Genomic DNA, 72,089 nt, shown 5'->3' with positions numbered 1-72,089 from the left:
GCTTGCCATGCATAGCTGAGGAGCATGCTGTAGCTCTTGAATTATCTTCCTTCTAAGACCTATCGACAGATTTCAGGGGCCCTCATATGGCTCATGACTCCAGTGAGGAGTAAGACCATCCTGGTGACAATTAAGGAAAAGAAAAGGCTTCTATCGAAGGGGGGTTGTTTCAGAGTCTTGTATTTAAATTACCTTAAGAATTTCAAAAGTTCCAGGGTCTTGTTTGTTGGTTTGTTTGTTTTGGGTGTAGTGCTGAGTGATCTAGACACGCTACACTGGTTTTGTTCCTGAAATTCCATGTAATTATTAATTTTCTGTCTGCCGCAGCACTCAAATGGAGGTCAGAGGACAATTTGTGGGAGACATTCTCTCCACCATTGTCCCAGGGGTCACACCAGGATCTTAGGCTTGGGCATGAGGCCTTTACCTGTTGAGCCATCTTACCGGGCCTGTGCATGGCAAATGTGCACTCTGCTAGCGACCTAAGTCCCCAGTGCCCTAGAAATGATAACTTTAAAAGAGAATAAATGTCATGTGAACATGAGATTGTACGTGTGTGTGCGCATGCGCGCACACTATGGCCAGTCTATATGTGATGCTGGAGTCATCCATCTGTGCCTAGTCCAATAATATTCACCTCTAAAATTCCTGAAGAGGCAACTAGGGTATGCCTTTGTGACATCCTTCCTAACTCACCATTGCCTCTGGCCTATCCCACACACACAGACAGTCCCACCTCCTAGAGGCTTACCAACTCCAGTAATGTAACAGAATAGAGACAAAACCTTCAAGACATGGGCATTTGGGGAAATTCAGCACCCAAGTAGCAAGCTCTGTTCTCTTTGGGGCAGGAACTCTGTCTAGCACTATTTGATTTGATTTTCCTGTGCCACCACGCCCGGCCTATCCCTGAGTTTTATTTACTGTCACACTGCACTTATCTTTATTGGCTGAAGAGATGGCTCAAAGGTTAAGAGCACTGTCTGCTCTTCCAGAGGTCCTGAGTTCAATTCCCAGCAACCACATAGTGGCTCACAACCATCTATAGTGAGATCTGGTGCCCTCTTCTGGTGTTCAGGCATACACGCAGGCAGGACATTTATACATAATAAATAAATAAGGGGCTAGAGAGATGGCTCAGAGGTTAAGAGCACTGCCTGCTCTTCCAAAGGTCCTGAGTTCAATTCCCAGCAACCACATGGTGGCTCACAACCATCTATAGTGAGATCTTCTGGCATGCAGGCATATATGAAAGGGAGACACTGTATACTTAAATAAATAAAAGAAAAAAAGAAAAACCAAATAAATAAATAAATAAATCTTTTAAAAAAAGAGCCGAGCAGCGGTGGCGCACACCTTTAATCCCAGCACTTGGGAGGCAGAGGCAGGTGGATCACTGTGAGTTTGAGGCCAGCCTGGTCTACAAAGCAAGTCCAGGACAGCCAAGGCTACACAGAAAAACCCTGTCTCAAAAAAAAAAAAAAAAAAAAAAAAAAAAAAAAAAAAAAAAAAAAAAAGAAAGAAAGAAAAAAGAAAAGAAAGGAAAAAAAAGAAAAAGAAGAAGAAGAAAAGGAAGAAAGAAAAAAATAGAACAGGCATGGAGTTTCATATCTTTAATTCTAGCACTCAGGAGGCAGAGGCATGCTGCTCTCCCTTAGTTTGAAGCCATCCTGGTCTCTATAGAGAATTTCAGGCCAGCTAGAACCTACATTAATCGTTCTAAATTTAGCTGATTTGAATATCTCCACAAAATTTCATTATCAACACAGCACTCTTTAGAAATTTTAATTTTCCCTTTAGAATTATTGAGGAAAAGAGAAAGACCTCAAATTGACATGTTAATACACATGAACATTAGACTTTGCTGTTTTCCTGCCCTGTTTTGGAAATACTATGTCTTTGGTGAGCAAGTTCTGCCACTGAGACTCCACCTTGAATTTCACTGGGCCTGATGAGGCAATCAGAGCTGTAGCTTTTATGCTTATTAATTTTAAACTTATTTTATGTGCCTTTTATTACTTAATCAATATATGCTTACTCAAAAAAATTAGAAGTACAGATAAGTAAAGTTAAAATTCCCTACCAGCCTCCTCTGAATGTGGGACAATGTGGCATGGCTTCCTTATCTAGAAATACAGAGAGTTTTGTTCGCTTGTTTTCTTGAGTCAAGGTGTCAGATAACCTCTGTGGTAAGAGGTGGAAATTTACCCTCACACAGATCTTTGTCCTGTGACTGACCCTTCCCTTCAGTCACCTACAGTTTACGCCATAGCATAGATAGGCCTCTCTGTCCTGGATTCTCAGTTGACATAGGCGCTTCTTTGACTGCACAAAGCTGACCTTCCATCCCAAGCCCTTAAGCACATGTTTGCGGAAGCCCAGCCTATGGGTATTGTGGGAAAAGCCAATGTGCCTTAGTTCATACTACTTTGTGAAGCAAAGCAAACTCAGAATGCTTGTGGGTGCAGTGACTGAGTACTATATTCCTTAGCAAGAGTCAGTAGCATCCAGTGTGCACACAGCTGAGGCATGGCCAGACCAATGGTGTTATCCTAGCAGTGGCAGATGACCACTGTGGTAGAACTGTGGTAGAACAGTGTGTGTGTGTGTGTGTGTGTGTGTGTGTGTGTGTGTGTGTGTGTGTGTGCGCGCGCGCACGCGCTGTGATGAAACACCATGATCAAAAAGCAAGTTGGGGCAGGCAGTGGTGGCACATTCCTTTAATCCCAGCACTGGGAAGGCAGAGGCAAGTGGGTCTCTGTGAGTTTGAGGCCAGCCTGGTTCGAGGTCTACCTAGTCTACAAAAGTGAGTCCAGGACAGCCAAGGCTACACAGAGAAACCCTGTCTCAAAACACAAAAAACAAAAAAAGTATATATTTTAACAAATAGTATAAGAGCTAAGTATACAGGAAAAAATTACATAAAGAGGATCTGCTTCTAAGTATTTTTAGCTCAGTGTATTATAAAATGAGCCTAAGACCTCATCAGAGGTCAAGTTTTCGCAAAGATATAAAAATTAAACTCGTGTTGGCAGGGCCATAGGTGGAGACTCTGAAACACTTGTAGTTATGAGTCAGCACCTCTGGAATGTTGGAGAAGATAGATGGCAGTCTATCCTCTGGTCCAAGTCTATTTTAGTGAGTGCACATGTCTCCAAAGTGAAAGATAGTCTCCAAATGGTCAAATGGCATCTGAACCTCACAGGGTTATGGCTTTTATTTACAAGTACTTAAAAATTATCCAAATGTTAATAGATGCCTCAGAATCTCCAAAATGATAGAACAAATGTCAAATAATTTGAAAGTTTGTGTTTTGAGCCTATAGTTTATCATTACAACTTGTCATGACGGGCTTTAGCATTATGTGACACTGATAAGAATTCCAATAGGGGGCTGCAGAGAGGGCTCAGAGGTTAAGGGCATTGGCTGCTCTTCCAGAGGGCCTGAGTTCAATTCCCAGCAACCACATGGTGGCTCACAACCATCTATAATGTGATGTGATGCCCTCTTCTGGCCTGCATGCAGATACAACACTGTATACTAAATAAATAAATAAATAATTCCAATAGAAAGGACATTATCACTAAAACGCAGAAAGGAGCAAACAGGCTGGTTTTTGTTTTGAGCCTTTTCTCTTGTTCTGTGGTAAGGACAGCACACAAGACTCAATGGCCAGCTACTAAACTCATGGCTATATTTGATGTAAAAAAGGACAGTGAGCCCAAACAATGAGCAAGCAGGGACAGACTACATGGAAGCCCACTCAGGGCACTGACAAACTTCCCAATTCAAGGCCACACGGAGATATTTTATCTAACGTTTGTAGAACACCTCTCTGAAGAAAGCCTGCTTAAGTCTCAGTATCTGAGGCCTTTACAGACGGTGGGTCTCTTAGGTGTCTCTTGCTACACAACAAAGACTCTAGTTCCAACAGAGATCCCAGGTGGATGTCACCATGCTCGACACTTGTGCAAACACTGTGAAAAGTGCAGTCCAGTGCTCCACCTGTATAGAACGAAGTTACCAGTTGCTGACATAGTAGCATTTCAGAGAGCACAGTTCCAGTTGTTGGCTAAGGTTCACTCAGGGCCTCATGGAGTAAACCTACAAATCTTTAAAAACAAACAACCAAATCCTTTTTTATCACCAATGTTCTAGAATAAACAAATGGGTCAGTACTGGAGATACTGTTACTCCCGAGAGCATGTCTCCTATGCCCCTCTACCCAAGATTTTTACAAAGGTTTTCCCCAAGTAAGACCATCCTCTCCTGAGCCAGGCATGGTGGCGCACGCCTTTAATCCCAGCACTTGGGAGGCAGAGGCAGGCAGGCAGATCTTTGTGAGTTTGAGGCCAGACTGGTCTACAAAGTGAGTCCAGGCCAATACACAGAGAAACCCTGTCTCAAAAAAATCAAAAACAAAACAAAAGACCATCCTCTCCTTCTTCTCCAGTCCTTATCTCTAAAGCGCACTTGCCCTTCAAACTCCCAAGATACTGTCTAACCACCCAGGGACCTACTGAGCTGGTAGGCATCAATTAAACCACCAGAGCGAGCTAGCTACCACATAATCTGAAGAAGCTAACACAACATTTCAAATGTCAGGCACCTGGATTAAACATTGCGCCTTCAGGTCAGTGCCAGAAGCGTTAGATCAAAGGTGAACGCATTCCCAGCACTGGACCCTGCACACCTACACAGCTTGGCAAAACCCTGGAGCTGGCCTCCAGTGCAATTACTCTCTTCCCCTCCAGAGAGACCAAGTTACTAACGGAAGGGTTGAGAGGGACCCTGCAGGTGGTCATGACAAGCTGAGAAGCAAACCTCTAAACAGTAAGAACGAAACTTGGTTCAGATTGACTTCATCAACCTGGATCAAAACTTCTGGGAGTCTGATGCCAGGCAGTTTATTCCCAACAACTTTAAACACAGTATAATTGGGAGGGGGAGGGAGTTTCCTGGTGTAATAAAATCCCTGTTGTACAAGGAAGTGTAATTACATTGAGACTTAGGGTACATGTCAATTCTTCCAAGGAGATGGGTTCTCAAGGTAGACTGTCTGTATTAGCTTAGGAGCCTAAGGGAGAGTGAACCTGGTCTACATCATACAGGTAGCACAGAGGTCATTTGGGCTATTAGTTGTCCTGGTGGTGGGAACTTTGGGGGACCTCTGGCTGTACAGATGATGTAAGGGTTGTTTGGGCTATTAGGTATCTCTGGCCATGTTTGTCGGAGCTTGATAATAGCTGGACCGGGCTATTAATCAATCACCTACAATTCCCAACTTTCTAGATGGGAGAACAGGTTTTACATCTTTGCTATTGAAAAGACAATCCTGAGTGCTTAGCAGTCTTGATTTCCCTAGAGATCTGTGGGCACGAGGACCTTTGTGCTGTGCTCCCAACAAAGGGTAACTTGAGGAGCCTAGACCTGGAAGAGGGGAAAGAGGTCTTGCTGAGAGGCCCCTGGGGTCTGCTGTTAACTCGGTGTGGTGGGATTTCTAGAGTGCTAGTGGGAGGACAAAGCACACTTGTGGTGAACTCAGACCACTCCCTCTCATTGACAAAGTGACCTTGGACCTTGGGAAGTCGCTTCCCCTCCTCAGCTCCATTTCCTCCTCAATAAAACAGGGATGATAATGACTCAATAAAACAGGGATGGTAATGACGCAGCATTTGAGGGCAGTTGTGGGTGCTGGAAGCGATAGTGTTCTCGGAAGTATTCTGGAAGCTAAAGCTCTATGCAGATGTTATTCGCACAGATGTTGTCTGGGGACAACAGACACTAGGATGTCATTTCCTTCCTTCTGCACAGCCGGAGGCACAGTAACAACACCGTTGCAAGCCCCGCACCCCACCCCTAACACGGCTGCTTCTGAAATGTGAGTACAGCTTTGTACCACAACCTCATGTTATAATTTGGAAAGAAAAAAAAAGTCGCAAACTGCTATGATGAATACAGCTGTGTTTTAGAGGGCTCTTAGGCACGTAGTCTTGCCTGGGGAACGCCTATGAATGAAGATGGTCTTATGCATTTCATGTTCTGTTCCAACTACGTCTAATTCAGAGACAACTGCTTTCATAGCTTGTTCATGACTTATGAGTCTCTCTCTCTCTCTCTCTCTCTCTCTCTCTCTCTCTCTCTTTCTCACACACACACACACACACACACACACACACACACACACACACACACGCCACCATGCACAGTCAGGATACTGTTTGGAGGAGAGTTAAGGCAAAGAAACAAGCATCTGCTGTCACTCTCTGCAAATGCACTCACCTCTTGGGAAGCCCTGTTTCTTCACTGTTGATAATCATGTATAAAGATCTTGATATATCTGTATTAGATACCATGCAGGAATCAGTAAATGAGCAAATGAAGAGAGGGCCATAGCTGGAAATACCAAAGGAATAACTGCTAAAGTGGTTTACCAAGGTCAAGCACAATTTCTTTCATGTTAGATTTGTTTGTTTGTTTGGTTTTGGTTTTTGTTGTTGTTGTTGTTGTTGTTTGAGACAGGGTTTCTCAATGTTATCCTGGCTGTCCTGGACTCACTTTGTAGACCAGGCTGGCCTCGAACTCACAGTGATCCACCTGCCTCTGCCTCCCGAGTGCTGGGGTTAAAGGCGTGCGCCACCACGCCCGGCTTCATGTTAGAAATATTAATTCTGCTAGTTGCTTCCTAAAGACTTCAAGCTCAGACTAACACATGTTAATCCCACTGGTTGAGAATAAAACCATTGCCACAATTTAAAGACAAGACCGAAGCAAGCTTTAAATACTGGCCAGGAGGATAGACTGGGTTCCCAGGAAAATGGCCACCAGCTGTGTTTTGCATGGGCTTAAAAACCACAACCAAGGGGCCATCATATTTCTTATCAGCTCCAATCAGGGACAAGCGTATATTCTAACATACCTCCTGCCTGCATCCAATCAGAGACAAGCGTATATCCTGATGTATTTCCTGCCTACACAACACACCCTCAGCACCCACATCCAATCAAGCACACTTGGTGCAAACAAACTTGTTTAGGGGAGTGAAACCTGTGGTTTGTATCTTCCATGGACTATAGCTTCCAGCATTTCATTAAGGGGCTTACAGATTAAGAGGCATTTTTGTTTCATGGATCTCTAGGCACAGTAACTAAAACTTAAAACATAACTCTCTCTCTCTCTCTCTCTCTCTCTCTCTCTCTCTCTCTCTCTCATACACACACACACACACACACACACACACACACACACACACACCACTCATTGCAGCCTTGGGCTCAGGAAAGGCACAGATTTAGGGCTGCTAGGCAGGACTGAAATAGAATGGAGCAAGGCTAGCCGCTGGCCAGTGCACATCCACCCTAAAATCCGGGGAAGGAGCAGAACTCCAGCCCTGGCCTCTGGTTTGCTCCAAGGTGATCAAAGGAGCCATCTTAAGGCCATCCTGGGGGTGTAAGTTTACTTGTAGTCTGGAGTCCTGTAGTGCTTTCACATCCTGAGTCTCCTCTTTACAGTCCCCTCTTCATTCCTTCAGGACCACTGAGCCATCCTAGACCCAATCACACACAAAGCCCTTCCTTGACTGTCTTCTGCCCTGAAGAACCCTGCAGAAGCTTGAATCAGAAATATTCCCCATCGTCCCTGGCACTGGTAGAGGAGCTTTAGGCAGTGCAGCATTGCTGGTCGAAGGGCTGTACAAGATATAAGCTCCCAACTTCCTGTTCCTACCACTCTCTCTGCCACTTGCTTCCATAGTTCTGCTCCACCATGATGGTTTCTTAACCCTTTAGAATTGTAATGCAAAGGAACTCTTCCTTTCAGAAGTTGCCTCAGTCACGAGGTTTAATAGCAACAGAAAGTAGCTAACACAGACTCAAGGCCATTGGACTGCATCTCTTGTCTCCTTGTTCTGAAAAGTTAAGGGAGTGTTGGGAGGTGGCTGGAAGGAAAGAAACAGTTTCACTTCTAAATTTTGTACACATTGCCAGGTGTGTCGTAAAGACTCATCGGACAGGCACTGACAAGCCAGAAGGCCCACCCACATCACGCAGAACGGAAGCACTCACAAGATCAGGATGTGGTAGTCTCTTGGCCTTCACAGCTGGAACACACCCAAGAAATTCCATGAAAGTCGATCACCTAGTCTAAAAATGGAGATATCCTCTTTATAATTTCATGAATGACTCAGAGTATTCAATCGTTTATTCAATCAATTATTATGTAATCTAAGATTATTGTGACGTGGACCTTTCGGATGAGAATTGAGAGTCATCCTCTGTAAAATCTTTGAGCAAATTAAAATTTCCATTGTTTGTGTCCCAGAGTCCTTAGGGAGAGGGAAATCACTGAACCCTGGCCACAGCAGCTCCAATCGCATTTGGAACTTTGAGCTGATCTTCAGCCCTGAGGCTCTGCGTCCTGCTGTGGGGCTCGGAGTGGTCTGGTCAGGGACTGCTCTAATACACAGCCCCTGGCAGTGGTTTTGTTCAGTGAATTGCACAGCATCTAGAATGAGGTTTTCCTTCCTGTTGGAGACAATGGCTTTTTTTGGTTAGATAATGATAAAACTACCACAGGACAGGAAGAATGAAGCATTATATGCTAAAAAAAAAAAAGGGGGTGGGGTGGGGGTGGGGAATTAGGATAGATTTTTGGCATTTACTTATGTATTTATTTATGTATTTATTTATTTATTTATTTATTTATTTATTTTTTATTTTTGGCTTTTAAAAAGTTACATGTTAGCCGGGCGTGGTGGCGCATGCCTTTAATCTCAGCACTCGGGAGGCAGAGGCAGGCGGATCGCTGTGAGTTCAAGGCCAGCCTGGTCTACAAAGTGAGTCTAGGACAGCCAAGGCTAACATGGAGAGACCCTGTCTAGGGAAAAAAAAAAAAGTTACATGTTGCTGGGGGCGTGGGGGTGGTGGCAGCTGCAGCGGTAGCTGCAGTGCACACAGCGCACACCTGTAATCCCAGCACTCAGGAGGCAGAAGAACGTGGATCTCTGAGCTCAACAAGGCCAGGACAGTCAGTCAGGTCTATACAGAGAATCCTTGTGTTAGGATTCTGCCTACCGGTGATGTCACTGCTTACCTGCCCCGGGGGGTGTGGCCCTGCCCTGGGGCATATAAAAGACACCCTCCACGTGGCTCTCTCTCTACTTTTCTTTCTAACTCCTCTCTACCTTTCACTACTTCTCTCCCTCCCCCCCCCTCTCTTTCTCTCCCTCTCTCTCTCCACGTGTGTCTCCGGAGACGGTTCCTGTGTCTCCCTATTAAACCTCTTAGGTGGATCTGTTACGGGTGCGATTCCATCCCTCTGTACAGTTCCACCCTTCACCTCTAACCTCCGCTGCCCACGTTTTACACCCTGTCTCTAAAAATAAAAACAACAATAACAACAACAACAAAACACACACACACAAAAAAAAAAAGAAAGAAAAAAGTTGCATGCTTTTGGGTCTATCATGTTTGGATTTAGTTCCATGGCAACAGCAGCACAAAAATTATCACCATTTTTAGTATTTAATACTGTTCTCGATCCAAAGGAGAAGACACTGGGATGTCATTCAGTGGTAGAGTATGTATCTATGTTCAATCCCCAGCACCAAGAAGTAAAGCATGAAAAAAAAAAAAAGAAAGAAAGAAAGAAAAGTAAAGTAAAGTAAACCTCCTAGCATTTCTGATCCCATGACTTGGGACAAGAGAAGGCAGGATCACTTTTAACATAGCATCCTTTGCCTAAAAGCAAGAGTGCCTTTAGCAATGGCAGCAGGAGAGGTGGCAGGCAAAGCAACTTGCTCAACCATCTCCCATCAGAAAATAGTCTCCACAAACAGCAAATGTTATTGTTAATATAATTAGGACAATTTGAAATCTCATGAATTTATGATGCCCTGAAAAGAAACATTTACATACGTTGTACAAAAGTCATGCAGTATAAAAATGGTGGCTACCAGAGGATGCACTCACTGTGGCACATTGATTTTGATGAGACAGTGAGTTGAATTACATGCATTAAGTTTATACCTAGTTATAAAGTATGGGTATATAATTCCTTTGGATCAGAAGTTACATTACAGTGTCATAATTTTAGTAAATGTCCCCCCAACTCCTATATTAAGGGCTTAGAGCCTTCCTCTGTGAGTCTCTACTTCATTTACTTATAGACCAGGTCTTCATTGAACCTGGGCCTGACTAGACTGGGTGGCCAGCAGGCCATGAGTCCTCCTGTCTCTGCCTCTTTAATATCCTGCATTCACTAGGCAAGTGTTCTGCCACTGCGTTTTGCCACTGACTTTTTATTGTACTTTTTACTTTGAAGCAGGCAGAAGTCTACCAAGTGGGCTTTGACCAGGCGGTGGTGGCACATACCTTGAACCCCAGCACTCGGGAGGCAGAGGCAGGTGGATCACTGTGAGGTGGAGGCCAGCCTGGTCTACAAAGTAAGTCCAGGACAGCCAAGGCTACACAGAGAAACACTGTCTCAAAAACAAGCAAACAAAACAAAAGAAGTGGGCTGTGAACTTGAAATCCTCCCACACTCGCCTCCCAAGCAGCTGTAACTATAGGCCCACGCCACCATTTCCAGCTGCCCGAAAGCAATTCTACAGCGGACTCAAGACAACAAACAAATGTCTACTATCTCAATTAAAAAAATAATAATACAAATGCTTTATTTAACAGTGGCAGGTCATCCCATGGGTTAAGTGGTGGATATCCAGGACCAAGCAGCAGGGTCAGCACAACCTGAGCCTCTCTTTCTGACTCCAATAGGGTGAGCACGTCACCCTCTTGAACGGGGCCTTTGACGTTTCAGACGATAGAGCGGCTGGTGTCATCCATAAATTCCACACGCACCTGCGTGCACTGTCCCTGGGAACCGGTCCTGCCCAGCACTTTGGTTACCACAGCCAGCCTGATGGGCTGCATGCGGCTGGTGTCCACGATGGCGGTGACCTGGCAGAGGGCCTACTATCCTCACTTTATTCTACTTTCATCCTGAAATCCTGTCAGAAGCCACATGTTACAGCTTCTTATTGTCTCTACCTCAGATGCTGATCACAACCACAGGACAGGCTGTCACCTGTACCTCTGACTAAAATAATCAGGGTTTCCACAACCTCCTCCTTGGGTTCGATTTGGTCCTTTTTGTTTTGCTTTGTTTGTTTGTTTGTTTGTTTGTTTTTGGTTTTTTCGAGGCAGGGTTTCCCTGGGTAACCTTGGCTTCAATTTGCTTCTCTAGACAGCTCACTAAATCCTATTTATTATGAAGAATGGTACAGAGAATGCAGATGAACAGCTACATGGAAGAGATGTGCAGGGCATGGCGTGAGGTCACACTTGGAGCATCCCTGATCTCTTTGGGTACATCACCGTCTGGACCTCCACATGCTCTGCCGTTTGCAGTCCTCCAACAACCCTGTCCTTTGGGGATTTGGCATTGAGGATGACAGAATGCCTGGCATCATAAGTCGGTCCCATAGGCACCTGCATGTACTGCCCCTGTGAGGCAGATCTACTAGGCCCATCTTGATGGGCCGCATGTGACCCATGTCCACGATGACATCGATCTAGCTGGGAGCAAAGGCTTGACTCTTAATCACACCTTGGTCTTCCTAGGCACTCTCAATCACCAGACAGCTCATTAAGTAGCACAGCCTATGGTCTGGTGTCTCTAAGGGTTTTAGGAGTTTCATGCCAGGGAATGAAGATAAGGACCAAAGGTATGTTTTAACACAACTTTTCAATTGTTCTATAATTCTTAAATTTCAAAGTTTGCTTTAAAAGAAGTAAAGGAAGCATTTACGTAAAATCAAAAGATACTGCAGTGAGGGAACTCCGATTGAGATTTGGTCAGGGATGGGCACAAGGAGAAATGATGACCTACAAAGGGTAAAAGGTGAAGGTGAGGCAGGTCGATCTACATCTGGGTGCTTACATGGTTAGGCACAATTAGTGATAGGGATCCAGCGCTCTGAATGGCGAGGGTTTTATTGTGGAAGTAATGCCTTCATAATGGGATCAGGAAGTCTCGGGACTCATGCTGTTGTGTGAGTGGCTGCTGGAGATTGCATAAGCAGCAGGACAGAGAATTCTTTGAAGATGAGATCAGCAAGGAGGCAGCTGCAGGGTCCCAGGGCTAGAGTCTGAACTAAGAGCTGGAGGGTTGGAGCAGTGAGGGATCTGCTCAAGCCACAGTGGGTCAGGCAGGTGGCAAGGAAACAGAGATCACTCCCAGAGGCCACCATCAGTCACCACATTCCAACCACAGGAGGCAGAGGGCAGAATCCCTGCCTTCCAGGGAAGAATTGACAGGGTGGGGGTGGGGGTGGAGGTGGAGGGAAATACTGCTGTGCTGCTGACAGAAGGTGACACGTGTGGACGGCGATCAGATCTCAGGACTTCCTGCCTGGGTTCATCCTACAGTTCAGGCCTTCAGAGCGCCCTTGACCATATTTGCTCACGTAGTAGAATGTCTTCATTACACAGAATATTTTTGGATTTGCAGTGTATGCCCTAAATTTCAGGGATTAATAGCAAATTGGTCACCATCTTCCAAATATGTGCTAAACCTTATACCCACATTGAGGGAAAAGAAAACATAAATCTCCCCACGCTAGACACTAATCATGATTGTTCTTTTAATCTGATAATTAGAGGGTCTATGTTTCAGGCTTCTTGGTCTCCCAGAGTACCTATCGTTGATCAGTGTTCCTATCTGAAATGAAATAATTGTGTTGACTTGCTGGGCCTTGGTGTGATCTTGTTTGTTTTTTTGTTTTTCGAGACAGGGTTTCTCTGTGTAGCCCTGGCTGTCCTAGAACTCACTCTGTAGACCAGGCTGGCCTCGAACTCACAGAGCTCCACCTGTCTCTGCCTTTCTAGTGCCCAGCTAATGTGTCCTAATCTTATTTGTTTGATGTGGTGGCCATTTCTTAAGGAGGAGCAGATTCTTTTTTAAAAACCATGAAGCTATTATTTTAGAGTCTTTCCTATGAGAATGAAACACCTCAGGGGAAGTGGAGCTTAGCACTCTCACATCTGTGGACTAATAAAATGGATCCAAACATGCAGGATCGAGGGGGCTACTTCTTGGGTGAATGTAGATTGGCACCCCTATCTCTGGACTCCTATTTCAGTGTCATGGTCCCTGTCTAGTCCCCAGAGGCAGGACTACAGGGGCTACATTAAAGTCAACCCGCACAGGTAAGGTGTTACTGTCCCTGGGAAAGGGGACACTTCAAACAGTTTGTAGTTTGTATTTGATTGTGATTACGTTTGAAGTCCTGACGGGAGGTTTGAGAGGGAATGAGACATTGAAGAAGTAGAGGAGAGGAAGCCCAAAGCCGGGACTCTGAGTCCTCCCAGAATCCTTTCTCCCCCCTTCCTCCTTCAGTCTCTCAATGAACTCCCGGGCAGCACCTCTGACGGGTCATTTCCCATTGGTTACCATCCATATTCCTGGCAAATCAAATGGGAGGGTGTGGAGAGAATGCTCTCTAGGAGTGTGCAACTCGGTCATGCCCGGTGTCTCTTCCTTCTGACCTCATGCCCCGTCGCACTGAAGTGTGAGCAATCTCAACATGCAGCGTCTGTGATCAGGAGGCATGCAGTGTTTTCACTGTGAATAATGATTAACTTTTATTGGGCATCTACATTGTTCCAGGTACTTTGATCTTTAGTTTAAACAAAAATAGGCAGATGCACACATACCTCCACAAGAACAATAAATCATTTTCAAAGATAGAACAGAGCAGAGCCGTACTTGAGGAGGAAATGTCATCTATTTTCAAGAAACCTCAGTTCTCAGGTCTCTCCAACAATGTCGAGAAGTGTTCAAACTATTATACAGAAAGTATAGCCTATCATGTTCCTATAGCTTTCAATTATAAAGTGTGGTGGTGGGGGGAGTGTGTGTGTGTGTGTGTGTGTGTGTGTGTGTGTGTGTGTGTGTGTGTGTGTGTCCGTCCCCAGGTCCCAAAAAGTCCAATATAGTATTTTCAAAACTGGGAAACAAGGAACATTATGCCCTCAGAGGTAAACTTAGGCCTTGAGTTCAGCGTTGTGCACTGAGTTCAGGATTTAAGCCTCTCTGAGTTTTAAGCATCATGGGTTCAGGTGATCTGAGAGTTCACCAGATGACCAAATGGCAGTACAGAAGGCGTAATAGTCTCTGTATTGGTAAACTTTTGTGTTCTTATGTTTTATTTTTCAAGACCAGGTTCCTCTGTCTGACTCTGGCTGTCCTGGACTCACTTTGTAGACCAGGCTGGCCTTGAATTCACATTGATTTGCCTGCCTCTGCCTCCCACATGCCGGGATTAAAGGCATGCGCCACCACGCCCAGTAACTCTTCTGTTCTTGGCAGGGAGTTACTTTAAATGTCAAATTTTCTGTAATTTATCATTGAAAAATCTAGTTGTATCTGGGTAGTGGTGGTGCACACCTTTAATCCCATCACTCAGGAGGCAGAGGCAGGCAGATCACTGTGAGTCTGAGGCCAGTCTGGTCTACAAAGTGAGTTCAGGACAGCCAGGGCTACACAGAGAAACCCTGTCTTGAAAACCGAAAATCAAAACAAAACAAAAAATTGTGGCGAATAATGAACTCTTTAACAAATGGTACTGGGAAAAAAATCTTCCTCAACTAATGGCTTCATCTTTCCACTGGGTCGCAAGAGGCTTGAGTGAGTCTAGGTCTACCTTTCCCTATTATGACCTCAGAGGCTGGTGCTTGCTGGGGGACAACTGATATCTGTTAAGTGAAGGTTTTTCTTTTTCTTTCTTTCTTTTTCTTTTTCTTCTTCTTCTTCTTCTTTTTTTTTTTTTTTTTTTTTTGGTTTTGTTTTGTTTTTCGAGACAAGGTTTCTCTGGGCAGCCTTGGCTGACCTGGACTCACTTTGTAGACCAGGCTGGCCCTGGAAGATACACTGTGGGTTGTAGCACTCCTAGCACCTGTGCTGCTGTCCAGGACTGAAGGAAAGCCCACTAGCTGCTCCCTGGATGCACCCCTTCTCTAGTCTTCGTCAGCTGGGCTCTCGCAACTGTCAAACTCACTGCACCAACCACCGACTATTGACAGCAGACAGGAAAACTTCATGCTGAGTGGTTGCTATAGATTTCACTCAGTGCTGGTAGAACTTTTTTGTTTGTGACCCTGAACTTGCAGGAACAAACTTTTTTTTTTTTTTTTTTTGGTTTTTCGAGACAGGGTTTCTCTGTGTAGCCTTGGCTGTCCTGGTCTCGTTTTGTAGATCAGGCTGGCCTCGAACTCACAGCGATCCACCTGCCTCTGCCTCCCAAGCACTGGGATTAAAGGCAGCAGGAACAAGCTTTATGACTGCGTGTACTTCCTAAAGCAATACTAAATGGGACGAGGGAGCAGTATTTGAAGAAGGGGGAAAACAATAACGTAGGAAATGAGTGATTGACTCCAAATACATACAGATCTATATATGTATCCCTTATGTGTGCACTGTAAGTAGGTGTAAATATGTTATGTGTGTTATTATACACATGTATGTTTATATATAAAGCAATAGCAAAGAATTCTACCTAATGAACTGAACCAGATCTTTTCTCTTTTTTTTTTTCTTTTTTCTTTTTTCTTTCTTTCTTTCTTTTCTTTTTTCAAGACAGGGTTCCTCTGTGTAGTCTTGGCTGTTCTGGACTCTCTTTGTAGCCCAGGCTAGTCTCGAATTTACTGCCTCTGCCTCCCAAGTGCTGGGATTAAAGGCATGGGCCACCACGCCCAGCTGAACCAGATCTTATACATATTTTCCTTACAGTCCTGAAGAAGGAGAGCAAGTTATTTCACCAAGTCAAATTTGGCAAGTGTACTTTGAACTACTTTCACATATTGATTTGAAGACTTTAGCAGTCAGGGTACATCCTGCACTTTGACTCTGGTCAGTCATGTGCTTATTCGCGGCACACCAATGAGGAAATGGAAAGGCTGCATTTGAATTATAGATCCTGTACTTGGAGGTTGCATTTTGACTGCTAGATCGATCTGAGTGTGCTTTTGCTCAACAGTACCCTAAACACCAGTGTTTTACGCTGCTGATCTGAATGAAATGGTGTCTTTCTTCTAGTAGCTGCCTAACTCCCCAGCAAGTCAGTTCTTCCACATTGTGAGCTTTAGATCAACCAGCTGTGAATGTTCACACGACTTCCAGAAATGCCAGTTAGATCCATTTTAATGCTGTGAGTAAAAGATTTGGTGCCCAAGAGATTCCTTTACCAAACAAGCTATTGGAATAACCTCTTTATGCCAGCACTGCTCAATTTTTAACCATAAGTGATATGTTTAGTTTGATGATCTCGAAAAATACAAGATGCTTATCGATTTTCAGTTTACACGTTGGTGCCCCTTACCTATGGATTCTCAATTACCCTTTAGCCAACTGCTTTCTGAATATATTAAGTGAAGAATTCTGGTAATAAAAACTGCTGTTTGGAATTTCAGGCCATTCTGAAAAGCATGATGAAATCTTCTGTCCTTCTGCTGTCTCACCTGAGGCATGACTCATCCATTTGTCCAGGACGCCCACAATGCACTGTATATATGTATAGGGAAAACAGGCTGTAGCTAAGGGCTGGGACTATCTGCAGTTTCAAGCATCCATTGTAGAGACTGGAACATGCTCCTTTAAGACAAAGGAGACTACCACACCTCCTAGTCATAGCAATAGCTCAGTGGTTACTTTGTGTGTTTTATGCCTAGCATGAGGTGGAGCTGTCTGGATTAAGCCTTAAGGAAGGCAGCTGTGTTTCAACATGACTACTATTAGGATAAGGGACGTTTTGCCTCTCTTGATTTCAGCGTTAAAGATTCTTCTATTTCAATCTTATCCTGAAGATTTATGTGATAAACTATGAGGCTATACTTTTACATACACACACACTTCTGGGCCTCCATAATAGGACAGACATATTGTGCCCCCTTATGAACCACTGATATGACTAAAACAATAATTCAATATTAAACATTAATAAGCCATTAAAATATTTGGTTAAAAACAAAATAATTTTTTTTTTAAAAAGAAAAGAAAAACACTTGGAAAGAGTGTAAATGTCAGTTAGACCACACGATGGTCTCTAGCTGGGAGCACAAGCACAGAAAATGAAATCCGTGTTCTTAGCCTTTAAGTGGGGCCCATTTAATCACTTAGTTTTGTTTTTTACTTTGGTAAAGAAGAGAACTGTTGATGGAAGAGCACCAACTGAGGGTTTTTACTATGTAAAAAATCAAATCTCTGCAGAAGTAAACACTAAATGTCCTGTAATGTTAGTATGGAGAGTTCCGGGATGTGCTGCACACATGTGCACACAGGACAGAAGGAAATTGCCTGTGTAAACACATGAATATTTGCTCACACTTATATGAACTGGTGTGCAGTAACACCTTCCTTCCCACTAAAGGTGAGGGTGGCCATTCACAGGACAAGCAAACGTGAAGCTGCTAGGCTTCCCGGATGGGAAGGTCACCTTTGCATCTTGTTGCTGTTTCCCGAAATAACTGGGAGATGCTCAGGGTCTGTCCTTCTGCCTTGCTTCCCTGCAGCCCACCCTCCCTGTCAGTTGAGAAAAGCAGAGATCACATTTGCAGATGTCTCTGCAGTTTGCAGCTGCCCTTTGTAAGCTGCACACTTCCCAGGTAAAGCAAGTTTTCAAAGCCAGCAATACCAAAGCAACAACAAAACGCTGTCTTCTGACCTCTACACATGTTCCGTGGCACATATGCACCCCTTCTCAAACATACACACACACACACACACACACACACACACACATACATACGTACATACTTGTCAAAAAAGAGGGCTGAAGTCTTCGGGGCCAGTGAGATGGTAGGTAGGTAAAGGCCCTTGCCCCAACGCCTGACAGCCTGAGCTCTAGTTCCAGAATCCACATGGTAGAAGGAGAAAACCAACAAGTGGGCTTCACAGAGGTAGTGCACACTCTAGGTAAATAAATGAAAAGAGCTGGTTCCCTAAATGTCCACTTTTGTGCTGTGGTGGCACCACTGCTATGGAGGGTGCCCTGGTCATGTATGATTATAGTGACCCCATCCTAAGCAGATTTCCTCAACAGGAAGCTGTGCACACTTGCGTCCTGCATAGTAATTAAGAGGGGGGTCACTGAATTCTAATTTAATTCAATGCAGATGATTTGTTAGTACGTAAGAGAGCCTAAGCATCGAGCTAAGTAAGCATCTCTTGGAGAATGAGTAGCATTCTCCAGAAAGGCTGTATGCTTAGGGTGATGACTATAAACTCAGGCATAAACCATGGCAAATTAACTTGGCACGTCGGGGGTGGAGACACAGCATGCAGAGGTAGAGTGCTTACCTGATGCAATATTGAAGACAGTTTCCAGTATTGCAACAAGGAAAAGAAAGCAGACTGAATATTCACAGTTATCTCCCAGGCCCTGACTTTCCATTAACGGGACAGTAAATACACACAAAAGTCCTAAACCCACCAATGGAAAGAAAACTTACAGGAAACAACAACCAATAAGACAGCAGCACCATCTTGGAGATGTAATCTACCTAAGCATTCTGGAGACAGGTCCTGCGCTGGCGGAGTGGAAGGTTAAGGATTTAGTCTGTGTTCTACACATAACACCCCCAACCCTCAGGGACTGTAAACACCAGGGGGCACAGGGCAGGGTAGAGTGGAAAATAGGAAAGTTTAGTTTCGATAGAGACCTTTTGAAATGTACTCTCTCTCCAACAGAAATGCCAAAAGTTTGTACCCTTCTAGCACAATTGAAGGAGGAAACTTCCTCCCTGGGTAGGCAGAACCAGAGCGGCTGAGGACACCAGACACCAGCTGAAGAGAAGACTTGCTGGCCTCTCTAAGAACTAAGAAACAAAGCCCAAACTCAATGTGCAGATCCTTCAGCCCAACTCAACTAAAAACAAAATAAAATGAAAGAAAGAAAGAAAACCTGATAACAGGACAGATATTAACCTAACAATGATTAGGGTTCATCTCTTTGAAAAACAATCTGTCCAAAAGAAGGTCATCAAAGTCATGTACATCAGAGCAATCTACGGATTCAGTGCAACCCTTATTGAAATACCGCTGGGTGCACACCTTTAATCCCAGCCCTCAGGAGGCAGAGGCAGGTGAATCTCTGTGAGTTTGAGGCCAGCCTGGTCTACAAAGTGAGTTCAGGACAGCCAGACTACAAGAGAAACCCTGTCTTTAAAAAACAAAGACAAAACAAAAAACAAGAAGAAAATGAAATACCAAGTTATCCCACAGAAATACATATTTTGAAAATTCCTTACATGGGCATGAAGCTCAAAAGTCCTTCACTGGCCATGGCACTCAGGGCAGAAAGCGCACACACAGCTGGGAGTGAACACCTGTACAGCAATACTGGACTTCAAAATACACTATGCAGCTATAGTGTCCAAAGCACCATGGTACGAGGACCAACGGGCCAATAGAATAAGCCCTCACATCCAACTGATCTTTTCACAATTCCAGAAAGACACAACAGAGAATTGGGAAAACTATTTACATGCCGAAGAATGAAATAAAAAAATTTTTTTTTTGGTTTTGTTTTTCTGGTTTTGCTGTTTTGTTTTTTGTTTTTGAGACAGGCTTTCTCTGTGTGGCTGTGGCTGTCCTGGACTCACAGAGATCCACCTGTCTCTGCTTCCCTGAATGCTGGGATTACAGGTGTGCACCAGGGTGCCTGGCCACGAAATGAAATGTTATCTCATAACATACACAAAAATAAACTCAAAATGGAATCAACAGTTAAATATAAACTTCAAACTGTGAATCTGTTGGAAAACATAGGAGAAAGAAATACTCCTTAATAGCAGCCAGGACAAGGATGTTTGTGGATGTGACCCCAGAAGCACAGGAAACAAGAATTTACTAATGAGTTTACACCAAGCTAAGAGGCTTCTGCACAGCAAAAGAAACAATTAACAAAGGAAGCCAAAGCGTTTAGAATGGGAGACCTTGCCTGCCAAGCATGTGTCTAATGGGGGTGGCTAATACCCAAGTGATAAATACCTCAGGAGCAAAAAAAACCAAACCTAACAATTTTAAATGAGTGAAGGACCTAAATAGACATACAGTGGCCAATAGATAAACTGAAAAAAAAAAAGCCCAACATTACCAATCATTAGAAAAAATGTAAATCAAAACCACAATCAAATATTACCTCATACATGATAAAGTAGCTATAAAAACACAAAAGATTATAAGCGTGGGTGAGGATGTACAAAAAGAGAACCCTCACACACTGTTGGTAGGAATAAACAGTACAGCCATTTCGGGGAGAAAACGTGGTTTCCTCAACAAGGAAACAGCAGGACTACTGTGCATCCCACTGTCCCACTACTGGGCAGTCAGTGTGCCAAAGAGGTATCTGTGCACCCATGTTGATTGCAACATTACTTAGAGTAGCTAAGACAAAGTCAGTCTAAGTGCCTAACAGTAAATGAAAGGATAAAGGAAACATGATACATACACAACGGGCACTCTTCATCCATCTGTGTCACCCGGATGAACAGGGAGGACACTCTGTTAAGTGAAATGAGCAGCCTCAGGGTGTAACTTCCGGGGCCGAGTCTTTACCTAGGCTGCACAATGCCCTGGTGTTGCTCTCCAGCATCACACAAAAACCAAGCATGACGGTGCACAGCCGTAATCCCAGCACTGTCACGGTAAGACGGGAGGCCGAGACAGGAGAATTGCCCGTCAGGCCAGCTGGCCTGCACAGCAGCTAGAGAGAGAGCTTGCCTCTGCAAGGAAGAAGAAGAGCAGTGACTCCTGGCCTCCGCACACGAACCCACAGTCATACACACCCTACACACCGGGATCACTTACGCAACAACAACAAGCTTTAAACATTTAGAGGTCATTATCTGCTGCATAGCAAGTCAAAGCCAGCCTGGGCTACACGGCACTCCAGCTTTGAAAGAAAGTAAAATATAAAACTTGGGTGGAAATACAAATACCTCATGTTCTGGGTCACACGTGGAGTCTAAAACATTCATCATAGGAGTACAGAGTAATGGCCAGAGAATGCAGTGGACGGCCATGGGGAGTTGAGGGGGATATTGCCCAAAATATAAAAATGTCGCTGAGACGGGAAGAATGATTTCAAGACATCTACTGTAAACGAGGTAGTTAAGCGTGTGGTGTATTCTTCAAATGTTTTAAGAGAGTACATGCAGAGTGTTCCTATTGCAAAATGATAATTCTGTGAGGTAAATACATGTTAATCAGTTAATATAATCATTCTAGTACATGGGCACACACACACACTTCAAAGCCTCATGCTGCATATGTTAAATACAACCTTAGTTGTTGTATTTGACTAACTAAATAATTAAATGCATACTTTTATTTTTATTTATTTATTTTTGTTTTTGGTTTTTCAAGACAGGGTTGGCTGTCCTGGACTCACTTTACTCACTTTGTAGACCAGGCTGGCCTCGAACTCACTGTGATCCACCTGCTTCTGGCTCCCAAGTGCTAGGATTAAAGGCGTATGCCACCATGCCTGGCTAAATATATACTTTTAAAGATTTATGTTTATGTATGTGTGCATCTGTCTACACCACGTGCGTTCAGGTCTCTCTGAGGCCAGAGGATGGCGCAGAATCCCCTGGAGCCAAAGTCACAGGCAGTTACAAAGCCATCTGGCTGCCGCTGGGAACCAAACCCTGTCCTCTGCAGGAACAGCAAGTGCTTGTAACCATCTCTCCAGACTCTAAAATACATATTTAAAAAAAAATATATCTTTTAGGGTTCTGGGCATGCTGGCACACACATTTAATCCTACCATTCAGGAGGCAGAGGTAGGTGGATTTCTGTGAGTTCAAGGCCAGCCTGGTCTACAGTGAGTTCCAGGACGGTCAGGGTTGTGTAGAGAGACCCCGTCTCAAACAACAACGACGACGACGACGACAACAACAACAATATAGCGTTTAGGGGTTGAAGAGATGGCTATTAATAACCTACAAGCTCATTAAAAAAACATTTTACATGAGATATAAAACACACTTTTTGGGGCTGGAGAGATGGTTCAGAGGTTAAGAGCACTGCCTGTTCTTCCAGAGGTCCTGAGTTCCATTCCCAGCAACCACATGGTGTTTTACAACCATCTACAATGTGATCTGATGCCCTTTTCTGCCTGCAGGTGTACATGCAAGCAGAGCACTGTATACACGATAATGAATAAATAAACCTTTAAAAAAAAAAACCTACGTTCTTACTGTTCTATACAGCAAGATCTATACGGCATAGATCCTCTCTGACTCTTTTATGCATGGGTGCTTTGCCTGCATGTATGTCTGTGCACCATGAACACGCGGTGCCTGAGGAGGCCGGAAGAGGGTGTTGGATTCCCTGGAACAAGAGTTGCAGATGGTTGTAAGCCTCCATGTTGATGGTAGGAATCAAACCTGGGTCCTCTAGAAGAACTCCAGGCCTCTTATCCACTAAGTCAGTTCTCAACTTTTAGATTTATAATTACTCTAGGGAAAAAGTCCAGTTTTAGTACATTCATTATACATAAGTTACATTTTGCAAACTTATTTCTGGGAGACAAAATTAAGTTCCAAGTTGCAGGAGCAGCTTGAAACAATGACTGTTTTATTGTATTTCATGATTTTATGGCCCAGGAATTTAGGCAGGCCTCAGCTGGTTGACTTTTCTGCCCAGAGAGTGTCAATTGAAAATACTTTCTGGTGTTTACCTAATGGATAATGCTGCTCTGCATGTCCAAAATGGCTTCCCTAACAAGTCTGGTCCCTTGGTAGGAACAGCTGGAAGGCTCAGGTCATCTGCCACCATTACCTGGAGTGCCTACACATGACCTTGCTAGCATGGTCCTTTCAGGGTGGCTGGACTTGATGTGCCAGTCAGAACTGCAAAAGGAGTATTCTAAGAGATGAAAGTTGATACCGCAAGGTTTCTTCACAGTTAATTTCAGACAGCATGAAGTGTTACGCGTCTTTTATATTGAACAAGGGTCACAGGGCCAGCTTAGCTCTCAGGAAAGAGATCTCACGAAGATGTGAATTCCTGGAGCTGGTTCACTGGAGGCCATCACTGGAGATTGACTTAATCTGTATAGATAAAGATATCACTCACAAGTCACAAGTCACAAACTCAAAGAAACATACTGTTTCACCACAAATGCTGTATTGAAGGGGGCAGAGGAAGCCCTGAGCGAGGGTGTAAGGAGCAGACGAAGTCCTGAGTGAAGTGCATTACTGACAGGACACCCACACCTCAGCCCCACAGGAATTTGCAAAGCCTTCCCTGGGTCAGGCTCAGGGAGCTGGCAAAGCCTTCCTTTGGTCTCTGTGCAAATGTTGACTGAGTTTATGGAAAGCAGCTTCCTCCCCAATGTTAACACTTGAAACTGCTCCCATACAGAGGTCTCCCAGTGAGTACAGCTAACCCCGCCTTCTCCTGCTGTACTTAATAAGGCCACTGTCAGAGAAAGCACAACCCAATCAATTCTATTTTCTGTGTGTGCGCACGCGTGTGTGCGTGTGTGTGTGAATGCGCCCTTTCTTCACTTCCTAGTCACCCTAGTCAGGTTTTCAGGACCAAGCCACACAGGGTTTGGCAAATGTATAATTGTTGTATTTATATATGGAAGAAGAACGAGATTATAAAGTTTCAAAAAATCAATCTTTTGGGAGCTGGGGAGACGACTTAGTGACTAGGAGTATCAGCTCCTGTTCCAGAGGATGTCAATTTGGTCCCAGTAGCCAAGTCCAGGGGCTCACAACCACTTGGAACTCCGTCTCCAGGGGATCCTATACCCTCAACTGGCTCTGTACGCACCTGCACACCAAGCATACATTCATATAGACATACACACAAATTTTTTAAAAGGATTAAAAAGATCAAGTTTTGCCAGGCGGTGGTGGCACACTCCTTTAATCCCAGCACTTAGGAGGCAGAGGCAGGAGGATCGCTGTGAGTTCGAGGCCAGCCTGGTCTACAAAAGGAGTACAGGACAGCCAAATCTAACCCAGAGAGACCCTGTCTCGGAAAACCAAAAACAAAAAAACAAAAAAAAACCCAAGTTTTGTTTCCTCATGAAGATATGCCATAAGACTTTATTAACATAATTGTTTATTATCACAAAAGGTAGAGAGAGATCTTGATTTTGCTTTGATTTTCTATTTTTTTGGCAGGGTTTTTCTGTATAACTATAGAGACTGTCCTGGAACTTCTTGTGTGGACCAGGCTAGCCTGTCTCTGCCTCCCATGGTCTGGGATTAGAGGTGTGTGCCACCACACCTGGCCTCCAAGAGAGATCTCCTTTCTCCCATAGCATGCCTCTCCTTGGTTCTGTGATGATAGGATGTGGTGCTTCCTTATGGGGTGTGCGTGGTAGGTCTGAAAGCAGAAGGCCTCTTGAAGGACACTCCCCTCTACGGCTCCTGTTTTTTTATGAGGCCTGAGCTTCTAAAATCTGCTCTGCAGGAAGCAGCAGCAAGGTGTGCTGGCTAGTCCTGTGTCAGCTTGACTGACACACAAGCTAGAGGGCTCTGAAAGGAGGGGACTTTAGTTGAGATAGTGCCACCATAAGATCTAACTGTAAAGCACTTTCTTAAATGGTGATTGATGGGGGACTGGCCAGCCCACTGTGAGTGGTGCCATCCCTGGGCTGAGGGCCAGGCAGTGGTGGCGCATGCCTTTCATCCCAGTACTCAGGAGGCAGAGGCAGGTGGATCTCTGGGAGTTTGAGGCCAGCCTGGTCTACAGAGGAGTTCCAGGACAGCCAGGGATATACAGAGAAACTGTCGAGGGGGAGGGAGGGGGGAGAAGAAGAAAATAGGCTGAGCAAGCCTTGGGAAGAAAGTCAGTAAGTAACACCCCTCCATGGCCTCGGCATCAGCTCCTGCGTCCAGGTTCCTGCCCTACTTGAGTCCCTGTCCTGACGTCTTTCAGTGGTGAAAAAATAAACCCTTTGCTTCCCAACTTGTTTTATGGTCATGGTGTTTCACTACAGCAGCAGAAACTCTAACTCAGACACAAGGGGTGAAAGGCCACAGGCATCGTTAAGTCCTTTGCTCAGAGCAGTGCCCTAGAGCGCCTTCCCAGGCCCAGTCATCTTACCATCTTTGCTTCCCACACCCTAAGAAGTCTTCTGAGTTGCCTCTTGGGAATGCACTCTATTTTTCCCTTAAAACATCCAATTATCCCAGTATTAACTGAGCTCAGTTCACTCTCGGCTCTTTTCCAATTGTGGTAGCACCTGCCTGATGAAACTCTGCTTAGGATGTCAGGGTCGTGCTTTGCTTGCCATTGACAGTAGGCTAATAGTCAAAGAAACCAACAAAAGCATGAGATGTATGGTTGGCTTTCTTCTTTGCTTGTTTGAGATAGGGTATCTCTCTCTGTCTCAGAGGCCTGGAACTCCTCTTGTATGCCAGGCTGGCCTTGAACTTGCAATCCTTCTATCTGAGCCTCCCAAGCTCTGGGTGACAAAAGTGCACACACGGATCTCCTTTTTTCCTTCTGGTAAGCTGAGGGAGAAAAAGGAAAAGAGCGAAAGGAGGAGGAAGAGGAGGAAGAACACGAAGAAGACGACGATAGAAGATGACTCCTGGAAGAGCCAGGTCCTGGAGAATTTGGAATGTAAATGAAAAACCTAGTTTTCGAAAGAAGAACCAGCTCCTTTTGAAATCAGAGATAAAGACAACAGGACATAGATACGACGACGGAGAAATCAGATGGAGAATAACAGGACTGAAGAGGCAAGAAAGTAAACATCTCGGTGCACTGAACTAATATAGATATTGGACCAAATACAAACAGAGCAGGAGGGATGGCTCTGAAGGACATAAAGCACGTGTCCATGCGTCCACGATCTGTAAGGCATCACGGCGATTCCTACTGATACTGACTCTCGACTTATTGAAAAGCTCATTTGGTAGCGTCATAGGCCAGCCAAAACCCTGCTTCCAAATACCAGCAAAAAGAGCACCTTCCACTCACGTCTGGAGGACAGAAACAGCAAAGCAGACTTCATACCCCAACAAGGTAAAGAAGGAAAGGACTTCCCAGGACAACAGACGTGCCTTGTCATGCTCGAGGGAAAGGGACCCTGGCCCACTGAGAATGGGGTGCTACCTGTTCTCAGAGTTCTGCTTTGCTTGGAACCTCACGGAACAGTGGATCATTTAAATTTTATCTAAATTCTACACTTCTGAGGCCTGTGACATTTTTCTTTATTTCTAAGATTCTCCACTGCTCCCCTGCAAAATTGAGCTCTCCTCCATTGCAGAAGGATAATCAAGCTGGATCTATTGAACTGTGGATTTGTTTCTGGAGGTGCTAAAGTGTGCCAGAGAGCTCAGGGATCAGTGGAGATTTCCACAGTTCCATCACTCATTTACCCAGCAGAGTCTGGAAACCAGAAGAAAGGTTTTTTGGGTGTTTTTTTTTTTTTTTTTTCTTCAATCGTCATTGAAGTTTTCCTGTGCAGCACTTCAGAGGCATTGCCACATAGAGGTTTTGTGGTATTATTCATCTTCTGAAAAGAGAATGCTAAGTCATTTGTTTGTTTGTTTGTTTGTTGTTGTTGTGTGTGGTTTTTTTTCTTTTTTCAGTGCAACGAGTCGTCGCAGCCAGAGCCTGCTGCTTTCTATGTAAGACCCTACCAGAGCTACCACTCCAGCCCCTGCAGTGATGTTCGCAGCTACGTACTCCACACATCAATCTAGGCCAGCGGTTCTCAACGTTCGCTAAAGCTGAGGCCTCATGTTGTGGTGATCCCCCAAGCACAAAACTATTATGTTGCTACTCCATGTTGTAATTTTGTTACTGTTATGAACCGTAGTGTAAACATCTGAGGCGCGATTCCCAGAGAGGTTGAGAAGAGGGTGTGAAGAACTGATCCAGGCCTTTCAAGACGACCTTAAGCAACCGGTTTTCATCCCTCTGGTGTTACAGCTGAGTTACGTTTCCTGTTGGTTAGGGAAGTGGGACCTCAGATTCGCTAAATATCTTTGGGATGCTGCTGCCCACCTGTGTGATTGTCAAGCCCTGGGCAGCTGAAGGTGAAGAGTGAGAGGGGGCGGGGGTGTCTTCCATCCCATCCATCTCTTGGGAAACTTTTTTCATTACTTGAAAGAATCTTCCCCCCCCTTTTTTAATATTTATTTATTATGTATACAGTGCTCTGCCTGCATGTATGCCTGCACAACAGAAGAGGGCATCAGATCTCATTACAGATGGTTGTGAGCCACCATGTGGTTTGCTAGGAATTGAACTCAGGACCTCTGGAAGAGCAGCCAGTGCTCTTAACCCCTGAGCCATCTCTCCAGCCCCCCTTTCTTTGTTATGTCTCTCCAACCCAGTCAGAATAAAGCTCGAAAGCGTGGGGCGGGGCGGGGTACTGCTGCACCCAGGCCATGCCACACCCTTAATTCAAATCTCCCTGGTTTTGGCAAAGCGATCTAAAAAAGAAACCAAACCAAACGAGCGGTGCATCAATAATCATTTTTCTTCTAAGGCTGAAATGAAAGCAAACTCTTCCTTTTAAGGAACTGATGTTATACTAAATTAAACACCACCATTACGTGGTCAAGACAAACTTTTCCAAAGAAGATGAGCGAACCTTGCCGAGCTCCAGGGAATTCTGCCGCGGCCTTGCAGCTACTCAGTTTGCAGGAAAACTTGACTCGGAGTCCCAAACCTGCAGCTGAGGTGGAGCTGTCGGCCCGGCGCCGGGCTATGATTGGCTGCTCCGCCTTGCCTCGCGCCTGCGCACTGTCCCGCCCGCCCGCCCAGCCTGCCGCCGGTCTGGGGGACTCCGGCCTTCGGAGGGTTCGAGCGTCTGCTGGCCGGGGAGTCGGTAGGCTGCCGTGCAGGCTCGCGTGCCGAAGGGTAGGCCCGGCTGTCCCTCACGGGGAGAAAAGAAGAAGCCGTTCTCCAGTCCCCGCAGCCTGCGGAGGCCGGTGAGGGAGACGCTGAGGAGCACTGAGGCGCTGCGGGCGGGCGCCGCCGCCGCCATGGCCGCCATGATGGAGCGGAAGTGAGCCTCGGGCGCGGGCTGCCGGCAATAGCGCTTCGGTCTCGCTGCCCGGGGCGCGCGGCGCTGCGGAGCCCGGCCCTCCCGGCCCTCGCGACCCCTGCCCCCTCGGCTCCCGCCGCTTCCCCCGAGACACTGAGCGGCAGGGAGGGGCTCCCGGCCTGCGGTCCCGGCTGCCGGAAAGATGGCGGACCCGGCGGAGTGCAACATCAAAGTGATGTGTCGCTTCAGACCTCTCAACGAGTCCGAGGTGAACCGCGGCGACAAGTATGTCGCCAAGTTCCAAGGAGAAGACACGGTGATGATCGCGGTGAGTGGCCCCTGTCCCCTACCTCACGTGGGGTTGGCCAGGGCGAGGAGTACTGGGAGGTGGCCGGTCGCGAAGCCGAGAGGGAGCAGGGCAGTGCTCGCACCGCCGAGCCGAGTTTGCGAGTTCAGAAGGCCCGGGAGGAACGAACACTTGAGGCGACACTGAAGGCTCGAGGATCACCCCCACTCCAGTCCTAGGCTCTGGCAGCTGGGAGGTGCCTTGTCTCGCAGCCTGGGCACTCCCCCACCTGGGGCTCTGGAGGCTACGTCTTCCAAAGCTAGTTTAGTGCACAGTTCGTTCGTGTGTCTGTCTGTCTGTCTGTCTGTCCGTATGTCTGCCTGCCAGTGTTTATTGTTCTTGATGCTGTTGATGTGGCTACCTTTAAGTAGAGGAGAAATCAGAGTTCACCCAGAACACTTGAGCAATGGGCCCAATTGTCCTCCTGTACAGTGAAGTCCCGGGGGAAGAGGAAAAGCAACTACAGTATGCTTGTTCCTCCAATGCTCACCCTCTTGATTTTTCGTGTTAACAGTAATAAGTGGGAAATTTAGGCCTGTAAAAAGAATTACTGGCTTTTCTTTGAAATTAGAGTAATTATGTCTAATGTTATAGTAGATATAAGTGGATGCAGATCGGGCCAAATAAGTGTCAGAAAGATCTAGAATTTCACACTCCGCTGGGTTTTAACAGTGTAGGAGAGATAGCTATAAATGAGACACAGTGTTGTAAAGACCTTACGCGGGGGGGCTCATCGTTATTAGATTCTTATTAGTACAAATACTGTCTGTTTTGAAGAAAATTGATCTTGGTAATCTGAGAGGTAGTAAATACTCCTTTGTAGTGTAAAATGTAGCTGAGTTGATTGATTATTATTAGAGAAACCTGAAAGTGGGGATTTTTTTTTTTTTTTTTTTAAATCTAGCCGTGCAGGTTCTCTGAAAAGAGGATTCTGAGTTCAAGACGATTAGAAGTGAATGATAAGATTAAACCTGCGAACTAAACTAAAAAGTAAACTCATCCTTAGAGATGATGCCTTGTGCATTGTTATTGGAATTTAATGTTTTTTCTTCTTTGAGACAGTTTCTCTGTGTAACTGCTCTGGCTGTCCTGGAGTTCGATCTGTAGGTCAGGGTGGCCTTGAACTCCCAAAGATCAGCCTGCCTCTGCCTCCTGAGTGCTGGGATTGAAGGCGTGCGCCACCAGGCCTTTTTTTACCCCCCTTTTCCCGATTTCTGAGACAGGGTTTCTCTGTGTAGCCCTGACTGTCCTGGTCCTTTGTAGACCAGGCTGGCCTTGAACTCACAGAGATCTGCCTGCCTCTGCCTCCCAAAGTGCTGGGATTCCATTTTTAATGTCAGTTTTACTCGCAATTGTTTTTTCTTGACTGGAATTCTATATTTAGTATATTGTTTGGGCTACTTAATTTAGAAGTAGGGCAGAGAGGTCCTAGGAGCAGAGAGGTTGGGAGCATTGGCCTTGAAGATAGTACTAAAGTTCTCTAGTGGGTGTATTAATGTGAAGGTTTCCACAGTTCAGTTTTGGAAATTGAGTGTGTTAGTATCACATCCTCTTGGTAGGCTTTTGGCAGAAAAGAAAAACAAAAGACCACCAGGCCACTAACAGCTATCAACTGCTGCTGTGTGAAGACTGTGGAGCCAGTTCTTTGTTAATAAGTCCTCAGGATGCTCTTGCTATAAATGACGTCATAGTAAGGAAGGGACATTAAGCACAGGAATCCTTTTCTTTAGGAGCACAGAGGGTGGGGTGGGAGGTGGGTGTGTGTGTTATGCCTGCCCTCAGTAGGTGCTTCAATTCCAGGGTTCGTTATCAAACTTGAAGCTACTTACTCATTTGGAGTTAGGATTATTCAGCTTCAGCAGTGATTTATACAATACAGACATATTTCATTTTCCACCTCCACTAAAATGGTCTTAATTCTCTGGGTTTTTGTGCATGTGTAAATAAATCTATAAATATCACAAAGATTGTTTTGCTTGGAATGCCACAACTTAGGATTTACAAAATGTATTAAGTTACAGTGTCTTTCACAGCTGTAATCTTAGCACTTGTGAACGAGACAAGAGGATTGTGGCCAGCCTAGGCTATAGAGTGAGAACTGGGTAGCGTTTTTTTTGTTTGTTTGTTTGTTTGTTTTGTTTTTGTTTTGTTTTAACTGTTGCTTTTATTTATTTATTTATTTTTTCTCCTTAAAGCCATGTATGGTAGGTCATACCCTTCATCTCAGCACTCAGGACCTGATGCCAGAGGATCACTAGTTTAGCCTGGGCTAGCTACATAGCATGACCCCACTTCTCTCCGTACCCCACATCCCCCAAAAAAGAGAGAAAGGAATTAAGTTAGAAAGCAGTTATCTAGTGTGGGCCAAATATGACATAATACACAAAATAAAAGATAGCCACCACTACAGAAAGCACATTTATTCTAGGTTCTTTCCTTTGGGAAAAGTTGTTCATAATTTCTGTTTCCAAGTTTCTTTAAGTAATACAATAAGTCTTAAGTGATGAATTGAAACTTTGGGTAAAGATGAATAAAAGTATTGGGAAAAGTACATTATAAAACCAATGGAAACATTAGGACCCTAAAAAGATATTTAATATGTTTCATTCATTATTTTAGGAACTGATTTCTTACATAGCGTGAGTATATGGATATGCTGGCGTCTTTGTATTCAATTTTTTAGTGAATTGTATTTTAAAAGCCTGTTTGGGAATTCATTAGGGGATATAAGGAATGACATGGACGTCTCTATGCCAAAGAACCAGATGAATAAAAATTGTAGCATATGATTTGTTTTATTCATTTATTGGATCCTGCACCTGATTAAAGTAGAAATAGTTTAGGAGAGGATGGCAGCAGCATAACATGGAAAACTAGATTATCCTAAATAGGCTGTTTAAGTATTTATTTCATTGTCTTAAATCAAAATTTAAAACCTAAATGTGTTAGTTTATAGTGTCAACTGGTTGGTAATCATAATCATAATTAAGGAATCTGCTTTTCTTCTACATTTAGCTCTTAATATGTGGTCCACAATTTTTCTTGTTACCCTCAGAATCAATCGTTTTAATATGACATTCTGGTAAACCTTTTGATCTTACAGTGCACTGTATGGTTTGTGTAGCTTCCAGTTTTATTTGCGACAAAAATGCTTGGTAAACTGCCATAAATACCACGTACTGAATGAAATAAAATATTCCCTGAAAATCTTTAAAACAATACAAAATAGCCTATTTCAGTTAGAGAGCTTACAAAACAATGAGGCAGACAGTCAGACAGACAGAGAATGTATCCATGTGTCCCACAGAACTTGTTGAAAACTCCAAAGCTAAAAGACTCTGCAGACGTTATTTCCTCATCTGCATGTGCAGGGTTAAGTGTCTTCCAATCCTAGCTCCTTATATGGTATATTGTGGAAGCTGCCAGAGCCTAAGCCAGTGGCTGTAACTCAGGGACATTAGGGACATTAGAGGAGGATCAGAACTAATTAGACTATCTTCCCATTCCCTTGCCTCAAGCAAAACACAGCGTGCATTTACAAGTCAATGCTGGTTTGCTGTTTAAACCTTGATTGCCTTGAGTGGAAGCTGCAAGAGTGGAAGGAGCCATCCTCACCTCCAGCCTAAGGACCGTCCCACGCACACTGCAGGCTGAAAGACAGGTCACTATTCAGAATTCCTGTAGTAGCATGTCCCTGCTTCCTGACCAAAGTTGGTTTGATTTGTGTCACCTCATATGGCAGTCAGGCAAGAAATCTAAGGTATGATGTAGTTCAGTTAAACACATCCCTTGGATTTAAACCCTTGAAGGCTAAGTAAGATGTGGATGCATCTGGTGACTTGGAGTTTATAAAATAATTTTGAGAACACATAGAATTATAGATTGTGTAATGTGTTTCAAGTCAAAGAAGTGAATTGAAAAAAAATTAAGATATATTGGTTTCCTTTGTTTAATTTATTGATAAGATTGAGATGTATCTTAATTATAAATTTTTCATTCGCAAAGTCTTGATTTCTCCCAAGGAAGGCAGGCTCAGTTAGTAACTGTAGACAGTATCGTTAATGACATTTCCTTTACATAGTAAAATTAATGATTTATTATCATTAATGACATTTCCCTTACATAGTAAAATTAATGATTTATTATTTTTATTGGGATGTGTGTGTGAGTGCATGCATGCGAGTACCCATGGAGGCCAGAAGAGGACATCAGATCCCCAGGAATTAGTTACAGCTATTGTGCGTGCCCGACATGGATGTTAGGAACAGACCTCGGGTCCTCTAGATGAATAGTGGGAGTTTTTAACTCCTGAGCCATCCCCCCAGCTCCAAAATTAATACCTCAGAACTGCAATCCAAAAAGAATGTTTTGTTAAATGAGTAAAATAACAAATTGTCTTTTAGCATCTTAGCAAAAAACTTTCAGGATAATCAAAATTGGTAACCTTTTGAAACTGATGCTCCAGTGAGGTCATTCTTGCTGTGCTTCCAGTTGCTGAGGGAAAACAACTGGGGCTAAAATAAATGAAAGCTTATTTTTCTCATATCATAGAAATTTTAGAGATAGGCTCATATTGCTGCTGCTTCCAAGACCCCGACTGTTACTATCTGTTTTGGTCAGCATGGCATCTGCACGCCACATATATTTATTAAAGAAAGAAAAGCTAAGAGAAGTTATTGAGAGAGGACTGAATTTTAATTGACAGAGTGTTTATATTAATTTTGTCATTAACAACAGTTTTTGTGCCTGTCAAATTCTATTTTTCTTATCTGTAAAGTACTATTAGTATTGAAAATGGATACTAGCCAGGCGTGGTGGCGCACACCTTTAATCCCAGCACTCGGGAGGCAGAGGCAGGCGGATTGATGTGAGTTTGAGGCCAGCCTGGTCTACAAAGAGACTCCAGGAGAAACCCTGTCTCAAAAAACCAAAAAGAAAAAGAAAGAAAAAAAAGAAAATGCTTGCTAGTCCTGGTGGCAAAGGCCTGAAATCTAAGCTACTTTAGGAGTTGGAGCCAAAAGAATCGCATGTTCATGGCCAGCTTGGACAATTTAGTAAAACCCTGTCTCAAAACAAAAATGCTTTTAAAGAAGCCGAGGAAGGTTAGGGCTAGAAAAAAAAGGGGTTATATGGAAAGCTAGTGAGGAGGAAGGGGCAGAGAAGGAAAGCTGAACCTCAGAACTTGTCAGAATAGACCCTGAGGTGCAGCAAAGGTGAAAAGAGATGTTGTTTTCATGGAGCTAATTTCCTGAGGTCTCTTTAGGCACACGATTCCTAAGGTTAAAGAATGACACGGTACCTTTGAGTTTGAAAATGTCCACTCATCTGTAATTTGTGTAACTTTGTTTATATTTTTCAGTCCAAGCCTTATGCATTTGATCGTGTGTTCCAGTCAAGCACATCTCAAGAGCAAGTATACAATGATTGTGCAAAAAAGATTGTTAAAGGTAAGTATATTTAACCTGTCAAACTCAGTTTACCCCCTGCCTCAGCATAAGAAAATGTGTGATCGTTCCCATTTATCCAACATTGCTTTCTTTTTAACTCCCTCTTTCACCTACGTGAATTAAAGAAAGTTAAAAGTAACAAAAGAAGGGAGTATGATCAGTGAACATAGTAAAGTACTCCTCAGTTACCGTGGTCTCATGATATATTGCACCTAGTGAAGAGCCTTACAGGGAGTATGTTACGGCGTATTCTTGAAAAGGAGAATTTCCAAGGTAGTGTTGCAGGAATGGGACAGTAGGAGAATGAAGTGGCTACATAAGTTTCTAAGCATAAAAAGTGTCTTTTTCTCTCCCCCTCATCGCCCCCATTCCATTGTTCTTTCCTCAAAGGCTTAGTTTACAGTCATTAGAAAAACTCTGGAGGTCAGGCCAGGCGTGGTGTCACAGTCCTTTAATCCCAGCACTTTGGAGGCAGAGGCATGTGGATCTCTGACTTCAAGGCCAACCTGGTCTACAGAGTGAGTCCAGGACAGCTGAAGCTAAACAGAGAAACCCTGTCTCTAAATTAATTAATTAATTAATTAATTAAAATTAAGAAAAGCCCTAGAGGAATTTATTATGGATTACCAAGGATTTTAAAAAAGTAACACTTCCAAGAATATTTTCTTAGTTTTATATTTTCTAAAACCATAGAGCTCTGATAGCACAGAGGGTGCTAAATGGTTGCCTAGAATTCATCTTTACTGTAAAAAAAATGCCTTTTTATCAAAGGACTCTGATAGCTAAATAGCTGTTTATGGTTATTATTTATTGACAGTTCTAAACATACTCCTTAGTTTGAAGCAAAAACCTTGTGGTGCTTATGAGACATGTTGGGCTGGATGTAAAAATGAGTGAGTAAGGGCAGGCATGGTGGCAGTGGTCCTCAACCCCAGGATGTGGAAAGCAGAGGCAGGCCAATCTCCGAGCTCAAGGCTAGCCTGGTTTTCATAGTAAGTTTCAGGCCAACCGTGCCTACACAGTAAGACCCTGTCTCAAAACGGGGCTGGGGACGGGTAGGTGAGCTAGAGCTAAACAGCAAGCATCTTAATGACAAGAGAAAGTTGGGCTTATAGATTAAAGCAGGTTTATAAATATGATGGGGAAAACGACAGACACTGTTTGCAGGTTTTGTTGTTGTTGTTGTTGTTTTGTTTTGTTTTGTTTTTCAAGACAGCATTTCTCTGTGTAGCCCTGGCTGTCTTAGACTTACTTTGTAGACCAGGCTGGCCTCTGCCTGCCTTTGTTTCCTAAGTGCTGGGATTAAAGGCACATGCCATTACCCCAAGCTCAAGACACTCTTCACACTGATTACATATTGCATTTTGAGTGTAAAGCATCACAAAGAGTGAGGAATGGGAGGTGGTTCTAGGCACAGCATAGGCTGGATGGATTGGGGCATGTGGACACTGCTAGGCAGCATTAAGGGCCCAGTTGCAGGTAGTGTCCAGAAGAATTGAGTTTACCCACTGGAGTTTCACCAGTAAGTACAGAAGAGGATATTGAAGGGCAAGAGAACTAAGGGTATTGTTCATGTGGTATTTATATTGGTGTACCGTGGTACCTAAGGGAGGTGACAACATGAGAGACCTCGAAAGAGTGAAAAAAGATGGTAGAATTAATAGGCAAACTGGATATTCCTGTAATCTCAGCTTTTGGGATGAAAAGGCAGACAGATTACCACAAATGTAAGGACAGCCTGGGCTAGCTGAGGAGTTCCAGGCCAGCCAGTGCTGCATATTAAGACCCTGTTTCTTAAAAACCAAAACTAGCTGGGTGTGGTGGCGCACACCTTTAATCCCAGCACTCGGGAGGCAGAGGCAGGCAAATCACTGTGAGTTCGAGGCCAGCCTGGTCTACAAAGCAAGTCCAAGACAGCCAAGGCTACACAGAGAGACAAAGGTCTGATATCCAAAATATATAAAGAACTCAAGAAATTAAACACCACCAAACCACATAACCCAATTGAGAAATGGGGCTCAGAGCTAAACAGAATTCTCAACAGAGGAATATCGAATGGCTGAGAAACACTTAAGGAAATGCTCAGTGTCTTTAGTCATCAGAGAAATGCAAATCAAAACAACTCTGAGATTCCATCTTACACCCACTAGAATGGCTAAGATAAAAAATTCAAGTGACACCACATGCTGGCGAGGATGTGGAGAGAGAGGAACACTCCTTCATTGCTGGTGGGAATGCAAACTTGTACAACCACTTTGGAAATCTATCTGGCGATTTCTCAGAAAACTGGGAATAGGGCTTCCTCAAGACTAAGCAGTGGAACTTAAAGTTTGTTTCTTAATTGATCACAGGAAATAAAAGATTTATTTTTAGTGTTTTAAAGTGTGTGTTGTGTGCTGGTGTTTACACAGTTGTGAGTGCAGTTGCCCTTGAAGGCCAGAGTCATTGGATCACTTGGAACTGGAGTTATATGTGGTTGTGAGCCACCCCATGTAGATACTAGGGACTGAATTTGGGTTCTCTAGAAGAACAAGAAGTACTTTTTTTTTAGATCAAGAAAAGTTTTGATTCTTGTGTTTATTGCAACATAAGACTTGGACTTTTTATTTTTATCTTATTAATTTATTCAGATTACAACTCAATTGTTATCTCACAACTTTTTTTTGAAGAACAGGAAGTACTTTTAACCACTAAGCCATCTCTCTTAGTTATGGTTACTCTTGTGATGAAACACCAAAAGCAACTTGGGGAGGAAAGGGTTTATTTCACTCACAGTCCTTATAACAGTTCATCATCAAAGCAGTGAGGGCAATGACCTGGACTCAGGAGCTGATGCAGAGGCCATGGAGGGGTGTTGTTTACTGTCTTGCTTTTCATGTCTTTCTAGCCCCCCCCCCCCCCACACACACACACACAGGGTTTCTCTGTGTAGCCTTGGCTGTCCTGAAACTCATTCTATAGACCAGGCTGGCCTGGAACTCATAGTGATCCACCCACCTCTGCCTCCCAAGTGCTGGGATTAAAGGCGTGCACCACCACTGCCCGGCTCTAGCCTTCTTTCTTAATAGAACCTACAGCCACCGGCCCAGATGTGTCCTCACCCACAATGGACTGAGCCCTCCTGTATCAATCCGTAATTAAGAAAAAAATACCATACAGGCTTGCCTACAGCCAGATCTTATGGAGGTATTTTCTTAATTGAGATTCCCTTCTCTCACAGACTCTAGCTTGTGTCAAGTTGACATAAAACTTACCAGCATACCATCTTTCCATTCCTTCTTTTTGATGATTTTATAAACTCATTACATATTAAACTTTAATCTTTTTCTTTTCTTTCTTTTTTTAATTTTTTTTATTTTTTATTTGTTTGTTTGTTTGTTTGTTTGTTTCCCCCAAAGACAGGGTTTCTTTGTGTAGCCTTGGCTCAAACTCACAGTGATCTACCTGCCCCTGCCTCCTGAGTGCTAGGATTAAAGTAATCATTTCTTAAGTACTTAACAGTGAGAACATTTCTTAAGGAAAAAAGTTCTGGAAGTACAAGATCTTTTGTTTTCTCATAGATGTTCTTGAGGGCTATAATGGAACAATATTTGCATATGGGCAAACATCATCTGGGAAGACCCACACAATGGAGGTAATATTTTAATATTTCATAATCTGTGCTTGAATATAGTTTGCAGTATGTATAAGTCATCCGCTCACTGATTATTTTTTTTTTTTTGCAGTTAATTCACTGTGCTTAAATATTTTTATTTGACCTTTATTGCCTTTTCTCATACAAATAATACACATGTAAGTGTAGGATTTTAATTAGTCCTTGAGCTTGATTAGTAAAGTTTACCTGTGTTTTATGTTATGAAGTCTTAGAAGTTTGTATAACTATAAAGGAAGGAATGTTTTAGAGTTAAAGGGGAGTTTTTCTACCATTTTATGATGTGGGAGGGAAAACTTAGATAGTATTAAAAGTAATCAATGTCTCCTGAATATTGATAAGATATTCTTCTTCTCTGATAAGATTGTCCCTTCCCTTTACTGTGCTCCTCCATAATGCTAGATATGGCTAGCCTCTAACTTTGCTGTTATCATTTATTGGAATGTACTGTATAAAGTAAATGCCAACCTATTTTTGTTATTTTCATAAAATAATAGAAATAAAGACATTCCTAGCCTTTTGCATGAATTTGATTTGGTATAGAAAATAATGTATATTTGTTTGGAAAGGAATTAAAATCTTCTGTTTATTTTACAAATTCAGATTATCTAAATTTATACTTAAAGAATTTAGTTGGTGGCCAGGTGATGGTGGTGCATGCCTTTAGTCCTTAGCACTAGGGAGGCAGAGTCAGGCAGATCTCTTGAGTTTGAAGCCAGCCTGGTCAACAGAATGAGATTCAGGAAAGCCAAGGCCACATAACGAAGCTTTGCCATGAAAAACCAAAAATGAAAGAACATAGTTGGTATATGCTTATATAATATTACAAGTAATAGTTAAAATTTTTTAAATTATTTGTAGAGCTATTTCTACCAAAAACAAAAAAATATGCTAGTCACAGTGCTTATCCTATTAATTATATTTTTTAAAAGAGTCTATAGAGTGCTTTGTTTTAATTCATCTCTTGAAATTTATTAAGAATTCTGCTTTGTTTTCTATACAGGGTAAACTTCATGATCCAGAAGGTATGGGGATTATTCCAAGAATAGTGCAAGATATTTTTAATTATATTTACTCAATGGATGAAAATTTGGAATTTCATATTAAGGTAAATGTCCTGTGGGAAAGAGTGTATTTTATTTAACTTAGGATAATTCTTTTCCAAAATAGCTGCTTCCTGAAAGTCAATTTTAAAAAGTTGTTAGAGGTAGATAAGATTGAAGGACCGTTAGCGTTAGTGACTGTTCTTAGCTTGTTTCCTTGTAGAAAACAGTTTAACTGGGCTGGAGAGATGGCTCAGAGGTTAAGGGCACTGACTGCTCCTCCAAAGGTCCTGAGTTCAATTACCAGCAACCACTTGGTGGTTCACAACCATCTATAATGTGATCTGATTTCCTCTAATGGCCTGCAGGCGTACATGCAGGCAGAATACTGTATGCATAATAAATAAATAAATACTTAAATACTTTTAAAAAAGAAAAGAAAACAGTTTAACTACAGAGCTTCAAGGTTCCTACCACACTTCATGGTTCTCGTCCATTGTGGGTGGTTCGCAACAGGTTATTTAAGCAGCTTAGTAACTCACGCTTTCCTCTTAGAATGTGCACTGTGGCTCATGCGATGGCCTAGTCTGAACATCTGGCATCTAGACTGCATTGTTTACGAAGAGAACATGCTGTTGTAATTTAATGGATTGAGCCTTTTTCTTTGTGTTTTAGGTTTCGTATTTTGAAATATATTTGGATAAGATAAGGGACCTGTTAGATGGTAAGTTAAATTCTTACTCTAGTAATTTCAATAGTACCTGTTGCTCTTGTGGTGATAGATTCTTAGTAACTAGATGAGATTTCATAAAGACATGTTGTACATAAGTTAACTTATGGGTACTTACAGTCAAGCAAAGTTAACTAAGGAAGCAAAGGAATAGCTCCTTGTAGCTGGGAGGAAACATGACCATGAGCTGCAATCATGTGGGCACTTCTTTTTTCTTTCTTTCTTTCTTTCTTTTATTATTATTTATTTATTTACTTATTATGTATACAGTATTCTGCCCAAATGTACACCTACACACCAGAAGAGGCAGCAGATCTCATTATAGATGGTTGTGAGCCACCATGTGGTTGCTGGGAATTGAACTCAGGACCTTTGGAAGAACAGACAGTGTTCTTAACCTCTGAGCCATCTCTCCAGCCCCCATGTGGACACTTCTTAAGTGATAACGAGAGCTTTAAACTGAGAGACGTAAAGTGTTAGTCTCAGTTGTTAGGTGCATTGTCCTTCCCTCAGGCCCAATGTTCTTATTTATAAAGTGTGGGTGGAAGAAGTTTCAAGTTTTTATGTTGTTACGTTAATTTCTAGATTATTCTCCTAGTATGTTTACAAGGCCTTGGTTTTTTTTATAGTGCTACATATATGTAATATATATTTTTAAATTTACTTCCTATTGTTGGGCTGGTAAGGGAAGCCTACTGCTTGTATTAGTCATTTCATAGCTGATGTTGGAGTCTAGGTAATACTGCAAATACAACTTTTCTTTTTCAGTTTCAAAGACCAACCTTTCAGTGCATGAAGACAAAAACCGAGTTCCCTATGTAAAGGTACTTGTAGAAGAGCATGATTACTCTAGAAAGCCCTGTGAGAGATCTATAAAGCACATTAACGTCACTTTAAAAACTGTTCCATAGGGATGCACAGAGCGTTTTGTATGTAGTCCAGATGAAGTTATGGATACCATAGACGAAGGGAAATCCAACAGACACGTAGCAGTTACAAGTAAGTGGAGTAGTCATCGGTACTAACTAGGGCGTGCCAATCTTACATCGTAATGCAGTCTGTTAATTGCAAGATATTTCTGGGATAAAATAATGCTCATGAGGAAATTATTAGCGAAGGAACTGCATTTATAGTTGCTTACTAATTTCATTGCAGATATGAATGAACATAGCTCTAGGAGTCACAGTATTTTTCTCATTAATGTAAAACAAGAGAATACACAAACGGAACAGAAACTGAGTGGAAAGCTTTATCTGGTTGATTTAGCTGGCAGTGAAAAGGTAAACAAACCTCTCTTGAAATTCTGATAGCTACTTAGGCATGTCTGTAAACTTTGCCTTGAATGAAACTTCTATGCTGCTTATTGTTGCATCTTGAGAACTTGTGAAATTGGGTTTGGTACTCTGCGAATTATAACTGGATACCAATGCTACGTTATAAGTGAAGTCGATAACCTGTTGCCAAGTTAGTGTCACTTAGCTATATTTGATTCAGTCAGTAAGATGTATGTTCTTTTTTCTTTCTTTCTTTCTTTCTTTTTTGAAACCGATTTCTCTGTGTAACAGCTCTGGCTGTCCTGTAACTCCCTCTGTAGACCAGGCTGGCCTTGAACTCACAGAGATCTGCCTGCCTCTGTCTCCCAAGTGCTGGGATTAAAGGCGTGTGCCACTACCACCCGGCCTAAGACGTATGTTCTTATTGACAGCTTGTTAGCATATGCCATTATATTTTATTCTCAATCTTTCTCTTATGTTATCAGTATTCATGGTAATTTACTTTCTGGTTTGGCTGTACTGTTGTCCCTTGATATCGTGGGGATTGTCTTTAGAAACCCTCACACCATCCCTCATGAACATATCAACATCCACAGGTGCTCAGGTCCCTTATAAAATGATGTAATGTTTGCATAGACACTACACATTCTTCTGTATGTAAATCTTCTCTAGATACCGGATATAATGAGACTATAATCAGATACTGATACCTGATATAATGAGACTACAAAACAGCTGTAAAACTATATGTGTGTGACCTTACTTATAGGTTAGTAAAACTGGAGCTGAAGGTGCAGTGCTGGATGAAGCTAAGAACATCAACAAGTCACTTTCTGCACTTGGAAATGTCATCTCTGCTTTGGCAGAGGGCAGTGTGAGTACATATGTCTGTTAGTTTTCTCTTTTATGGTAGTTATTAAAGAGATGTACGAGCGCAGGAATATATGACTAAAAGGTTGACCTAATGGGTGTGTATCTGAGCTTAGTGTGAGTGTGTGCATCCTAGTTCCCATCTTGAAATCAAGTAGTTAAAATAAACCCCATTAAGCCAGGCCTGGGAAAGCATGTGAGGCAGAAACAGGACGACTAAGTTATATAACAAGCTTTATTGTATAAAAACCCACTGGGTTTTGTTTGTTTGTTTGTTTGTTTGTAGACCTATGTTCCATATCGAGATAGTAAAATGACGAGAATTCTTCAAGACTCATTAGGTGGCAACTGTAGGACCACTATTGTCATTTGCTGCTCCCCGTCATCATACAATGAGTCTGAAACAAAATCAACTCTCCTCTTCGGTCAAAGGTTTGTTGTTGAAATACAAAGTCTAAAGACATTGGACATTAAAGTTAAATGTCAGATAACTACTACTCAAAACCAGACATGTTGTCAGAGAGCTAGACCCTGTATTTTAGACTAATGAACTTTAACTTGTCATAGATGTTAAAATTAATTGTGAAATTTGGTGACATTTTGTGGGAGTTTAATTTCCCATTGATGAAAGTAAGCATTTGAATCAGATAATAAAGCTGGTCAGAAATAGGGGCCTGATTTAAGCCGATGTACTTAACAGGCTTGAGTAATGTGCATGAAAGCTGCTATAGGAGAATCCGTGACAGCCTTACTTAAGACCTGCAGTGATAGTTTGTGTTACTAGTTCAGCCTTATGAGTCAGGTGGGGAAATAAATGCTTGCTTAGTTTTGAAGGGTTTGTTTGGTTTGGTTTGGTGAGTTTTTTGTTGTTGTTGTTTGTTTGTTTTGTTTTGTTTCTCAAGATAGGGTTTCTCTGTGTAGCTTTGGCTGTCCTGGACTCACTTTGTAGACCAGGCTGGCCTCAAACTCACAGAGATCTCCCTGCCTCTGCCTCTCAAATGCTGGGATTAAAGGTGTGTGCCACTACTGCCCAGCTTTTGAAGGTTTTGTGTGTTTGTTTGTTTGTTTGTTTTTTATGTTACCAAAGATTTAGGGCTGATGTAAATTACTTGGGTTGTGAATAGACACTACATAATATTAGATTATTTTATAGTGTTTGTTAATTTTGGGCAATTTGTTTTATATATATCTATATAATAGGAATGTTAACTAAAAGTACCTTCAGTCATATCCTTTTTTCTATAATTACTACTCTTCCTTAATTATGTCATCTTTTCTGTAATTGCATCATTTAGAGCCAAAACAATTAAGAACACAGTCTGTGTCAATGTAGAGTTAACTGCAGAGCAGTGGAAAAAGAAGTATGAAAAAGAAAAGGAAAAAAATAAAACTCTACGGAACACCATTCAGTGGCTTGAAAATGAACTCAACCGGTGGCGTAATGGTAATAACTTAAGAATTTGACATTTAAGGCGGGCGTGGTGGCGCACGCCTTTAATCCCAGCACTCGGGAGGCAGAGGCAGGCGGATCGCTGTGAGTTCAAAGCCAGCCTGGTCTACGAAGTGAGTCCAGGATGGCCAAGGCTACACAGAGAAACCCTGTCTCGAAAAACCAAAAAAAAAAAAAAAAAAAAGAATTTGACATTTAAATTTTCTGAGTTAGGGATGTTTTACATAATTGAGGTTTTTGTATGAATGTTAAGTGAAAATCCTATTTTCAGTTTTTAAGCATGTATAGGCCTTCAAGTAAAGATCAAGATCTGTCATTAACCTTTTACCATTGATGCTACAGTATAGGAAGGTGCCTAGATTAGGAAGGAGTCAGTAGCAGGCAAGAGTAGATGGGTTTCAAAGGAGTGGGTAAGGTCAATGGAATTCCAGATGTCCAGATCTTAGGGAGAGCTTTGTGGTACATGTCTGTAATTTTAGCACTTGGAAATCAGTGCCTCAATGATTTTGTAAGTTTGGCCTGCCTTGTATAAAATATGTATATACACACATCCATCCATGTAGAATGAATGAATACATACATACATACATACATACATACATATTTACATATAAGACATAACTGGACTGTCTCGAAAAATCAAAACCAACCAACCAACCAACCAACAAACAAACAAAACATAACTAAGAGTGGTGACATGTGCCTGTAGTCCTAGCACTTGGAAGGCAGCCTGGTCTGCATGGCCAGAATCTACCAATCTCAAAAACAAACAAAAACTCAGGAACAGAGCATAAAGAAAGTTGATAAGAGCTGTTAACATTAAGTAAGGAGGAGGAGGAACAAAGAATGAAGGTGACATGGGACCCTATACCCATCACCCTTTACAGAACCATTCATTTCAATTACAGCTGAAAAATAGAATAATAAGTAATAATCAGTAATAAGCAAAGTTTCAGTGTCCAAGAGGGACACATGTCTCCCTATTTCTTATCCCAAGATAGGGAGAAAGAAAAGGAAATAAGAGTACGTTGGACCTCAAAAAATATACCTTCAGTTCTGCCTCACTGCCAGGTGGGAACTTGCAGCCTCAGGCTTCAAGCCTGCTAAATGGACTTGTGTCTCCAGCATCAGCAATCCCACGATTTGCACAGCCCTCAGCAGCAGGCAGGCCTCAATGGTTTGCCACTGCAGAAGCCTTTTGACTTCAAAATCATGCATGCTGTCTGTCCAGCATCTCCACATGGGCTGGCTATTGGTGGGCTTTCCTGATTAAATATAATCTGCAAAGACTAGAATAAGTAGGTATTTGTTCAAGTGGTGACATAAAAAACACAGTAAGGATCATTCCGGGGAAACTTGGCACCACAAAGATGTAAAGTGCTGGTGGTTAACCCTAAAGAAATTGAGATATGTGAACCACCTGACAATTCAGAGTAGTTAGTATATAACCAAGCTCTGAAAATCTGCTGAATACAGAGAAGCCATTGAAAACAGTGACCAGAATGAGAAATTTAACAGACTTTTAAAAGCTTAAACAAATTTGTGCTAAAATGGCAGCAGGGAACACCGATAGCACCCTTGTCAGAGGGAAAGAGTCCTGTCAGGCTCAGATGTGCACGTTTGTAGTAACCATTTCACCGTCACTTTAGGGGAGACAGTGCCTGTTGATGAGCAGTTTGACAAAGAGAAAGCCAATTTGGAAGCTTTCACGGCAGATAAAGATGTCACTATTACCAATGATAAACCAGCAGCTGCAATCGGAGTGGCTGGCAATTTTACAGATGCAGAAAGAAGAAAGTGTGAAGAAGAAATTGCTAAATTGTATAAGCAACTTGATGACAAGGTAGATTTTATTTTACTTGTTTTAGATTTGTCCGTTTTGTTTTAGAATGCTACTGACATCAGGATTTTCATTTTTTAATTTCAGTACTAAGAGCCTTTTGATCTACATCTTATCTTCCTTTATTTCTGTTGGCTTTTAGAAAGCCAAGATATTGCTGGGTTTGGTGGAACATGCTGAAGTTATAGGACTTAGGAGGTAGAGGCATGAGGAAAGGACTATAAGGCTAGCCTTGAATACATAGCAACTTCGAAGATAGCCTGGGCTATATGAGACCCAAAGTGATTGTAGCAGGTGGGAGAATCATCAACAGAAAACCCTGACTTCAAGGGTGTGGGACGTAGCTAAGTGGTAGAATGCTAGCATCGCATGGGGCTTTGAATTCCGGCACAAGCACCAGGGGCAGAAAATGAAAGTTTAGCTCTGTGTTTAAACAGGGCATGTGAACACCTGTTCGATATGGTGGCGCACACCTGTTACACTAGCATACAAGGAGCTAAGTCAGGAGAATCACCCACTTCAGGCCAGCTAGAGATAACCCTATCTAGAAAAAGAAAAAACATTGCTCATTGTCAGAGTGCATGCCACTTACCTAGAATGCAGTCCTGTGACATGGATGTCCTACCTGTTAAAAACAAACAAAATTTAACAAAAAAAAAATTTTGTTCCTGGGTCACTGAAGAATCATAATGAATCAACCATTTAAAGTTACAGATCTGAAACCAAGCACTGTGGTGCACACTTGTAATTCTAGCACTCAGGGAGGCAGAGGAAAGGAGATCTTTATGAATTCGAGGCCAGCTTGGTTTACAAACTGAGTCCAGGACGTCCAGGGCTACACAGAGAAACCCTGTCTCGGAAAAACTAAAACAACAACAAAAAGTAAATAAATACATTAGAGCTCTGAGGATCCTCTTAAGATACCGTGGAAGAGGAAAGGACACAGAAGGGTGTTGTTTTTGCTGGCTGCATCAGTAGTGAGTTGTGGGCTTAGCCAAAAAGAAGGCAGGCATGAACACGGAACAGAAATAATTTTGAATTTTGAAGTGACTATATAGTCACAATTTTCAGTAATAGTTTAAATAAACTAGGGTATTTTTTTAGCCTTTAAAGTGATTTCATAAACTTTGACCTTTTCTTGGCTATGTGGTCCATGGTACCATTGTTAATGAAGAAGGCCTTCTCTGTTCAAGTTTTACTTATAAAATTTAAATTCTGTTGACTACTTTAAAGTAATTCAGAATTGGTGTTGGGACAAGCCAGGTTATAGACTACTTTGGTGACTGGATACTTTAAATTTTAGGATGAAGAGATTAACCAACAAAGTCAACTGGTGGAGAAATTGAAGACACAAATGTTGGATCAGGAAGAGGTGAGTTAAATGCTCCCAGAACAGCCTTAGTATTTACATCTAAAAATAAAGAATCTGTGGAGCTCAGATTATGTTAAACATCAAAGCTTTAAAGTTGTTGAGTGTTAAGTATCAGTGTGCTTGTATTGAAACCGGCTGATTTCCTCCTTGTTTGGTTTTGAAGTTTTGAGTTCTGAGATATATAAAAGTGAGAAGACAGCTGCTATAAAATGTTTTATTTTTGTCAGGTGTAGTGGCATTTAATCTGAAAATCTGTAGTTCCAGAATTGAGCATGCTGGAGCAGGGGAATTTCAAGTTTGAGGCCAGCAAGGATTATGTAACTGAGACCCTTTCTCAGGAAACAACAGGAGGGAGATCCTGGACCATACAATTGTGGGGTCTCTAACTCTCTACTACTTTATTTAGGTGATGATAGTACATATCTCCCTACTTTTCCCACCCCTAAATATTTCCTACAGATTTGGGGACACAATGGCCTGGAATAGTTATTAGATACTCCCTTAGGGAAGATATTTATGTATAGATGAGAGGGAGTAAGAACGCCACATGCATAATAGTTTTTATATTCGCTCACTTTTTCTCACTAATAACCTAGATCTATAAGATGTATGATTGAGTGGCAACTGTAATGGCCACTGTGTTATGTAAAACATGTTACGTCCACTGGGGAATGGCCTTTATGGGATGTCCACTGAGGCTTATGGTTTCTGTTGCTATGCTAAAATACCATGACCTAAAGCAACTTAGGGAGGAAAGGGTTCGTTTTGCCTTATAGCTTCTAAGTCTATCATTGAGGGAAGCCAAGGCAGGAGGAGTCTGAAGCCATGAATGTTCTTTACTGATTTCTCACAGCTTGCTTGGCCTGCTTTCTTATAGCACCCAGGACCACCAACCCAGGGGTGGTACCATGCCCTGTGGGACAGCCCCCACCCACATCAGTCATCAATCAAAATTGCAAAACAGGCTTGCTCACAGGCCAGTCTGGAGGGGACATTTTCTCAGTTGAGGAATCCTCTTCTGAAATGAATCTAACTTGGATCAGATTGCTGGAAGGTGGTGTCACACATCTTTAATCCCAGTACTGACTAGGCAGAGACAGGCAGATCTCTGTGAATTTGAGGACAGCTTGGTCTACAGAGGGAGTTCCAGGAAGGCCATGGCTATACAGAGAAACCCTGTCCTAAAAAACAAACTAGATATATAAACCAAACATTTACTGATAATCATAAAGAAATTTATTTTAATAGAGCAGTTATTTGGTATGCATTTATTCTTGCTTTTTAAAATGAAAACAGGCCTGAATAACAATTAGTGCTTTGCTGTGTATTGATACTACAGAACACAACATTTTAAAAAAATCTTTTTTATTGATTTATTCATATTACATCTCAATTGTTATCCCATCCCTTTTATCTTCCCATTCCTCCCTTCCTCCCTCCCTCCCTCCCATTTTCCCCTTACTCCCCTCCCCTATGACTGTGACTGAGGGGGACCTCCTCCCCCTGTATATGCTCATAGGGTATCAAGTCTCTTTTTGGTAGCCTGCTATCCTTCCTCTGAGTGCCACCGGGTCTCCCCATCCAGGGGACGTGGTCAAATATGGGGCACCAGAGTCTGTGTGAAAGTCAGTCCCCACTCTCCACTCAATGGTGGAGAATGTCCTGTCCATTGGCTAGGTCTGGGTAGGGGTTCAAAGTTTACTGCACGTATTGTCCTTGGCTGGTGCCATAGTTTGAGTAGGACCTCTGGGCTCAGATTTGCCCGTCATAATGTTCTTCTTGTAGGTTTCTAGGGCCCTCTGGATCCTTCTATTTCCCCATTCTCCCATGCTTCTCTCACCTAGAGTCCCAATAGGAAGTCCTAGAACACAGCATTTTGAACACTTGGTTCTTCAGTATCTTGATTTTAAAACAGTTGCTGCTGAGAGTGCCACTTGGCATAAATGCATAGTACAAAATGGCAGAGTATGTTTAAGGGCTATTTCATAATCTTGAATATTCTGTCCTAATCCCAAGTCAGAGTTCACTGAATAATTTTTTATGATATTTAAGTCAGAAACTTGTGGCAGTTTTTAAAATCAACTATTGTAGCCCAATGGTGCTAGTGCACGCCTGTAATCTTAGCACCCAGGAGGCAGAGATAGGCAGATTCTGAACTAGAGTTAGAATTAGAACTACAGAGCAAGTTCGAAGAGTGGCCAGGGCTACATAGAGAAACCCTGTCTTGACCTGTCCCCAACCCCTCCAAACACAAAAAAAATTCCTCATGTGTTTACCCAGCCATTTGGGTTTTAGTTAGTTACAGATGTAAGTCAAGTTGACAGCCAAGGGTAGCCATCATAGTTGTTAGCAATTGTGTAATTTTCAATGTGACTTTTTCTGAAGATAGGAATGTCACAGGAATAAACATGTTTACTCCTTCCTGTTGTCTTCCTGTACCCAGTGTGTGCCACCTTTCATTTCATTTCTTCCGTGTTTCTCTTATGATTTAGTTTGGATCCACATTTTATTTTACCAATATAGTGGAGATAATTGAAAAATAGTCCCTATTCAAGGTTTTTTGAGAGCTTTAAGGAACAGAAAAGTCTATATACTCCAATAGAATGAAATAGCCTTCACCAGAAAAATCAGTCTTTTTTTTTTTTTTTTTTTTTTTTTTTTTTAAAGATTTTTTATGTGTACACTGTTCTGCCTGCATGTACACCTTCATGCCACAAGAGGGCAACAGATCTCATTATAAATGGTTATGAGCCACTATGGGTTTGCTGGTAATTGAACTCAGGACCTTTGGAAGAGCAGCCAGTGCTCTTAACCTCTGAGCCATCTCTTCAGCCCCCAGAACATCAGTCTTTTTAAAAAAATATTTATTTATTTATTGCATATACAGTGTTCTGCCAGCATGTACATCTGCACAACAGAAGAGGGTATCAGATTACATTATAGATGGTTGTGAGCCACCATGTGGTTGCTAGGAATTGAACTCAGGACCCTTGGAAGAGCAGACAGTGCTCTTAACCTCTGAGCCATCTCTCTGGCCCCCAGAACATCAGTCTTAATCAGCTTAATCTTTTTGGATTGTTGAAACAAGGTCTTGCTAGCCCCAACACTGTTCTTGTCCCGGCCCCCTGCGGTGTGCTGCCATGCCTGGTGACTTCTATTGTCTACTTCATCTATGACATTGTTCTTGGAGGTAGTCTGTTAGCATTTGGGGCTTGGTAATTTTTTTACTATTCTGTCTCTTACACTAAAGGACATTTAGCATTTATGATTCCTGTCCCCTAATGCCATTACTAACCATTGCTAATAGACCCATGCATTTTCAGATGTCTCTCCTGAAAAGTAATTGACCCCACTAGTCCTCTTTTTTTTCTCTAGTTAATATTTAGTGTGCTGACACATTTCTCTGAGGCACAATTCAGAGGCCATCCTTGGTTTCTTAAAGCAGATCTAACTTCTTTAAAGATGATTGACTTTTATTTTATATGTATATGTGAAGACCTGCATGTGTGCATATGTACTGTGTGTGTTACTTTTCTTCCTTTCTGTGTAGTCCAGTGCTTGCTCATAACTATGTGTTAAATGCATCTTTTTAATAAAGAATAAAGTGTCAGCACCTTTAATAGTGCTGCTTCTCATTTCGCTTGTGTAAGTCATGAAGCAAAGGAATGTTTTCTTTCAAGATTGTTAAAATTCTGTTTTACTCTTTCTATAGCTTCTGGCATCAACCAGAAGGGATCAAGATAATATGCAGGCGGAACTGAATCGCCTCCAAGCAGAAAATGACGCTTCTAAAGAAGAAGTCAAAGAGGTTCTACAGGCCCTAGAGGAACTGGCTGTTAACTATGACCAGAAGTCTCAGGAAGTTGAAGATAAAACTAAGGAATATGAATTGCTTAGTGATGAATTGAATCAAAAATCTGTAAGATGAATTGTTTTCTTAATATTTAAGTATAAGTAATGTTAAATGAAAGTTATTTAAATAAGTTACTCCTATATAAGCCTAAGATATTGGTAACATCAGTTCTCAAGACACCAAGGCCTCACCTTTACTTCTCCTTACATACAAAGCCTAATTTTGGTTCCTAAAAGTATATTGATACATCATTTAATTTTTAATATAAATGATTTGGCTATTTCTAATGTTAGGAAAAATACAACAAACATACTTTAATAAAGCTTTAAGATGACCAAACTCAAATTAAAAAATAAGTGCATAAAAGATAAATGTAAATGTAGCCAGATGTTGTGGCGTATGTCCTGCACTAGGGAAGGAGAGATAGGAGATTGCTGTGAGTTCCAGGCCAGTCTGGGCTGGGTTGGGATGTCTTGTTAGCAAAACCAAAAGAGGGAGCGAGGGAGGAAGAGGAAATGTCGTTTAATTGAGTTGTTGAGAGTAGTTGTGGGATACTTTGAATAATCATTGTTTTGCTCACTGGAGTACTGACTGGAGCAGTGGCCTTCCAGCACAGGGAATAGGACCTCGTGTTCTGTAGCAGATGGAGATTTTGGTAGGTTGCCAACTTCATGGAGTGATGCCAGAAATAGCAGATAGTATGATTCTCTCAACAACACTGCTGTCATGTTTCAGTTGTTTATACTAACTTTCTGCTTAGAAATCAGTTCTTAGTTGTACTTAGTATTGGTGCCTGCCATCTCTTTCCTCTCTGTGCCTACATGCCTGAAGGAAAGCAGTCAGTACTGTGAAATAGTTCTTTAAAAGATTTACTTCTTGCCAGCCACGGTGGCTTACACTTTTAATCCCAGCACTCAGGAGGCAGAGGCAGGTGGATCTCTGTGAGTTCGAGGTCAGCCTGATCTACAAAGTGAGTCCAGAACAGCCAGGGCTGTTACACAAAGAAACCTTGTCTTTAAAACCACACCCCACCCCACCCACCCCAAAAAAGTTTATTACTTCTGAGACGTTTTAAAGGGCTAAAGAGGTATCTCAGTGGATAGATTCCTAGCAACCAAATGCTGTCTCACAAACCTGCTGTAACTCCCAGGAGATCCATTGCCTTCTCTTGACCTCCTCAGACATGCACTAGGCATGCACAATGTGCACAGACATAAATAACATATAAGCAAAATATACATACACATAAAATAATAAAATGAATCTAAAAAGAAATAGAGCTTTTAAATAAAAGGCTTACTGCCCCTGATGAATTTCTTTTCTGTTATTAATCTCCAAATTTAACAGTTAGGTTTGTCATAGTTAGTTGCCAAGGGTATCTAAGAATGTTATAATTCGGGCTGGAGAAATGGCTCAGCTGTTAAAGAGTGCTGTCTGCTCTTCCAGAAGTCTTGAGTTCAATTCCCGGCAAGCACATGGTGGCTCACAACCATCTATAATCTGATCTGATGCCGTCTTCTGGCCTGAGGAAAGTACTGTATACATAATAATAAATAAATCTTTTTTTAAAAAAGAATGTTATAATTCTTTGCAAGTTTAATTATTTTTAGCAAACCTAATTACTGTTTGGTAGAACATCAGGTGAATCTTACAGGTGGTAAGTTGGTCTGTGTTCATTGGTTTTGCTATTTAAGACAGTTGTGGAGTTGAATTCACCAGATTTTGTTGGTTGTATATTTAAACAGTATTACTGTTTAGATATTTAGAAAATGCCTGGCAGCTTGGTAAATGTTTATGCTAGAAGTATGCTGAACTTTCAGATCTAGAGGAGAGCTGGTGTATTGTAAACTGGGAGAGTGTTACGTCCTACTGAATCCAGAATGTAAAGCAAATAACCAGCCATCAAAAGAAAGCACTAAATTGCACTTAAAATGCTATCTTGGTACCTGGTATGTCATTTTAATGTGGGCCAGAGTGGAGTGTGCTCTTCACAATGGGAAGACTGTTTTGTAGATAGTAACCAGATATTATTTTAAATACATAGCTGGAGTAGTTAAGCTCGATAACATCAATTCATCATTAGCTCCTAAGCAATTACTTACGTCACAGTAGTAAAATAGCAGTGGTTATGACTAGGTGGGTTGTCTTTGGTGAGCATGTAGAAAATAAATAAAGGAGCTATACTAACTGTATAGAAAGTAGTTCTCCAAAGCCAGGGACTAGCATTCCAAACATTAATTTGCGCAGGCTAATTTCAAAAGATAAACAAATATAGAGGTAGATGATAATAATACTTCATTAAGGGCTGGAGAGATGGCTCAGAGGTTAAGAGCACTGACTGCTCCTCCAGAGGTCCTGAGTTCAATTCCCAGCAAGCACATGATGGCTCACAACCATCTATAATGAGATCTAATGCCCTCTTCTGGCTTGCAGGTGTGCATGTAGGCAGAGCATTGTATATGAAATAATAAATAAATCTTTAAAAAAAAAAAAAAAAAAAAAAATAATACTTCATTAATAGTGAAGTTCCCCATTTCTACATAGAAAACATCCAACCTAAAGAACTTAGAGAACTGATACAGTTTATGCCTGCTGTTACTGGAATATAAGAGTATAAGGTGCCTACTTTACACAGTCTGGCATTTCTTAAGCTTGAACTACAAGCTGCCTCATAATTCACTACACATCTAGAATCTCAAAACAAAAAACAAAGGGTTTTGTGAGAACTGTACTGAGTATTTGAAGAGTCTCCTTACTCTGTTTCATTCTGTCAGGCAACTTTAGCAAGTATTGACGCTGAGCTTCAGAAACTGAAGGAAATGACCAACCACCAGAAGAAACGAGCTGCTGAGATGATGGCGTCATTATTAAAAGACCTCGCAGAGATAGGGATCGCTGTGGGAAACAACGATGTGAAGGTAATGTGTGTAATTTTCTGCATACAGCTCGCACTGTGGTGTACTGTTCTGTTGTGTGCATGTGCTGCTGTGCAGGTGCGCATGTTTTCAGCTGCGTTGTTCTTCAGCGCCCATCCACTTGGGGGTTTCCTTTTCTTTGATTCTTACCTTGTTTTTTGAAACAGTCTCCCAGTGGGACTGGAGAGTTCCTATGGGAACCTACCTGCCTCCCAAGCATTGGGAATATAGTCATGTGCCCTTCTGCATCTGGCTGTTAGTTTTTGTTTTCAATTTTGGTATTTTTAGTGTATGCCTCGACCCCCATCAGCTGTGGGCAGCAGCCCTCTACCATGTCCTGTGGACATGAGGGCCGAGCATGGGAGCAGGGCTCAGATCCATCCTGTTATGAGGAAAGTCTTGTCCCCTAGACCGGATATCTGCAGTTCAGCCATAGTCACCAACTTTGCCTGCTGCTAAGCGGTTAACTCGCTCCTTCTCATTTTTCATTTCATCCTGTCCTTACTGGCAAGTGGCAGTGCTGTTGAATTCCGTATGAATATGTTTCCTAAAATGCCAGCCTGTAATATATAGTAGCCAATGTGTGCATATGGTTTCCAGTATAGATTGTGTTTAGGGATTTGGCCACACCTGTGTGCAAAGCAGCAATCTCCCTCACAGGTGACTCTTGTCAGTGAGTTAAATGGTGTGGTAGAAGCTCATCCTCCTGTAATCAGATCTGTGTGAGACTTTGCTGTCAGGGAGGTTTATTTGTTGGCTTTCTTTTACGTCTGACGCAGGATCTCACTGGGTAGGTAGTTCTAGCTTGCTAGACTTCTACTTCCTGGGAAGCCAGTTCTCCACTGGCCAATCACACATCAGGGCCATCCCAGTCACCTGGCATTTCTGCATCCTTGTTCTGCCTCTGGGAGACTCCACAGTTCTCTCCCAGTGGAGGTGGCCTCTGCACAGCAGAGTCTTGGCTCACTCCCAAGGCCCCCAAGTGAACTTGAAGTCTGGAGAACGGTAGCTCAGCTGGTAGAATACTTACCTAGTGCACATGAGGCCCGGTTCAATCCCCAGCACAGTGTGAGCCACCACTTTGGTTTGTGCTGTGGTGGTTCATGCCTGTAATCCGAGGATTTGGGAGATTGAGGAGGGAGTAACAGCCATTGAAGTACATCCAGGAATTCAGGGGGAGACTTTCTGGATTTTCTTTGTAAATCCTCAATGAGAAGACACACAGTCTATGGGACAGTTATTCCTCCCATAGCTCCTTTATGTTAAGAGGTTTAACTTGCTCTGTTATAGAGAGTATCTCCACCAGGTCTTAAGGATTCCTTCTGCCTTGCATTGTGTCTGCCTGAGTTAAGGGACAAACATGAGGTGCTGGAGAGATGGCTCAGAGGTTAGGAGCTCCGCCTGCTCTTCCAAAGGTCCTGAGTTCAATTCCCAGCAACCACATGGTGGCTCACAACCATCTATAATGTGATCTGATGCCCTCTTCTGGTGTGCAGGTGTACATGGAGGCAGAACACTGTATAATAAATAAATAAATAAATCTTAAAAAAAAAATCCTCAGCTTTTGTGGCAGACATTTTACTGACTAAACTATATCCCTAGTCCTGTTAGTTTTTTTATAAAGTTTTTTCATACCTATTATCCTCATAGCCATGTGTGGTAGTTGGTGTTAACCACTTTTTAGACTGTTTATGTTTATGTGTGTGTGTGTATATATGTTATGCCATGTGTCTACAGATGCCTCTGGAGGACAGAAAAAGGTGTTGGATCCCTTGGAGCTGTTGTGACACTCCATGTGGGCGCTGGGAACCCCGTTCAGCTCCTCTGGAAGAGCAGCAAGCACTCTTAGCACTTAGTCATCTCTCTAGCCCCTTAAATCTGATTTAAATAGAAGAGAAAGGAGGGAGAAAACCAGGGGCACAGAAATTGAATAGTCACTAAGCAATCTCATTGGGCCATGTTGGGAGTCTTCCCTCAAATGTGTGAAGTTTTTCACTTAAAAATTACATTGCCTTGCTGGGCTGGTAAGGTGGCCTAGTGGGTAAAGGTGCTTACTACATCCTGATGAAACGAATTTGATCCCTGGAGCTCGTGGAGGAAGGAGAGAACTGACTTCATGAACAGTGTCACATTGGCATTTAGTGTATCACACACATGCATGTTGATATTGATGGTCACTGACCTTTTAAATAGCTTACTTTATTTCTTCGTGTGTGTATTTGATTAGAACAGTGGTGAGTCCGCTCAGGGGTGAAGATCATAAATGCATTGACCTTTTGTTACTTTCTGCTTTTTAAAAAATAACTTGATGTGTGTTCATGATGTGTTTAGAGGCAGTGATCAACATCAGGTGTCCTCCTTATTCACTGTCCCCTTTTTCACTGAACCTGGAGCTCAGCTGGCTAGTTTCTTTCTGTAGAGACCCCCTGTCTCTGCCTCATGGGTACTGGGGACTAAAAGTGTGCCTGCTGCCTTTTACTTAGGTTCTGCAGCTCGACACCTCAGTCCTCACACTTGACAGCAAGCACTTGACCTGAGGAGCCATCTTCCCAACCATAAACATTATAATTTGGAACAAAGCCCTCCCCGAGCTAGAAGCTCAATGACTTGCCTGAGTGGGCTGGCCAACACGCCCCAGACTGCTGCTTCTCTTCCCCAGTTCTGGGACTACACTATGATACCTTACCTAACTTTTTTGGGTGAGGGTGGGTCTTGGTTTTTTGTTTGTTTTTGTTTTTTGTGACAGGGTTTCTCTGTGTGGCCTTGGGTGTCCTAGACTTGCTTTGTAGACCAGGCTGGCCTCGCAGCGGTCTGCTTTTCTCTGCTGAGATTAAAGGTGTGCGCACCACACCTGGCTCCTTGCCTAGCCTTTTACATGAGTGCTAGGGAATTCACATCCTTCTGTGGTCATGTTAGACACTCGACTGCTCATTTCCCCAACCCTACCTGTGGTTATGTTAAATGGTTACTTTTTTTGTTTTGTTTTTTTCAAGACAGGGTTTCTCTGTGTAGCCTTGGCTGTTCTGGACTCCTTTTGTAGACTAGGCTGGCCTTGAACTCACAGAGATCCACCTGTCGTTCCCCCACCCCCACTCTTGAGTGCTGGGATTACAGGTGTACACCACTACACCTGTCATTAAATGGTTACTTTAAACATGTAAAGGTGAATGAAGTTCAAGGCCAGACAAAGTTATAAAGTAAGACCCTGTCTCAAAAGAAGCAAACAAAAAGGGTGAGATGACTCCATGGTCGAGGGGACTGCGTATGAATCTTGAGTTCACATAGTGGAAGGAAATTGCAAATTGCCCCTGGTCTCCACCTGCACATCATGACTCACTAACACATGTTGGCTTCCTGTGACTTCTGTAATACTACACATTTGATGATGCTGTAAGGTTTCTAGCCTAGCTTGGGAAAATAGACATTGAAGACATTTGGGTTAACTTTTTTGTGCCTTTGTGTGGGACTGGGGTTTGAGACAGGGTCTTATTTGGTTCACCTTGTGGATCAGGCTGTCCTTGAATTTATAGAGATCTGATTGACTCTGCCTCCGAAGCACTGGGATTAAAGGTGTGTGCCACCCTGAGACTCTGGCTTTAACTTCTTGTTTTTCTCACAGCAACCGGAGGGAACTGGTATGATAGATGAAGAGTTCACTGTTGCAAGGCTCTACATCAGCAAAATGAAGTCAGAAGTAAAAACTATGGTGAAGCGCTGCAAACAGCTAGAAAGCACACAGACTGAGAGCAACAAAAAAATGGAAGAAAATGAGAAGGAGTTAGCAGCATGCCAGCTTCGTATCTCCCAAGTATGTGTTTCAGAATGGTTTTCATTTGTCTAAAAAGTCATGTATAAATTTTATTTATTATAAAGGATTTCAGAATCATTAGCTTGTGTGTCTTTCCATTGATAAAAGGCCTAGGTGTTTCTTAGTGTAGCTGCAGTATAACAACTTGTATGATTTAATGTGTACATACTAAGTATGGAAATTCGCTAGAAACATGACAGAATGGATAGCGAAACTGCAGGACAGTTGGCGGTCTGTCTTTGCTGCTGCATAGTGGTGAGCACTGCTCTAGGAACTGTTCGGGGTGGGGGTTGGCAGTGGCGGTCTCTGAGGCATCAGGTGCTATAAGCTGTCTAGATAATCATGTAGCCTTTCACATTTTAACTGCACAATGTGTATGAGATATTTCTCCACTTCATAGCAGTATTTTTTCCCCAAAAGCACGAAGCCAAAATCAAGTCATTGACTGAATACCTTCAAAATGTAGAACAAAAGAAGAGACAGCTGGAGGAATCTGTTGATTCCCTTGGCGAGGAACTAGTCCAACTTCGAGCACAAGGTATTGCTGTGTCTATAATCTTCCTTACTTTAATATAATTGTTGGTCACGTACTCAAAGTGAAAGAAAATGGCAAGAATGTAGAGCGTTTGCAATAGTAAATAAATTACCCACTTTGGTGTGCCTTTGAAATAAAGAGTGAGGCATATCCTAGTGTTGCTGAACTTGCAGAGTTTTGCCAAGTTGTTATTAAACCTATTTGCCCTCTGGTTTCTCTGAGTAATCTTAACGCTTGCTTTTTTTTTTTCCCTCCCCCCCCCCCCTTCCTCCTCTGCCAAACAGAGAAAGTCCATGAAATGGAAAAAGAGCACTTAAACAAGGTTCAGACTGCAAATGAAGTTAAGGCAAGTTTGGTGCTCTGTACACCCTAAGGGTTTTAGTCCATCATTATTAGAAATCTGAGTCTAACTTGAATATCTTTTCTCTTCCAAATGAATTTCAGCAAGCTGTTGAACAGCAGATCCAGAGTCACAGAGAAACTCATCAAAAACAAATCAGTAGTTTGAGAGATGAAGTTGAGGCAAAGGAAAAACTAATCACTGATCTCCAAGAGTAAGTGCTGTACTTCTCTGAGTGGGTGGAGACTAATTCAGAAAGGTTGACTACTCAGACAGCAGGCACTGGTGGGCAAACACATCCTCCCTGGAAACCTGCTTGTCAGCAAACTCAGAAGCTTTTTTCACATTCTTAGTAAGTCTTTTCAAGTTCTATACCAGCTTTTATCTGAATATTTTGTGAAAGGGGAAAGGAAGCAAGGGCCTCTGTCTTGAGCTTGTTAGTGCAGACAACTACTAGCTTCTAAGAGGTTTGAGAAAGGCATTTTGGAAACTATGAGGATGTCATTTTGTTTTTAAGTAGTTATTATCTTAGTTTACTTAGAAGCCATTTCTTTTTTTTTCCCCATGTTTTCTGTCTTCACATATAAAGATAAGTTAGAAATCTGTAATAATTTGAGTAAGAAAAAAACAAAAAACAAAAGAGAGAGGAATGGAGTAAGTGATGAAAAATTTTGGGAGATGGTTCTTGCTATATTAGTACCTAATGGAAGTAAAGCTAAAGGTGTGGGGAGTAGAATGATGTGATTTCAGATGATCATATGACGGACAGCCAGGCCCCTCTCCCTGCCCTTATGAGAGCAGAGTAATGAAGTCCTGGCCACTTGGCAAGTGAGATTGAGCATTTTAGAGTTCACGCCCAATATAGTGGCACGTACCTGTACTTCTAGGCTGAGGCAGGAAGATTTCAAGTTCTCAATCAGGATTGTGTAATAAGGTCCTATTTTTAAAAAACAAGCCCCCTCACTGGGCGTGGTGGCACATGCCAGTAATCCCAGTACTCGGGAGGCAGACACGGGCAGATCTGTGAGCTTGAGGCCAACCTGGTCTACAAAGTGAGTCCAGGACTACATAGAGAAACAAACAAACAAATTTAATAAAATTTAAAAATAAAAAGCAAGCTCCCTCTAAAAAGTTAAATTTCGATGATGATGTTCAGAAAACTTTGAGATTGAGCTTGTATTCTGTTCTTCTATCAGTCAAAACCAGAAGATGATACTGGAGCAGGAGCGGCTCAGAGTGGAGCATGAGAGGCTGAAGGCCACAGACCAGGAGAAGAGCAGGAAGCTGCACGAGCTCACGTGAGTAGCTTGGGGTAAAGCAACTGTAGACGCTCCTCTTGGGCATGGCGGCCTTCTGTGGCTTGTGCTTGTGTTTCAGTGACAGCAAGCTCCCACATGGACTATGTCCTGCCCATTTGCCCAGTGTCTGTAGTACTTCAGAATCTATCATAAAAACCTTAATATCTGAAAATAAATAATTAAAAAATTGTAGGATAATCTAATACTATATTTTGTCAAATTTGGTTTTTCATTTAAAAGAATACTGGTTTGGCCTTAACTTCTTTTTAAAATAAAGTTGTGGTGTTTTGTTTATTTTGTTTTTCCCTCTCTTGCTGTGTATGAGTGGCCTGCCCAGATTGATGCATGCTCGTCATATGCATGCCTCTTGCTGCCCACAGAAGTCACAAGTGGGTGACAGATCCCCTGCAGCTGGAGCCACGGGCTGTGTCAGATCATCACGTGGGTTCTGGAAATCGTCTTTCTAGCCCCTGACTGTACTTGTTTGAGCAGGATTTTCCCATTATTTTCCTCATTTGCTGAGTTACTGGCTTTCCAGAGTCTGAGGAGATAGACAGCTCACAGTGATAGTCTTCCACGGGCCTTGAGTTTTAAGAAATAATTTGCAACTTAAATACAGCAGTTAGGATGGTTACACCGGAAGACTGGTTCAGAGCAGATTGCATAAAGGTTCTGCTGACGGCTTGGAATATTGTCCAGTGGGTAGGGAATGTGCCAGGCGTTCACAAGGCCCTGGGGTTAAGTCCAGATGTACGGTTTGGGCCAAGGGGTGGGGGGTGGAACTCTACTGAATTGCAGCTATACTTTTGTGTGGCGTAAAACATTTTATTCTCAGACAAATACTAATATCAACAATTTCCACAAAATAAGTCTCATTTTGAATAAATAGCAGTTTACTATATGTACCATATTTTAAAATGCAAATTTGAGTCATCCCTTATATGCAGCTCATTGCTGCATGAGGTCTGTTCCTAATAAATTATATAATGACAAAGAGCCTGAAATACATAAGTACAGATTTCTTTGAAAGATACAGCATGGCCAAACTGTTGTTTAAATATTAGCATATTTCTATTTGAGTTTAATACGTTTGATTTAATTTTTGCTAAATAAAATTGGAACTTATGGAGTCAAAGTTGAAAACATGTAACTATGTTGCTTCAATTTAGGGTTATGCAAGACAGACGAGAACAAGCGAGGCAAGACTTGAAGGGTTTGGAGGAGACAGTGGTAAGAAAATAAAATGTGAAAATAAGTAGGATGGGGACTATGTTTTGGATTTTATGTTTTAATTATTGTGAATGTAAGACCAGTATCTTTCCTCTTAATTCAAGGCAAAAGAGCTTCAGACTTTACACAACCTGCGCAAGCTCTTTGTTCAGGACCTGGCTACCAGAGTGAAAAAGGTGACATCATAGTGCCAAGGGCTGCTTATAGGAATTGTGCTTGCTGTGTGTGATGCTTTTTACAGTAACGTATTGGTCATTCCTGCGTGAGTCTTGCTGTGTCCATGTTTCTGTGGTGGAAGCTTGGGTATTTTGATCTGGACACTTTCTCACTACTTTTGTCACCATCCTCCTCTCAGAGTGCCGAGGTCGACTCTGATGACACGGGTGGCAGTGCTGCACAGAAGCAGAAAATCTCCTTCCTTGAAAACAATCTTGAACAGCTCACCAAAGTACACAAACAGGTAATAAGAGACTGCGTCATAAGGCAGCATTACTGAGCTATAAGTGAGGGAGTAGGAAGTATTTTAACCTGTGATACTCCTGTCTTATTGAGCAGTTTTACAGAGAACAGGCGCTTTCGGGGAACTTAACATTTTGCTTTTATTTATTTATTTACTTTAAATTTTTATTTATTTATTTTTTATTTTACGTGCATTGGTGTTATGCCTGCATGTATGTCTGTATGAGGGTGTTAGATCTTGGAGTTACAGACAGTTGTGAGCTGCCATGTGGGTGCTGGGAATTGAACTTGGATCCTTTGGAAGAGCAGTGAGTGCTCTTAACCGCTGAGCCATCTCTCCAGCCCCTTTACTTTTATTTTTTGAGCCGGGTTTTATTATGCACCTCAGCAATCCTGCCTCTGCTTCCTAAGTGCTGTGATTATAGTGTGAACTGGCATGTCCAGATTGGAAACTAATGTTTTTATCAACCCTATTATAAAACAAATTCTATGAAAAGTGTGAAATACTTTTTATTTCCTCTGGAGTTCAAGATTGAAATTTCTTGTTAATGTATTGGATAGGCTACCTTTTGTAATTTAGACACAGCCTTTTTCTTTGATTATTTTTTTCTTTCTTTCTCTACTTTCTTTTTTTGGGTTTTTTTTTCCCCCTTTCTTTTTTTTGGTGGTTTTTTTTTTTTTTTTTTTTTTTTTTGGTTTTTGTTTTGTTTGTTTGTTTGTTTTGGTTTGTTTTTTGTTTTTTCTAGGCAGGGTTTCCCTTTGTAGCCCTGGCTGTCTTGGGCTAGCTTTGTATTCCAGGCTGGCCTCAAACTCATGAAGATCCACCTGCCTCTGCCTTCCAAGTGCTGGGATTAAAGACATGTGGGGCCACGCCCAGCTTTGTTTTGCTAATTTTTAACTTTGTTACTGGGCTTGAGGGATGGCTCACTGGTTCTTTCAAAGCTCCTGAGTTCAATTCCCAGCAACCATATGGTGGCTCATAACCATCTATAATGAGATCTGGTGCTCTCTTCTGGTGTGTAGGCACATGCAGGCAGAACACTGTAGACATAATAAATAAATAAATCTTTAAATATATATATATAACTTTTGATTGCAAACTCAGTGCTATCACTGATGTTAAGGACTTTAGCTTTTACTAGTATGTTTTCTTGGGCTTTCTGGATGCCTATAGAGCAAACTGGAGACTTAGCTCAGGAGAGTGTTTGCCTAGGATGCACGAAGCCCTGAGTTCAATACCCAGAACCCCCATAAAAACTGGATTTGGTTGTGTATACCTGTAATCCCAACTGGGGAATGGAGACCAGAGGATAAAGGTCATCCTTACTGTATGAGTTGGAAGCCATTTGGGATACATGAAACTCCTGTCTCATAAATATACCCAAGGGATATTTGCTTTACCTGCTAAGTTGTATTACTGAAGAAAGTACTGTGTATTAGCACTATATTCAACTTCATTGTCTGCCTAGGTACAGAAGGATTACAGTCCAGTCAACCCATAAGAAATAATTAAATGGGGCTGGAGAGAAGATGGCTCAGTGGTAAAGAGCACTGACTGCTCTTCCAGAGGTCCTGAGTTCAATTCCCAGAAACTACATGGTGGCTCACAACCATCTATAATGGGATCTAATGTGCACTGTATACATAATAAATAAATATATCTTTTTAAAAAATAAAAATAAAATGGACAGGGCTGGGGTGTTCTGTTGGGAGAGTACTTGCGTAGCATGCAGGACACCTTGGGCTTTGTCTTCTGCATCACAGAAACCTAGTGTGGTAACAGTGCCTCCAATCCCAGCACCCAGGGGGTAGAGGCATCATCAGAAGTTTTAGGTCATGTGCTACAGAGTGAGTTTGAGACTATTCTAGGGCTTTATCTCAAAACAAATAACTAGACAAGTGTGTGCTTTGTGGATTGTATGTCTGATACATGTACATTTTTACATGGTGCTGTGTAAATGGAAATGCTCAGTAGAAAATGTAGTTTTGCTTTGCTAAACTGCAGTTATGAAGTGCTTGTTTTCTTAAATCATCTTGTTAAAAGCTATCCCCATTTTCTCTGTATACCTGTAGTTGGTTCGTGATAATGCAGACCTTCGCTGTGAACTTCCTAAGTTAGAGAAACGACTTAGAGCTACTGCTGAGAGAGTGAAAGCTTTGGAGTCAGCTCTGAAAGAAGCCAAAGAAAATGCGTCTCGAGACCGCAAACGCTATCAACAAGAAGTAGACCGGATAAAGGAGGCCGTCAGGTCAAAGAACATGGCCAGAAGAGGGCACTCTGCGCAGATTGGTGAGTGCACATGCGTGCCCAGGCAGCTGGTGGTCCTCTGTCATGCTTTGTCAAGGTGCTGTGTCCTCTGTCCTGTCTTTATTTCTAAATTACTAAAGAGTGGTGCTGTTTTGAAAGGAGTTAGAAACTAAGAGACTGCCTCATTCACTGGTCAGCCAGGTGAAGGCCAGGGGAGACTGGCCAGGTAAAAACCACCAAAGCAAAAGAGCATTTCCAGAAAGGACAGATGGCAGCAGCAGTGGTGCAGAGAAAAGATTGTAAGAGTGTGTAGGTGGCAGCACTTCCTGTGCAAGCCTCGTGGACTCTGAAAATTACCCATCTGTGAGTTCTAGGCCAGCCTAGTCCTTGTAGAGACAACAACCAGGGCTGCATAACAACAAAACACTGGGGACTGTGACTGGGTCACTGCAGTCGCTGAGGCCATATTCTAACTCCATCTTCTGTCTCACAGCAAAGCCTATCCGTCCTGGACAGCATCCAGCCGCCTCTCCAACCCACCCAGGCGCAGTCCGCGGAGGGGGCACATTTATTCAGAACAACCAGCCAGTGGCTCTGCGAGGTGGCGGAGGCAAGCAGGCGTAAACATGGACACATCGCAGGTGTGGGTTCATCCTAGCTTTTGAGTTGAAACTGTATGTGGAAATGCTGAGCATTTCACATTAGGATCAAGATTTTATTTTTTTAATGATTTATTTATGTTGGTGTCTTGGCTGCATGCATGTCTGTGAGGGGGTGTCTGATCCCCTGGAACTGGAGTTACAGACAGTTGTGAGTTGCCAAGTGGGTACCAGGAATTGAACTCAGGACCTCTGCAAGAGCAGCCAGTGTTCTTAACCACTGAGCCATCTCTTCAGACTTTTTTTTAAAGATTTTATTTTATTTTATTTTATTTTTAAAGATTTATTTATTTTCATTTATTGTATATGAGTGCTTTATCAGCAGAAGAGGGTATCAGATTACATTATAGATGGTTGTGAGCCACCATGTGGTTGCTGGGAATTGAACTCAGGACCTCTGGAAGAGCAGGTGGCGCCCTTAACCACTGAGCCATCTCTCCAGCCCAAGATTTTATTATTTTTTTTTTTAATGTGTGTGGTTTTATGAATGCAACTTGGCATGGTTTCTTGTCTGTTTTGTGATGTAAATAATTGGTATGCCCTGGCTTCTAATATTCCCTTTACTAGAAATTTAATAAAACACATTAATTTTGTAATAAAATTGAAACTTGTATAAATGAAATTTGAAATATTCTGTTACACTATCTCATTCCAAGGCATGAACTTTTTAAGGCTCTCATAATTGCTTTCTAGAAAGACAGCCTAAAATTGCGCCTTAAAAAAATTAGCATTTGGTTGCATCCTTGTCAGCATTGAATATTAGTTGTTTATAAGCTTCTAATTTGATAGGCCCAAAATAGTGTCCCACTGGTTTATTGAATGAGGTGGACATTATAGCATACTTACCTCCGCTTATGGATTCTTTTTTAACAAGTTATCGCTTTATGTCCCTTTTTCGTTCTGTATTGTGAGTTGATTTCTTTCTTTTATTTTTTAACTTTTTTATCTTTAATTTTATGTGTACGGGTATTTTACCTGCGTGTGTGTCTGTGCACTGTCCCTGGGCTCCAGAAGAGGGTGTTGGATCCCCTGGGACTGGGGTTACAGAGTAATGAGCTGCTAGGTTGGTGCTGGGAATTGAGTTATCCCTGAAGCCCCTGTGAGTTGCTTTTTCTAATGGATTTCTGAGGTTCCCTCCCCCTCCTCTTCTTCCTCCTCCTCCTCCTTTTTTTCCTTCTTTTTTCCTGTTTTTCAAATTTATTTGATGTCTGTGAATCTTTGTGTCTGTGTGTGGGCACAAGTTTGGAAAATAGAGGACAACTTCCAAAGGAGTCTGATCTCCTTCCACCATGTGGGTCCTGGGGATCAAATTCAGGTTGTCGTTTGTCTGGCAAGAAGACAGAATGTCATTTGCGGGCTTTCTTTATATAACATAACTTCAAATTTAAAAATTACAGAAATAACATACCCATTCCCCATGTGGTACTTGACAGCTTTGCGTGTGTGTGTGTGTGTGTGTCTGTGTGTGTGTCTGTGTCTGTGTCCTTTTTTTTTTTTTTTTTCCAAGACAGGCTCATGATCCACCTGCCTCTGCCTCCCAGTGCTGGGATTCAAGGTGTGTGTCACCACACCTGGCCAATAGCTTTTTAATTTAGTGATACACTCAGCACTCTTGCCTGATAGTTTATGACACATTGCCAGAAGTCTTGACTTAGGACTACAGAAGTCCCAGAGTAAAGCACTAGGTAATTATGAGAAGAGTAACTCTTACTGCTTCTGAGAAATGCCAAGGCTGGTTTATTTTAATTCTCCTTGGTGTTGTTTGATACTTTGCATAGTGCTGTGTCTAACTTTTTTTAGTAGAATTAAAGCAACAATCTGCAGAGGCTAAAGTGTCTAGAATATCTGTGTGTCCTGTTAGCGTGGGCTTGGGAGTTCTAAGTGTCTGCCTGGCTGTGCTGCATTCATGAGCTTGAACAAAATGACTGTAAGGTCAGTTCTTCTAGACTGGGGAGATGGCTGAATGAGTTTGTGAGTTAGTGCTGCCCTGGAAGCGTGACGGCCTGAGTTTGGCCTGGCATCCATCCATGTACAAGTTAGACAAGGAAGTACACATCTGTAAACCCGGCTGGGGGAGGGGAATCCCTGGAGCTCGCTGAGCAGCCAGCTAGTAAACCAGAGAGTTCTAGGTTCAGTAAGATACTACCCCGTGTCAAAAAAAATACAGCGGTGAAACAAATGACCTCCCTCTGGCCTCTACACACACACACACACACACACACACACACACACACACACACACACACACACACACACACACACACACACACACACACACCTCATTATTCTCATTATTCTTTGAGTCCTCTTAAATTTCACTATAAAAATGTTATGGATTTGTGAAAAATAGCTTTTTTGTGCAGCTGTAACACAGTCATACCTAAAAAAAATTACTATGTGTTACATTTTCTCATATCTAAATTTAGATCTCTTTTGTGGCCCTCTCTTGGGGTGCTCTACCTTTGGACCTGTTAGTCAGGGATTGTACCATCAAGCTGTACCCCTCAGCCTTGCTCTATTTCTTTTTAATCCTGGCACTCTAGAGGCAGAGGCAGGTGGATCTCTGAATTTGAGGCCAGACTGGTCTACAAAACATCCAGGACTACACAGAGAAACCCTGTCTTGAAAAACCAAAATTAAATATAATAATAACAATTAATAATAGTAATAATTTTAATAGAAATCGTTTATTTCATTATATCAAACATGAGTTTATAAAAAACTAAAGTTGTCTCTGCATTCTCCTGTTTCAGGTGTTGAAAAGTAACTGAAGTGTGAAGAGGACATAAATCAAACAGTCTTTCAATAACTATAACCTCTGCCCCTCGGGATTGTAGAAATTGACATTTTTGACGTGTAAATTACTCCTATCCTGTACAGCTGTTTCCTGCCCTACTCTTGTAAACTCTGCTGCTTCCCAATACTAGAGTGCAATGTTGATGTCTGAGAAGGGAAATGACAGTTTGCAACTGCGGCCCTATTTATTACACAGTTTGTCTTTCATGTCTTCACTGTGCCGAGTAACTACATTACAGGACTGTGCTCCGTGTGTCGGCCTTTCCCGTGTGCTTGAGTCTTGGTTTACATTACCTAGCTGCTATTGCTTTTCATTTTCCTTTTTCTACTAAACTTCTTTCTTTCTTTCTTTCTTTCTTTCTTTCTTTCTTTTTTTCTTTTTAAAGTATGGAACATTTAGATTAAATGTCTTTAAATTTTATCACATACAGCACTACATGCCACAGAATATATCAGTACTGTATTTAAATCCCTTGAGCAGGGTGTGGTGGCACACATCTTTAAAATCTCAGGCAGAAGCAGGTGGATGTCTGCCAGTTCGAGTTCATCCTGGTCTGAATAGTGAGTTCCAAGATAGCCAGGGCTATGTAGGGAGACCCTGTCTTGAAAAACAAAAATAAAAATTAATTAAAATCAATAAGAATCCCTTGGGGTGAAATCAGGTCTTATGTTGCTGGTATAGTCTCTGAAGCTTGCCTCTGGAAACATGGAGCAGTGAGGCCTCTGACTGTTAGCTCATGAAATGCCTGTTGCATATGACTTTGAATAGAAATATTTCATAAGTCAAAACTAAATCTCATCTTAAGGATGAATTTGGAAATGACTGTGTCCCTTCTGCTTCTGCACTAATATAGCCTAATGGGACAACAACACCCTCTTCGTTCTGTTGTGCTTCCTGCTAAAGGAAGAACTGAATAGATGCTAGTGTCATCTTTAATAGTAGGAAACAAATGGATGAAGACATAGAATTAAACAATTTTTAATTGTTAAATAACTGTATTGGCTGATATAAACTTAGAACCTCTTTGAAAATTGAGAAAAATTGTGAACAGGACAGATAAACCATAAACTTAAAGCTACATGGTTTAATGTTGCTCTGAAATCTTGAAGTTTTCACCTGCTACACTAAGTCATACACGTAATTTGTTTAGTTAGAAATAATAAGTTGTCTGCAAGTCACTAAGTCTCAAAAATATTATATTGTTGGCCATAGTGCATAATTTTTAAATTAGAACTAAGTGTGTACCTATTTTTGCCACTTATTTTTCAGATGATTAAACTCAATCAAGTATATTTTAAGGATATATAAAAGTAACAGGGAAAGAGGAAAAGAGTTCACTGCTTCCTCAGTGCTGGGGTAACTGCAGCCCGGTTAGCAGAAATCCACAGGAAATGGGGCATCTGAGGTTATTTGGTTAGTCAAGAAGCTTTTGAAGTTCTGTGTTAGAATCTGGCTGGCAGAACCTATGGAAGTTTTATATACAGATATTTGTATTAAATTTGGAGCCATAGTCAGAAGACTCGGATCATAATTGGCTTATTTTTCTATTTCCTTAACTATTGTAATTTCCACTTTTATAATAATTTTGATTTGAAAAATAAATTTATTTATTTTTTTAACAGTCAAACCTTTGCTGTTGTAGTATGCGGCCTTTAATGGTTGCATTGCCTCTATGATTGAAAGACACACTCCACAAATTGAAATGAGGCTTTGATGCGGCCAGGTGTAAGTTGAGGTTAGGAAGATGCACAGCCCCTGTGGGCGTTGCAGTCTCTGCAAGGCATCTGGCTGCATTCAGAAGGATGTTTTTTCCAAATGAAAAATTGCTTCTTTTGCAGATTTCATGATGGGAAAAAAATTCTTTTTTGTCTGACTACAGTAGTTTTAAGATGTATCATGGGTATTGGTGCTGTGTAACACACAATGAATTGTAAGTAGCATGTTAAGAAAACACATTGTTAGGTTTTTTTTTAAATCTTAAATGTTTCTTTTCTATTTATAATTTCAAACTTTCATAAAGTATACTAAAAATTTCATAAATTTCTTTTCAGTGAACTGATCTCTTTTTTGCTATGATAGGTCATTAAATCTAGCATTCACTCAAAATGGACTTTTTTTATCATCTAGAATTTTGGAAATACTTTAATTTGCAGTGTCTCTTTTGTGGCTGGATATATTAATGTTCCTCTGAGTGGTATTGGTAATTGGTTCAGAAAAGAAACTCAGTGAAATAAGAGTAGTATTTATTCATGGTGATCCGTTAAATTATTTGCCTAACTTAAGGAAACTAACTGCATAACTGAATTTATTTGCGACTCTGGGTTTGATCTGAGATAACAGCAGAGCTCAGTCTCCTGTGGACTGGGTCGGCTTAGTTTCAGTGCTTAGGGTTATACTCAGACAGAGCTGGTTTGGGAAGACGACATACAACTTTGAGTTAACCTGCATGCTGTAAATGTTCAAATAAAGAAAAATCTTTTTGAAATGTGATGGTGTTTTTGAACCTTGCTTCATGAATATTAGTGATTTTATGTAACAGAATGGCCTGCCCTGACAGAACAGTGATGCATGTGTGTATCTGTTGTTTCAAACACTAGATAGGCTAAAAATTAAGACCTAGAAATTTGTTGTTTTCTCATACTATTTTGCATCACTCATCTGTGCATGTCTTAGCAACGAGTACCTGCTTCTAAATCCAAGTGAGATCGGCTTGTTGTGTTTTGGTTTGTATCCTTTAGAATTATTGTAGAAAGTTTTAATCGTGTATAAGGTAGAATAAACGACCCTTAAATACCGGGGGACCCTTGGTTTTCAACTCTTAGCTCATCATTTTATCTGTATCCCTAATTGTCCATAGTATTTTAAAGGTATTTTCATGATAATGTTAGCATCCACTTTTTAAAGATAAAAATGCTCTAAGGCATACAGCCAAGCCAGGCATGATAGAGCGTGCTTTTTTAATGTCAGACCCTGGAAGAAGCAGCAAGAGGGTTTTGGGCTCAAGGCCAGCCTGGGCCGTATGTCATGTCTTAAAAAAAAAGAGACAGCAGCTACCATTATCACACAAACAGAAATAATTTAAGCAGATTTTTATAGTTTTTATAAGAAGATTGTTTGCACCAAGATCCAGTTAAGGGCCACATATCCCTCTTCCATCTCTTATTTTCATCTTGGAGTTAAGTTATGAAGAAAGCAGTTAGGCTGCCATAGTTTTCCAGATGCTGCTTGTACAGCCCTTGAGTGTTTAACTTGGCTCTGTCATTTGTATTTTCTGTATATTTGTTTTGGATCCACTGGGATTTAGGTATTCACTGAGGGGGACTTTGCTCTCCAATAGCACTACTGGTACTACATCGAGTGGCAGGCACATGGTACCCTATGATCTCTCTTACGGGTTATCAGGCACGTGACAATGTCATCAATGCTCCGGGGCAATAGGAGTTACTGAATTGCAGCACTGTGACCCTATTCTTCTTGGAGTTTCAGTAGAATAACTTGCTCTTCCTGTTCGGTTACGCAAGGGTTAGTTTGTATTTTATTTTATTTTTTATTTATTTATTTATTTATTTATTGGTTTTTCGAGACAGGGTTTCTCTGTGTAGCCTTGGCCATCTTGGGGACTCACTTTGTAGACCAGGCTGGCCTTGAACTCACAGCGATCCACCTGCTTCTGCCTCCCGAGTGCTGGGATTAAAGGCGTGCACCACCATGCCTGGCTAGTTATTTTAAATTCTTAGTCTGATCCAAAAATCTATACTGATACCTGAATATGTTTCTGATTTTTTTAAATGTATCTGACCTAACAAATATCTTACAGTATTCTGTTAAAAGCTGGACATGGGTTAAATATTAAATACTGGCGCCAAGAGTCATCCATTTAACTCCTAAAAGCATGTCTACTTCTCCATCTGGCCAGGACTCTGTATTCTATGTCTCCAATTTGGGGACCAACACTTTGCCCACAGCTCTTGAGAGCACTTGTCTGCCATGCGCAGGGCCCTAGGCTTCACCTTCAGCACTGTTGATGTGGGCGGCAGTTGCGGGTGCTGTTATTTTTCAGCCCAGCTTTTCTCTTGTGAGAATGGGAGTGAAGTCTTCTGAACTCCTGATCTGTTAGGCTGGAAACCAGAAGTCTCCCCCAATCACTATTATTGGAGACTATACATGAGGTGCTACAGTCCACTTCCGACCTAGATCTCGTCACTGCAACAGCCCATCTCTTGAAAACAAATGTGGGGTTTTCCTCCAATTCACATGGGCTCACACACAATGACAGGCATGAAGTGAGGAGAAGGTATTGGCAAGGTAGTGATAGAGGATGTGGGTATCTGGGCGACCCGCACTTGGATTTTGTTTGTACTTGTGGCTTTGTTCATGCTCAATCCTGAATGCAACACTGACCTTGTAATATTCTGGATTTGGTAAAATCCGGCTCTTGGTGGAATTTCCAAATGAACTGCCATTTGTGGTGTTGTGTTCGGGTCTCCATCTCTGTTAGACCCAGCATCATACCAGGACTTGTTTTTCAAGAGTGTATGTAGTTTACAGTCTTAGTGCAGAGGCTTGACTTGGGACTTCGGCCTCTGGGCATTGCCACTGGTTGCATTTGGCCTCTTGTCCCGTTGCTCATATCTTCAATGCCATTGGGTCTTCTGGTCCTAGTATGTGTGGTAGGGCTACTTGCAACCAAGCCTACATCTCTTGTGGAGCCCCTTCCTAGGCTGGCTCACAATAAAGCGCAGCAAGTTTGTGTCTCCTGGGATATTAGTTACCCATGCAGTGCTGTAATCAAAATACCATGTGAAAAAGATGGAGGAGCTGGGTGTGGTAGTGCACACCTTTAATCCCAGCACTGGGAGGCAGAGACAGGTGGATCTCTGAATTCGAGGCCAGCTTGGTCTACAAAGCGAGTCCAGGACAGCCAAGGTTAACACAGAGAAACCTTGTCAAACAACAACAAAAAGGAAAAAAAAAATTGGAGGAAAAGTTTATTTGGACTTAAAGTTTTAGAGGGATTCTGGCTTGTTACAGCAGAATCATGTGGCAGAGGCTGGTTCACAAAGCACAGGAAGCCAGAAGTAAAGATGGGCCAGTTTTCAAAGACCCACCCCTGTTTCCACCAGCCATACTGCACCCCTAAATCCCCATAGCCTTCCTAGTAGCACCACCATAAACAGGAGTCATGTGCTTAAAACATGAGCAGATTCAAACCAGGAAATCCAACCCCCAGCCCTCAGGCTCATGGTATCCACTCTGACACAGTCCCCATCATTTTAATCGACCCAACACTGTATTAATGCTCGAAGGTCAGTCTACTGAGACTCAAACATTTTATTTACTGTGTGTATGCCATAGAATGTGTGTGGAGGTCAGAGGACAATTCTCAGAAGTCAGTTCTCTCCAGCTACTTTGTGGGAGCCAGACATTGAACCCATGTCATCAGCCTATGTGCAAGTGCCTCTGCTAACACTGAGCCATCTCACAAGCCCTCAAAGCAAAGCCTTAACTGCCAGATTCTAAGACAGATCCACCTCAGTATACAATGGCATGAGGTAAGCGTTCCCATTCCCAAATGAAAGATCAGAAGAGTAGCAAGATTAGGCCTAAAGCAAGGCTAAACCCCAGCAGAGCAAGCATTGCATTCTCTAAGCTGTGTCCAGCTACCAGCACGGTAGCATGTACGCCTGCATCAGCTTCCCTCATACCCTGTCATTTGTTCACTCAGCACCTACTGCTTTCCTCAGCATTCTATATTGGTATGTCCAATATCTTGGTATCTTACAACTTTATACACAGCCCATTTGGAGGCTTCCAGAAGGTAATCCAGCTTCAGACCTCCACATGCACCTGCAGGAACACGCACAGCACACAAGCAGACTCAGACCTACACATAACT

At 42.1% G+C, this 72,089-nt stretch overlaps 1 protein-coding gene across 1 annotated transcript; it reads left to right on the top strand.

Moving 5' to 3' along the window:
- The first annotated feature begins 28,098 nt into the window (after nucleotides 1–28,098).
- On the top strand, nucleotides 28,099–66,546 carry Kif5b (kinesin family member 5B). The gene is made up of 26 exons (XM_051151185.1): nucleotides 28,099–28,355; nucleotides 33,733–33,820; nucleotides 37,381–37,454; nucleotides 38,476–38,580; nucleotides 39,191–39,239; nucleotides 40,014–40,069; nucleotides 40,157–40,244; nucleotides 40,401–40,525; nucleotides 41,289–41,393; nucleotides 41,676–41,821; nucleotides 42,685–42,833; nucleotides 44,489–44,682; nucleotides 45,983–46,051; nucleotides 49,764–49,970; nucleotides 52,679–52,822; nucleotides 56,439–56,627; nucleotides 57,048–57,165; nucleotides 57,447–57,508; nucleotides 57,607–57,716; nucleotides 58,699–58,800; nucleotides 59,970–60,030; nucleotides 60,135–60,206; nucleotides 60,386–60,490; nucleotides 62,563–62,779; nucleotides 63,231–63,378; nucleotides 66,150–66,546. Exons 1-25 carry the CDS (start codon nucleotides 28,230–28,232, stop codon nucleotides 63,359–63,361), a joined length of 2,892 nt encoding a protein of 963 aa, XP_051007142.1. The 5' UTR covers nucleotides 28,099–28,229; the 3' UTR covers nucleotides 63,362–63,378; nucleotides 66,150–66,546.
- Nucleotides 66,547–72,089: the final 5,543 nt, after the last annotated feature.

Source organism: Acomys russatus, chromosome 9 (genome assembly GCF_903995435.1).
Source record: "Acomys russatus chromosome 9, mAcoRus1.1, whole genome shotgun sequence".
Taxonomy (NCBI): Eukaryota; Metazoa; Chordata; class Mammalia; order Rodentia; family Muridae; genus Acomys; species Acomys russatus.
This window is presented reverse-complemented; position numbering and strand designations above follow the sequence as displayed.

Excerpts from the sequence above, each read along its gene's own strand:
- Kif5b (XM_051151185.1), top strand. The coding sequence starts at position 28,230 with ATGGCGGACCCGGCGGAGTGCAACATCAAAGTGATGTGTCGCTTCAGA. Across the intron at positions 41,394-41,675 it reads CTGCTTTGGCAGAGGGCAGT|ACCTATGTTCCATATCGAGA; the intron begins GTGAGTACATAT and ends GTTTGTTTGTAG. Across the intron at positions 58,801-59,969 it reads AGGAAGCTGCACGAGCTCAC|GGTTATGCAAGACAGACGAG; the intron begins GTGAGTAGCTTG and ends GCTTCAATTTAG.